Here is a 72089-nt window from a genome sequence, read left to right as displayed (position 1 = left end):
AAGCTGCTTGCCTGTTGTCCTGTAGTCCATCCCAACCTTGTGCAGGTCTACAGTTTTGTACCTGGTGTCCTTAGACAGCTCTTTGGTCTTGGCAATGGTGGACAGGTTGGAGTGTGATTGATTATGTTAACAGGTGTCTTTTATAAAGGTAACATGTTCTAACAGGTGCAATTAATACAGGTAAACAGTGCAGAATAAGAGGGCTTCATAAAGAAAAATTAACAGGTCTGTGTGAGCCAGAATTCTTGCTGGTTGGTAGGTGTTCAAATACTTATTTGCAGCAGTAACATACAAATAAATTATTAAAAAAAATCATACATTGTGATTTCCGGATTTTTTTTTTTTTTTTTTTTAGATTATGTCTCTCATATATATATATATATATATAAACTTTCACTTTTCATACCCTGTGTGCTTCTTACCATGTGTGCTGCTATACAATGCTGCTGGAACCACAATTTCCCTGGGGAAGATTTCCCAGTGGATTAATAAAGTTTGATCTAGTCTAATCTAATCTAATCTAAGTAGCCTGACAGCAATATTCATGAAAATGGATATGTATGTTGATGGGTAAAGATGCCTTGACACTTTCAAGCATTTAACCCCTGCACTGCCGCACAATTTTTCATGACAATGCCACCCGCTGTGTTCCCAGCTGGATGTCACGCTTTGTGCCACTGGATGCTGCATATATAAAATAATTATGTCATAGTGGATTAATCATTTTCTCTCCGAGTTTGGCTGATGAAATCATCTGTAATCACTTCCGGAATCACAGAGGACTGTTTAAGCTCCAGCTTTTCTCTCTCTCTCTCTGTCTCTCTCTCATTCTCTCTCTCTCTCACTCATGCGCTTCATGAGGTGGAGAACACATTGGGAATTGTTTAAAAGGTAACTATTTGTAATATTTATATTGTAATGGCTTTGTAAAATTATGTTTATGATAAATTGCTAACTGAGAGCTTTTAAAGGAATGGATACCTCTGGTGGACTGAGAGTACTGCAGATGTAAAGACCTGAACCTAGGACAGACATACAGACAAATGTATCCACACCATGGTATGCACTGATTGTGGCTAAGTGTGTTACTGAGAACCAAAATTCTTGAAAATTGTCCCTGTAAAAAAAAAAAAAAAAAAGTGTTTTGAGGAATTGTAAGTAAAGAACTTTAGTTAATATTGCAATCTATATTTTAAAATCTGAATGCATTTTGACACCCGCCCCTCCCAGAGCACAATATTGGACCATTAAATATCACAATACACTTCCTGAGTAACATCCATTGTGTTGCTGGCTGACAGTTACATCCGTTCTTGTTTCTGCCATTAGTAAGATGGTATATGTGGGAGAACAGAGCGGAAGCACTGCAGATGGACTGTGTCTCTTGTGCACAGGTGGGACGATTGGATGCTGGAGAGATGTGCAGTTCAGATGACAAAAGAGCAACGCAGAGCTTGAAGAGATGTGTGAGAGCCAGGTTGGGTTGGAGGGCTCGACGATCGGTAAGCGAGAAAGAGAACAAAATGGATAGGTGGGAGAAAAAGGGAAAGAGATAGTGCTAGAGACAGATGGGCTGGCGGTGAAGACGGCTGCACTTAAGGACGTGAGAGGCACAGACAGGTAAAAAGGCACAGTAAATTGACTGTCGCGTGTCACATGGAAACAGTCCCTAATTGGCCAATCAGCAGACCCCAGATTGAGGCTGCCGTTTTCCCTGACACTGCCGGAGCACCTGTACCTCACTGACAGCCACACGACCACGCTCGCACGCACGCTCTTCAAACATAACACCTGCCACCATTACCGCCTCTTCATCTTCTGCCTCCATTACTGACATGTACTTTTAAGAAAGATCTCTGACAGCGGGGGGAGCGAGACGGACTGACAGACATCGGGGAAAGAGTTTTCTGCAGCTGCTTCCGAGAGCACAGAACTATCTTCACATGTAATAAGAAAAAAACCTACACAGCATATGTCATAGAAAACACAGAGCATCAGTTTGAATGTTGAAGGTCAAGATTATGTTTGGCTCAAAGATGTAACAAATGAATAAAGGCAGAATGGAGCGTTTATTGCTGACTAAAGTACAAACAGAAAATAAGAAGTCAGCAGTGGAGAGTCACAGTTTGAGTCAAGCAGTGGGTCATCTTCCATAGCTGAAGCAGAAGCAATAGGCCCACCTTGCCTCCTAACGTATGTTTTTTGTTCATTATTACGTATGCAATATGTATGTGCCTAAACTTTAAACTGCCATTTGACCTTCATGTCAAGGGATGACGTTGCTCCAGATCTACTTTTTTCAGTTAAATATCATTGAGGTTTCATGTTAAACAGCCTGAATGTCCCACAGTTCCATGACTGTGCAAAAAATTGCACAGCAGTGAAATTTAATCCAGAAAAGAAGTACTTAACGAGAAAACAGATGAACTGCAGATTTAAGTTTCCCACATGAATTTCCCAAAGTAGAGTTTAAATTTTATATCTTCTTTTTAAGAAAATGTTATACCACTTTACAATAACGAATTACATTGCATGGAATTGCAGGATTGACAGATCCAAACCGATCATGGACTGATCATGAGATAGAAGGCCTGACACAGGTGCTGCATGCTGTAGGCTGTGTTCGGGGGGGGGGGCAGGCCCACTGATGACGTGAGGAATGCTGGATGACACCTACCTGTGGTGTTAATGCCTGCGTGGACTTGTCATTTTCTTTAAATAATTACGTTGTTTGGTTTCCTGTTTTCTGTTTCTTCAGCTTTGTAAAACTTTGCAAAACCTTGCAATTGTTAGAATGGCAGTGGGTCACCCCTTTGGGTCTCCTTGAGGTTTCTTCCTCAAAATCATCAGAGGGAGTTTTTCCTTACCACTGTCACCTGTGTGCCTTCTCTAGAGGTTGGCAAGTTAGACCTTTCTTGTGTGAAGAGCCTTTAGGCAGCTTTTGTTGTGATCTGGTGCTGTATAAACCAAAAAATAAATTAAATTAAATAATGGTACATTAATTAGCATTAGATAATGAAGTTGATTCACGCACCTATCCACACCTAGGGTTATGAACTTTGGGTAATGACCAAATGGGTATCTGAGCTTACACTCCAGGACAGGGTGAGAGGCAATCAACTATTTGGGAGGGACTCTGAGTAGACCTCCTGCTTCTTTACACTGAAAGGAGCAAGTTGAGGTGGTTCAGGCATCTGCTAAAGATTTCCCCTGATCATGACCATGAGGAGGTCTTCCAGGCACATCCAGCAGGGAGGAGACATCGGGGAAGACCCAGGAAATGCTGGAGGGATTTTATTTCCCTTCCGGCTTGTAATGCCTCAGGATCCGTGGGGAATAGTTCCGTGACTTGGCTGAGTTTAGCGAAATGTGGACTGAGCTGCTTAATCTGCTTCCACTGCAGCCCAGATCTGGATAAGTGGCAGAAAATAAAAGAGTGATTGAATGAATGAATGGGCAAATAGCAAATTAAGAGTTGTGCATGTTAAGTAATGATTTATTCATGTTAATCAAGGTATTATACATTACCTATTGAATTATAAAAATATATATATATATTTTTCATTCTGCCAGTTCATGCTTCTTAATGCCTGAACTAGCATGAACACCATTAATAAGTTATTGCAAAACACCTTATTTAACACAAAAGGGGATACAGATGCATGAAGAAAATGATATCCTCTTACAAAGCTGCAGAAATCATTTCAAAAAGTGAAGCAGTGATTCAGGCTCCCCCTGCAATATGCACACGTGTATGGGAGATGAATTACTGAATGAATAGGATCTGACGTAACCCGTAGTGGAAGTAGGTCACATGGGAGGAAATGGGTCATCAGGGAAATAACTGCAGTTGCAGCACCTTATCCTCCCTCAGCATTCCCCCATCAGACTCACAACTATTGTATTGTTTTCCCTCTTTTTTCTGGTTACCTTTGTCAAAGGTGGTCATGTTTCAGTTGTTTTGGTTGTCTGAAGGTTATTTTTCAAGGACGTGGCCAGACTTCAGTGGAGTAAGGAGCAGAGATGGAGTTTGGTTCATACGTATTTGGACACCGATATGATTTATGTGACTTTTTTTATTTAATTTATTTGAAAGGAAGCATGTGCAATTAAAACATAAATGTAACCATCTGATGCATTGTACCAGGGTTAGCCTGAGGCTAATTTGCATCTGTCATCCACAGGTAATGATAAAAATAACACACATAAAAAGCATCAAACATCACAAATAAATACAGCAGACATAAACCATCAAAAATCATTCTACTTTGTTATGTTAGAACATCATTCTGATGTTCTAACATCAGAATGGAAATGGAATGAAAGAATCAAGAGATGCCCATAGTGTCAACTTTTAGCTTTAATTCAAAGGGTTCAGCAAAAATATTGCAGTAATTATTCACAAATGACAGCTGTTTTTACATACAGTTTAACTAGAAGCACTCAGAGAGTGCAAACCTCCGCCAAGGCCATGGGGTCACTGACGCCATAACATCTACACACTGTGGAATCATTGAACCTAAAAAAGTCTAACGATGTTTGCTCAGTAGTAAAAAAAGTTTAATCTGCTGTGACTGGATAGCATGTATCCTTAGCGCTTGGCATCACAGTTTATTGCAACTTGCACCTTTCCCAGAATCTACTGTCATCTGAGCACTGATATTGATATTGCATGTGCTTATAGACAAAAACAAATAAGAGACAAAATTCAATTTATTATTCAACTAAACTGCAAATATATGATTTTTTTTTACATTTATGAAACACTTCTCTAAACAAGGCCATAGGGTCACTGACCCTAAAGGGATTCCCTCCTTGGCACAGTGATCTATTTCTTTTTGTCTCTTTCTCTAAAATTGTATATAATAATCATTACATTATTAATATATAAACAAAAATAAATTTAAGAAAGAAAGAAAGATCGTGATCCGGATCACCACTAAAATTTAATCACTTGTTCCTCTTGTCATTTCCAACCACTCCATAAAATTTCTATAAACAAAAATAAATTTAAGAAATATTACAATTTGAAAACAAATGCACCCGAACGTGATGACAGCTGCAACTGCTTAATGCTAACTTTTAACATTGAAAATGACCTAGACATGCTAACGCATTAGCATCGTGATCCGGATCGTTATCTGGATAAGCACTAAAATGTAATCACTTGTTCCTCTTGTCATTTCCAACCACTCCACAAAATTTCATCAAAATCCGTTCAAAACTTTTTGAGTTATCCTGCTGACAAACAGACAGGCAAACAAACGCAACCAAAAACATAACCTCCTTGGCGGAGGTAACAAACAATATGCTAAATCTGTCCAAAGTAGGTGGTTCTCAAGAAGTGAGTAATCATATCCAATGCAACTCTGAAGGAGTTATAGACTTCTGTGGATGTTACTAAAGAAACTTTGTGTAGTGCAACTTTTGACCTGAATTTAGATTAGATTAGATTAGACAGAACTTTATTGATCCCTTGGGAAGACTCCCTCAGGATAATTGAGGTTGCAGCAGCATTGTATAGCAGCACAAAGGGTAAGAAGCACACAGAGTATCCAAAGTGAAAGTAAAAACAGTTTGCAAATATAAATACACAAAATAAATACCAGACATACTAATACAATAACATGCTTTTGGAGGACGGTATGCATTTTCAGAGGCCCGACGTTCACGCCTAGTTGCCCAAAATGACACATATTCACCCGAGTTAGACTGGGCGTGAACAGAGGGACCCAGAAAATGCATACCACACGACAACAGCAAGTTATTTGCATTATTATCACTTTTTACTGCAATACACAACACGTAACACGTACATAAAAAGTTGGCTCACTTTAACTTTTGTCGTGTCGACTGGCGCACGGTGCTCTTCAAATTCGCCAGTGCGTCCTCATCAAGCTGGCTGCTTTAGCTGCTGTTCATTGTAATACTATCCATGAGAAAATCATCTGGAATATCCATATTGGGACCAAAACACACTTCTCACCTTTTCATCCTTTCCTCTGTGGACAGTTTTGTTTTTTTTTTTCCCCCTCTGCGGACAGTTCTTGGGCTGTGCGTGCTATGACGTCATTTGTTTATGCACAGCGGGCGGGTATAGCCAGATAACATCAATGTAAATCTACGATACCGGCCTAGCAACGCCCCGGTAAAGTGATAATAATGATCAATACTGGTTTACTGGCTACTACTCTTTCTCTCCTTCCTGGTCTCTGTCTTCCTGTTACTCCTCCCTGAGTGAGTTGTACAGTCTGATGGCCTGAGGGCCAAAGGAATTTTTCAGTCTGTTGGTCCTACACTTGGGAAGGAGCAGTCAGTGGCTGAAGAGGCTCCTCTGGTTGCTGATGATGGTGTGTATAGGGTGACTGGCATTGTCCATAATGTCCAGCAGTTTGTCCAGTGTTCTCTTCTCTGTCACTGTCGTCGTCATGGCATTTATATTTGGGTGAAGGAAGAATTCAGTTAATGAAATACAACCAAAGTTAAAATGGTTTGAGTTTAAGAAGGTGCAACATGAAGAAGGGGATAGCACTGTTATTTACCAGACAGAAGGTCCTCGGTTCAAGGTACCCATGCCCATTTCCAATTTGCATCTGAAATTCAAACCGTGGCGAACAAATAAACCCCCAGCAGATTATTTAGATTTTCTGGCAATCAAAGATACCAAATACAAGGATATTACTGCCTTACTCTCCCTCTCTCTGAAAATGTGAGTGAGAAAATATGACCACATGTTTTCATTAAACAACACACACTCCTCAGTTGCAGCTCCAATGGCACATATATGTGTTTTTAAACCAGGAAAATCTTTCTGCTTAATGTTGTGCTGTGAAAATGTGGTATGTCCATCAGAGCCAAAACACAGAAGGACGAAGGACAACATATCTGTGCCAAATCAATGTGCAGATCCACCTCGGATCAGCTGTAGACACCCTGAGTGGAAAAAAACAACAACAAAAAAAAAAAACAAGGGAACAGCCGAAGGGTCTTACAAATGCTATTGCCAAGCAAATCAAATCAAATTACCGGACACACACCCCTGAAGCGATGCTGGACATCGCTGTGTCACAGAGCAGAACCTGTCCCAGCCTGTGAACTATTGCTGTGTGTGGACAAAAGGATCATATAAGCCAGTGGTGTCCAAACTATTCCAGAAAGGGCCGAGAGGGTGCAGGTTTTCCTTGCAGCCACTGACTCCAGCAGGTGATTTCACTGATGAACTCATCCCACCTGCTCAAAGTGATGTTAATCAGTGAAATCACCTGCTGGAGTCAGTGGCTGCAAGGAAAACCTGCACCCTCTCGGCCCTTTCTGGAATAGTTTGGACACCACTGATATAAGCTATGGATTATATACTGGACATGGAAGATAGGACACAGATCCTGCAGATACATCATTCTGCACATCGAGTGCAATGTATGTGCTTTATCATTATGTTCTTTTTAATATTTATTATTATTATTTTATTTTATTTTGTTTTTTATTTTGTTTCATCATTATTTGGAACAATGGCAGAATTTCCACAGTGTATTCACATGGATAATAGCAGGATATTCAGAGCTGAACACTTTGTGCACCAATGTGTAATTTGTGTTCAGCTGTGAGTGGCCACTACAGTGAGATATCAACTGCGACACTGTCACTTGTTTGGGTGTTTTGTCACTAATTCGTGTCTCCAACTGCTTTCCAACAGTGGCGCCCAGTGAGTTAGGACCCTAATGCTGCACACCAGAGAATGTTTCTCGAACGTGGATGCTTCAAACCCCAGATTTTTGCAGAAAAAGTGATGCACCGCACCACAGAATGTTGCTCAAATGGTCATGCAGTGCACTGTGATGCAAATACAGCATTTTATCACTTCTACTATCCTCTATTGGTGGATTGTATTTGTGGAAACAATACAAGAGGATTTTCCAACCTTCACTTATAACAACAACCTCCAAAATTTATTTTCGTCTTCCTTTGAACGCTAGAATATTGTAATAAGTACATGCACATGCATATTTATTCATGAGGAACAGAAGCTGTTTCATTTTTAAATATGGCCTTTATGTAACACTGTTTATTTACATTTCTCTCTGAATTTCTGCAACTAATGTTTTTACATTTTCAGTGTTACATGTGTCAAAAGTGGTTTGACATTTCTTTAGGCACTGATCGTCCTCTGTAAGAAGAGAAACATTATAGGGGTACTGTAGCTCAAGTATCAGTGCGGGTTGTCTTTAACCAAAAGGTAAGTGGTTCGAAACTCGACTACTTTTGCTGTGTGCCAAAGTGACCTTGAGCAAGACAGCCAACGTCAATTAGGTGCTGGTCCGGAGCCCAGATAAGACGATCTATCACTAGGTTGTAAAATGCTTTGCCAGACACCATAAAGAACAGATGCTGTGAAAGAAAGTGTAAGATTAGAAGACAAAACGTGCATATGGATGCATGTGACAGTTTTCAGATCATACTGTGGTCAATCACGTGCAGAATGGGGCAAACTGACACTTGGTTGTGATCCGGTTTATCTTCTGTGCCTGATGTTTGCTGCACAAACAAGTCCAACCTATTCATATTCTGCACGTAGGGTCAACAATTTTCTAATTTACACTGTTTTCCTCTCTTCATAACAAATCTGATTCTTTGCTTTCACTCTCGCACACCACCACTGACTCGCGCTTTACAAATTCATTCATTTGAAAGACAGGTTGCACAACCTGGGTCTGCATTAAATTTCATCCTCATTATTCTGACTATTTCCTCATCTAATCTATTTGTACTTTTGCATAATTTACGTGAGGCGTTGCATGCAGTCGCATCCAACAAGAAAACACACAGCAGCGCGGCTGTCTATCCAAGCGCATGCAGTAATTAAGCCGTCTGGATATCAGACTAGCTGGCTTAGCCTCAGGCGAGACCGACAGCAGTGGTGTGGTGCGCGTGTATTATGTGGCGTGAGGCCAAAATGCAGGCTGTGGAAGTGAGACTGTCTTTCGTCTCCATAAATCTGTGCTAAACCAATTGTCCAAAGAGAGAAAGACAGACACATAGTGACGGGAACAGAGGGGTGCAACAGACAGACAAAGAGAGGCCGGGAGGGAAAGTGTTCTGCAGCTGGCTGCTCTCCAATTCCAAATGGCAAGCTGGATGGGGATATCTATTAGAGGGTGAGAGTACAGTAAACACACACACACACACGCTTTGAATTACACACACGCTTTGAATTACTTGCTTGCCAGAACGTCTCCACACCCCCACACAAATATTGTAAACAAGCGCTCGCATGCATGCTTTGTAACCACAAGTATGTAAGCAGGATCAAACCCGAAACGCATCACGAGTCCTTGTCTAAATTTGGGGGAAGTCAAAAGCTCAGGATGTCTCAACCAAGATGCAATTAGAATCACAAAAGGACTCACACACTCCTTTTCTGCAGCTCTCCAGCAGGGCTCAATGCTGAGCAGTGGGTGTGTGTTAGAATGCAGGTGCCACAGTGCCATCTGCTGGCCAAACCCTTCTCAGGGGCTGCAAAGCAACAGTCTGCATGGCAGAAATCACATGATGCATTTTAATATTAATCCACATTCACAGTCATTTATTTGATTTGCTGCTCTCCCACTGTCATTCAGAAAGAGGATGCTGGTTTTAAAATCCGATTAATGACTCATTGTGGTGTTTGTGACTCTTGGAACACAGTCAGAATTGTGGGCGCTGTGCTGCACTTTAACATTTATGCAGTGACCTTGAAGATATGAAGTGTCTTTAATAACTGTGCTTTATTACTGCTACCACAGTGCATGTTTTTCGATATGGTTGATTGATTTGCAGAATCATTTTAAAATACCATTGTTTAAAGATCTGGCTTTAAAAAAGTGTATTATTTATGTGTTTTACAGTAACATTGTGGTGCTTGGTTATGTAAGTGGACCTCACTGAATGTGGGCAATCACCTAACCTCCATCCTCCTCCATTAGTAGGTGGAGGTAATTAGCATTTAACAGTTTAGATTGTTTCCCACATAGAATTGGCTGCATTTATGTATGAAAAAAATATACTGCATTAAAACATTGTAATAAGGAACATCAATCAATCAATTCAATCAATCAATTTTTTAATATAGCGCCAAATCACAACAAACAGTTGCCCCAAGGCGCTTTATATTGTAAGGCAAGGCCATACAATAATTATGTAAAACCCCAACGGTCAAAAACGACCCCCTGTGAGCAAGCACTTGGCTACAGTGGGAAGGAAAAACTCCCTTTTAACAGGAAGAAACCTCCAGCAGAACCAGGCCCAGGGAGGGGCAGTCCTCTGCTGGGACTGGTTGGGGCTGAGGGAGAGAACCAGGAAAAAGACATGCTGTGGAGGGGAGCAGAGATCGATCACTAATGATTAAATGCAGAGTGGTGCATACAGAGCAAAAAGAGAAAGAAACAGTGCATCATGGGAACCCCCCAGCAGTCTACGTCTATAGCAGCATAACTAAGGGATGGTTCAGGGTCACCTGATCCCAGCCCTAACTATAAGCTTTAGCAAAAAGGAAAGTTTTAAGCCTAATCTTAAAAGTAGAGAGGGTGTCTGTCTCCCTGATCTGAATTGGGAGCTGGTTCCAGAGGAGAGGAGCCTGAAAGCTGAAGGCTCTGCCTCCCATTCTACTCTTACAAACCCTAGGAACTACAAGTAAGCCTGCAGTCTGAGAGCGAAGCGCTCTATTGGGGTGATATGGTACTACGAGGTCCCTAAGATAAGATGGGACCTGATTATTCAAAACCTTATAAGTAAGAAGAAGAATTTTAAATTCTATTCTAGAATTAACAGGAAGCCAATGAAGAGAGGCCAATATGGGTGAGATATGCTCTCTCCTTCTAGTCCCCGTCAGTACTCTAGCTGCAGCATTTTGAATTAACTGAAGGCTTTTTAGGGAACTTTTAGGACAACCTGATAATAATGAATTACAATAGTCCAGCCTAGAGGAAATAAATGCATGAATTAGTTTTTCAGCATCACTCTGAGACAAGACCTTTCTGATTTTAGAGATATTGCGTAAATGCAAAAAAGCAGTCCTACATATTTGTTTAATATGCGCTTTGAATGACATATCCTGATCAAAAATGACTCCAAGATTTCTCACAGTATTACTAGAGGTCAGGGTAATGCCATCCACAGTAAGGATCTGGTTAGACACCATGTTTCTAAGATTTGTGGGGCCAAGTACAATAACTTCAGTTTTATCTGAGTTTAAAAGCAGGAAATTAGAGGTCATCCATGTCTTTATGTCTGTAAGACAATCCTGCAGTTTAGCTAATTGGTGTGTGTCCTCTGGCTTCATGGATAGATAAAGCTGGGTATCATCTGCGTAACAATGAAAATTTAAGCAATACCGTCTAATAATACTGCCTAAGGGAAGCATGTATAAAGTGAATAAAATTGGTCCTAGCACAGAACCTTGTGAAACTCCATAATTAACTTTAGTCTGTGAAGAAGATTCCCCATTTACATGAACAAATTGTAATCTATTAGACAAATATGATTCAAACCACCGCAGCGCAGTGCCTTTAATACCTATGGCATGCTCTAATCTCTGTAATAAAATTTTATGGTCAACAGTATCAAAAGCAGCACTGAGGTCTAACAGAACAAGCACAGAGATGAGTCCACTGTCCGAGGCCATAAGAAGATCATTTGTAACCTTCACTAATGCTGTTTCTGTACTATGATGAATTCTAAAACCTGACTGAAACTCTTCAAATAGACCATTCCTCTGCAGATGATCAGTTAGCTGTTTTACAACTACCCTTTCAAGAATTTTTGAAAGAAAAGGAAGGTTGGAGATTGGCCTATAATTAGCTAAGATAGCTGGGTCAAGTGACGGCTTTTTAAGTAATGGTTTAATTACTGCCACCTTAAAAGCCTGTGGTACATAGCCAACTAACAAAGATAGATTGATCATATTTAAGATCGAAGCATTAAATAATGGTAGGGCTTCCTTGAGCAGCCTGGTAGGAATGGGATCTAATAAACATGTTGATGGTTTGGATGAAGTAACTAATGAAAATAACTCAGACAGAACAATCGGAGAGAAAGAGTCTAACCAAATACCGGCATCACTGAAAGCAGCCAAAGATAACGATACGTCTTTGGGATGGTTATGAGTAATTTTTTCTCTAATAGTTAAAATTTTGTTAGCAAAGAAAGTCATGAAGTCATTACTAGTTAAAGTTAATGGAATACTCAGCTCAATAGAGCTCTGACTCTTTGTCAGCCTGGCTACAGTGCTGAAAAGAAACCTGGGGTTGTTCTTATTTCTTCAATTAGTGATGAGTAGAAAGATGTCCTAGCTTTACGGAGCTTTTTATAGAGCAACAGACTCTTTGTCCAGTCTAAGTGAAGATCTTCTAAGTTAGTGAGACGCCATTTCCTCTCCAACTTACGGGTTATCTGCTTTAAGCTACGAGTTTGTGAGTTATACCACGGAGTCAGGCACATCATCCAGAAAATAGCATACGCTTTGAATTACTTGTTTGCCACAACTTCTCCACACCCCACACAAGGATTTTCTGAATAGAATGTTCCTCTGCTTTTAATATACAAGGTCTGTTAGAAAAGTAACGGACCTTTTTATTTTTTGCAAAAACTATATGGATTTGAATCATGTGTGAATGCATCAGCCAAGCTTGAACCTTCGTGCGCATGCGTGAGTTTTTTCATGCCTGTCGGTTGCGTCATTCGCCTGTGAGCACGCCTTGTGGGAGGAGTGGTCCAGCCCCCTCGGCGGATTTTCATTGTCAGGAAATTGGCTGATCGACTGCCGCTTTGCTTCATCAAAATAGTTTCAGAAAGTGTGAGAGACAGCCAAGTGGAAACCATTTGGAAAATTCAGATGGCTTTCGGTGAAGAACTTATGGGGATCACACAAATTAAGGACAGTTACAACTGGATTAAAGACGGCCCACAGCGGCTGAGGGCGCGGCGATCGACAGGCTCAAACGACCAGATCATTTCCAAAGTGAACGCTTTGTTGATCCGGGACGTCGTCTGACTACCAGAGAAATGGCAAGACAGCTGGACATAGCACTTTTTCGGCACATTCCACTGTTACAGGAGTTTTTTGTCATGAAAAGGCATGCGGAGGAATTCGCACGTCGGGACGGAGGTGCAGGGCACAGAACAAAAAGCAACGCCGTGATGAAACCTCACAGGACATGTTGTGGCATGTCCAGCTCATCCACAATTTCTCGGATAGTCACACGACTGAAAAGCCACCGAAAGCCGTCTGAATCTTCCGAATGGTGCAAAAGCTGGGCATGTTAGGGCTTGTCCTGTGAGACCAGCATGGAGGTGCTTTCGTCCCACGCCATGAGCGGCTCCGTGGTGAATTTCTCCGCTCCTCTTTCCATTACAAAAACTCCTGTAACAGTGGAATGTGCCAAAAAAGTGCTATGTCCAGCTGTCTTGCCATTTCTCTGGTAGTCAGACGACGTCCCGGAACAACAAAGCGTTCACTTTGGAAATGATCTGGTCATTTGAGCCTGTTGATCGCCGCTCGGTGCGCGGCGCGCCCTCAGCCGCTGTGGGCCGTCTTTAATCCAGTTGTAATTGTGCTTAATCTGTGTGATCCCCATAAGATCTTCACCGAAAGCCATCTGAATTTTCCAAATGGTTTCCACCTGGCTGTCTCTCACACTTTCTGAAAAAATTTTGATGAAGCAAAGCGGCAGTCGATCAGCCAATTTCCTGACAATGAAAATCCGCAGAGGGGGCTGGACATTCCTCCCACAAGGCGTGCTCACAGGCGAATGACGCAACCGACAGGCGTGAAAAAAGTCACGCATGCGCACGAAGGTTCAAGCTTGGCTGATGCAATCACACATGATTCAAATCCATATAGTTTTAGGAAAAAAATAAAAAGGTCCGTTACTTTTCTAACAGACCTCGTAGTTGACTCACACACCCTTTGGATTCCAGGTCAACCCAGTACTGATCTTTTGGACAAAATCTTTCATGTAGAACCAGCCTCAGCATGTGGTGTTCAAACGTTTTACATCCAAGAATGTGGTTTAAACTCTGGAGTCCCTCAGGGCAATGTTGTAGCTCCATTTTTCTTTTCAATGTAGGCAAACAATATAACTTGCAATGATCCCAACTTTTAAATTTTCAGTGTGCAGATGATATGTCCCTGCATTGTCCACACTGCGAAAAAACAAACAAATAAATAAATAAATCTTTATCTACAAACAACAAGCAAGTAACCTTGATGTCTTGGATAGGGGAAAGCTTCTTGGAACAACATCTCTGAGACAAAGGAGTTGTGTTGTGGTGGTGAGGAAAACATTCAGTTCCCACACACAACCCTTCAAGTACCTAGGTATGGCGATTGACAGGGTCCGGTCTTTCTCCCAACGCATTAATTCAGTGTACAAGAAATGCACAACAAAGCCTGTTTCCACCGAGGAAGCGCAGATGTTTGCAGTGTCAGGAAAGACATTTCAACAACTGTGTACATACGAATCCTAGTTAAGTTTTATTTCTGTTAAAAATAAATCTGAGCTTTCCTGGATCATTAATTGAGCAAGTAAAATAACTGGTGAGACCCAAACTCAACCATCTGTATTTCATAGACAAGCAGTTAAAACAGCGGTGTCCAAAGTATTCCAGAAAGGGCTATGAGGGTGCAGAATTTCTTTGCAGCTACTGACTCCAGCAGGTGATTTCACTGATGAACTCATCCTATCTGCTCAAAGTGATGTTAATCAGTGAAATCAATGAGCGGTTTGCTGATGTCAATGTTGTGGATTGATTGATTGGCCCGTGGTGAGCGGTGAGGTTATGGTATAGCAATGAACACAGGTGCATTTTACTGATGGCATTTTGAATGCATAGGGATGCCCACTGTTGTGCCATTCATCCATGACCGTCACCTCATGTTGCAGCATGATAATGCATGGCCCATGCTGCAAGGATCTGTACACAATTCCTGGAAGCTGAAAACATCCCAGTTCTTGCATGGCTAGCACACTCACTGGACTTGTCACATATTGAGCATGTTTGGGATGCTCTGGATCGGCATAGATGACAGCATTATCCAGTTCCTGCCAATAACCAGCAACTTCGCACAGCCATTGAACAGGAGTGGACCAATATTCCACAGGCCACAATCAACAACCTGAACAACTCTCACACCAGATACTGTGAGAAATAGCTCTTTTGTGCAGAGGTGGGAAGAAGAAACCATCAAGTCTCTGTCAAGTCATGAATCAGCAAGTCTCAAGTCATAATGACCACCAACTGTTTGCAAGCTGACTTGAGACTTGACTTTGGACTTGCAGATTGATGACTTAAGAATGACTTGACGGCGACTTTGTCCCACCTCTGCTTTTGTGTATATAGTTCTGCGGGAGAACCCTTGATTTCATTGTACACCCCCGCCCCCCGTAAAATGACAATAAAAAACTATTCTATTCTATTCTATTCTATTCTGTTCCTCCAAACATGCTGCCTGGCATTCACACCAAAGAGTTCAAACTTTGTCTCATCAGACCACAGAATTTTGTTTCTCCTGGTCTAAGAGTCTGTCAGGCACTAGAGTCCCTTTATTCATTGAGTAGCAACATGAAGAGCCAAAAAAATAAAAAAATAAATAAATAAAAGTCTCTTGACTTGTGGTGCCAATGTGGGGCCAAAATAACATTCACTGTTAACCACTCTGCATCTAAATCCAATTATTGTATTTATTTATTTGCTGAAAATGCCGGGTTGTTGTGCATTTGGATGCACAAACAGACACATCAAGGGCATCAAGATGTACAGATTCCCTTCAGATATGAACAGCAGAAAAATTTGGGAAAATAATGTCAGCCGTGTGGGATGGGAGCAAATTCACTGTCAAAGTTTTGAGAGGTAAATTTAGTGTACAGGCCAATGTACACTAAAATTAATTTAAACCGACATCATACAAACCAGATGTTTTTCTGTGGTTTTTCATGCAATAAACACCACATATAACATATTTTGTATAATGGATTTTCACTTACATTGGACAAAATGTCCCGTCCAATTGCAATGTATTTCCAACTCCAAGCAGTGTGGATGTGCACAGTAACAGAGGTACAAATTAAAGTTCAGCACTCTGACACTTGTTGATTTTATTAAAGTGGGACCGGAGTCATTTCTCTGATTAAAAGCCAGACTGTTTATTTTTTCAAACCATGCTCAGACTCGGACCTGCAGCATGTTACATCAGACACAAAATGCTGTGACGACACTTTTCTGTTTTCACTCTTTCTTCTTAGATTTTAATAATTTTTGCAGTGCGCACGCTGATTACAAATGGATCAGAAAAGTCTGCAAATTTACAACATGGAGTCGAAAAAAGAGTAAATTGTACAACCTTTACCTTTATCTTTGAAGTGGAGGTGATGATTATAGAAAAAAAAAAGCTTGTTGAGAGTCAAAATAGGCCAGAATAAATCTTAATCCAGTGACGGAGAGCTTTAAAACTGGAACACACGTCCTTGCATTACACACAGTTACAGAGCTGTAGGAACATAAATCAGGCTTTAAATTAATTAAATAAATCATCATAAATTGATGATAATAGGGTTCACTCAGTAGTTCAGCACAATTTGCCCCAAAATGGCACCATGTTCTCAGTTGATGCTACTCTTTTGAATAAAGGGACTTTATCAGGCACCATTTGACAAACTCCAGGTGGGCTGCCATGTGCCTTTAACTAAGGACTGACTTCCATCTGGCCGCTCTACTATCCAAGCCTGATTGGTGGATTGCTGCAGAGATGGTTGTCCTTCTGCATGGTTCTCTTCTCTCCACAGTGAAATGCTGGAGCTCTGACAGAGTGACCATCAGTTTCTTAGTCACCTTCCTGACTAATATCCTTCTCCCCCCAATCGTTCAGTTTAGATGGATGTCCAGCTCTAGGAAGAGTCCTGTTGGATCCAAACTTCTTATATTTATGGATGATGGAGGCCTCTGCTCATTGGGACCTTCAAAGCAGCAGATTTGTGCCTCAATCCTGTCATGGACATGCTTGGTTTAGCTCTGGCATGCACTGTCCACTGTGGGACCTTATATGTAGACAGATGTGTGCCTTTCCAAGTCATTTCCAATTCACTGAATTTATTCCTGGTGGACTCTAATTAAGTGGTAGAAGCATATCAAGGATGATCAGTGGATGCAAATGAGCTCAATTATTTATTTTTATTTATTTATTTATTTATTTATTTTGAAATTGGCAAAAATCTCCAAAAAGCAGAGAAGCTTGAATCTTCGACTGGACTGGGTTGCTTGACACGAGGACATTTCGCTTCAAATTGCAGAAGCTTCCTCAGCTAAAATTCTTGCTCTGGTGGTCTGACTTCTGTCTTGACTCTTGTAGAGAAGAATAATCAAGAAGTCACAAAAGCTGGAGTTTTAAACCTAACCAGACCCCTCCTACCGAGAGGCAGACTGCTATAGGCTAGTGACTAAACAATAGCTCTAATTAGCACATATTGTGCTCTAGTTAGCACCCTCCTAATGACAGGGCAGCTGTCCCTCCGAATGATGGGACGGACCCTCTCATGATGGCTCCCTTGACGACTCTGCTGATGACGTGAATGACCCATTACCATGAACAAAAGACTGAAACTGCTTTGACCTGAGTACCCCATTGTAAACAGGGGATAAAGCTTGTCTCAGACCCCCTCTCTGGTTAAGGCTGGGTTTCAAACGTTTCACAAAGAATGCCTCCTTGACCCCTCTCTCAAACCATTTCTTCTCTCTGGCTAATATTTTAACTTCCTTGTCCACAAAGGTGTGGTTAGTGTCTTTAAGGTGGAGATGAACTGCAGACTGAGGTCCACTGGTGCCCTCTCTGCGGTGCTGGTATAGCCTTTTGTGTAAAGGTTGCTTAGTCTCACCTATGTAGTGTTTGTTACAGTTTTCCTGACATCTGATAGAATACACTACATTACTCTGTTTGTAACTAGGGATCCTGTCCTTAGGGTGAACTAATTTCTGTCTCAAGGTGTTAACCGGTTTAAAGTAAACTGGGATTTTGTGCTGTCTGAAGATCCTCTGTAGTTTTTCCCCTACTCCTGCTAAATAAGGGATAGACACTCTTCTTCTTGTCTCCGTCTCCTGTCTATCTGGTCTCTTTGTTCTCTGGGATTTCTGCACTTTGTCCAGGGACCAACGTGGGTACCCACATACTGTGAGGGCTTTTCGGACAAGTTGTTGTTCTTTAGCCCTTCCCTCTGCAGTTAAAACTCCAGCTTTTGTGACTTCTTGATTATTCTTCTCTACAAGAGTCAAGACAGAAGTCAGACCACCAGAGCAAGAATTTTAGCTGAGGAAGCTTCTGCGATTTGAAGCGAAACGTCCTCGCATCAAGCAACCCAGTCCAGTCGAAGATTCAAGCCTCTCTACTATGGAAACCACCTGGACAACTGAGAGCTTACACAAAAACATCTCCAAAAAGCCCTTTTCCTGAATGTCATTATGGGGGATTATGTGTAAACATTTGAGGGAAAAAAGTGCATTTCATCCATTTTGAAATAAGGCTAGAAGATTACAAAAATGTGGAAAATGTGAAGCACTGTGAATAGTTTCTGGATGCACCGTAAGTATTTTAGGTGTTTTTTTTCTGTTGTTGTCTGGGTTTTTCTTTGTATGTTGAGAGATATCGAAAACGATCGACTGTTTTTACAGACAATAAAGTTTGCTGATTCTGATGCTCCCAATACACCAACCTCTGATTGCAGCCTAGACTGGGGGAGGCTATAAGGCTGTGTATTTGTCACTTTCTTGTGTTATCGGTGTGAATTTTAATGTACACGTACACAATGTATCATTGAATTTTGCTTGATAAAATCAATCGACCAATCAATCAATTAATCAATCAAGTCTCCTGAAATGGACTGATATGGGAAGTCACAGACTCTTGTCGGCTTCAAGTTATTATATCCGGGGATAAGCATCCCGATGACCCTCGTGGCCTGCAGACTTACTTCAATAATAATTAGATCCTATGCAAAATATAGTCACCACAACAGGACCAGTTACAGTGATCTGGTATAACTGTCACTTCATTCTAATGTTCACATCAAGCTAGGGTCTGACAGATGGGAGGTGGTGCACATATTAAATAAAGTCATAATAATGACCTTTGGGACACACACTCACACATCTTCAACCGCTTATCCACAATCAGGTCGCAGCGGGCTGGAGCCTATCCCAACAGTCAGTCCCAGCACGTGAGGAAGGGCCAAATAGAGACAAACAAACACATTCACACCCGTACACACACCTACAGACAATTTAGCTTTGGTAACACTTTACTTGAAGGTATAGTCATAATAGAGACATGACACAGTCATGAAGGTGTCAAAAATATTATGTTAATGTCATAAACATTTATTACTGCTGTCATTAAGTGTCATTCCGTTTTTATAATGACAAGTTGACATTTTTTGGGTTGTTTTGATTATAACAACTTGATTTTAATCAAAGTGACATGCATGACCAGAAGTTGTCTTTGGCCTTTTTGATCTTCGGTTGTATGCCAACTTGTCAACTTGTAATTCAAAAGTCCTGACTGACAAATCACCACACCCATGAGCCAGTTGATTAAACACACACATCAGGTGTGCAAACACATGATTGCTTTATTGTGGACACACCAATCAGGTTTGAGCACTACAAAAATGCAGGTGAGTTTGCCTGCTTTCAACCAAAATGGAAGAAGTCAGAGGAAGAAGAGTGAGGGTGAGGGGGGGATCCATGGAGCACGAGCAGTAGGTAGAGGTCGAGGAAGAGGAAGACCTGAAACAGGAGGAGAATATCCTCAAAGAAAAAGAGGACCAAATTTGTGAAATGAAATTCATGCAACACTAGTTGATCATGTCATCAACCATGGATTGAAGCTGAGAGAGGCTGGACTAAGAGTTCAGCAAAATCTTTGCAGATTTACAGTGGCATCTGTCGTAAGAACATTTTGACAAGAAAACAGGTAAAACAAAACAAAAATAATCAATCAAGAGTTACAGTAATCAGCTGCTTACTGTGTTATATGCACTATATCACCACTTTTGATACTCCTTCCTGTGTCATTTTACAGTAGCTTACATGTATTTTTTATTTTTTAATTTATTTTTTTTATATATAGGCTCGAGGGCTGAGAACAACAAGGAGGAAGGGGGCCCATATTCACACCAGAACAAGAGAGAGAGATCACAAACATGGTTTTGGTCAATAATTTTAATAATAAAATTTTCTGTTTGTTGAGCATGGATTTTTCAGAAAAATGAACTACATTGTTGCTGAAAATGTGTGCTGAAAAGTTAGCTGCTTCAGTGTCCCGAGGCTGTGAAACGCCAGCTCAGATTGCAGCTGAGGAGGACAGCTAAACAGAGATTCTGTCTGTTGAAAGGGAAAAAAATCCCCAGTAAAATCCTACGTGTGAGTATTGCTGATAATACATTCAGAAATTTATGGTTTATTTTACAGTTGAAAGGTTTTGTGTTTCCAAAAAGTTTGAAGTTTGCACAGCACAAAAACAGAGAGAGAGAGAAAGAGAGAGACAGAGGGAGAGAGAAAGTAAGCAAGAGAAAGAGAGCGAACAATGGAAAGAGACAGCAATTGAGAGACAGAAAGAGAGGGAGAAAGAGAACTTAATTTTTAATTTTTACTCTTAACACTTACTTTGACCATGTAAACATGTTTCCCATATCAAAAAAGCTCCATTGAAATTGAAAATTGTGAAGCAGAGACACAGAGAGACAGACAGACAGAGGGAGAGAAAGAGAGAGAGAGACAGACAGGCAGAGAGAGAGAGGGAGACAGACAGGCAGAGAGGGAGAGAGAGAGAGAGAGAGAGAAGAGAGACAGACAGAGAGAGAGAACTTAATTTTTACTGTTAACACTTGCTCTGACAATGTAAACATACTGAATTTCTCCCATATCAATAAAGCTCCACTGAAAATTGAGGAGAGACAGACAGACCGAGAGAGACAGACACATACACAGAGAGAGAGAGAGAGAGAGAGAGAGAGAGAGAGAGAGAGAGAGAGAGAGAGAGAGAGAGAGAGAGAAGAGTGCTGTCTTTTCTCTTTAAGTTTACAACCCCAATTCCAATGAAGTTGGGACATTGTGTAAAATGTAAATAAAAACAGAATACAATGATTTGCAAATCCTCTTCAACCTATATTCAATTGAATCCACCACAAAGACAAGATATTTAATGTTCAAACTGATAAACTTTATTGTTTCTGTGCAAAATATTTGCTCATTTTGAAATGATGCCTGCAACACATTTCAAAAAAGTTGGGACAGTGGTATGTTTACTGCTGTGTTACATCACCTTTCCTTCTAACAACACTCAATAAGCATTTGTGAACTGAGGACACTAATTATTGAAGCTTTGTAGGTGGAATTCTTTCCCATTCTTGCTTGATGTACGACTTCAGTTGTTCAACAGTCCGGGGTCTCCGTTGTTGTATTTTGCACTTCTTAATGCGCCACACATTTTCAGTGGGTGACAGGTCTGGACTGCAGGCAAGATGCTGCTTGGATGGCAGCATGTGTTGCTCCAAATCCTGGATGTACCTTTCAGCATTGATGGTGCCATCACAGATGTGTAAGTTGCCCATGCCATGAGCACTAAAACACCCCCATACCATCACAGATGCTGGCTTTTGAACTTTGCACTGGTAACAATCTGGATGGTCTTTTTCCTCTTTTATCTGGAGGACACGACGTCCATGATTTCCAAAAACAATTCAAAATGTGGACTCATGAGTCCACAGCACACTTTTCCACTCTGTGTCTGTCCATTTCAAATGAGCTCAGGCCCAGAGAAGGCGACAGCATTTTTGGATGTTGTTGATGTATGGCTTACACTTTGCATGGTAGCGTTTTATCTTGCACTTGTAGATGTAGCAACAAACTGTTTTAACTGACAATGGTTTTCTCAAGTGTTTCTGAGCCCACACGGTAAGATCCTTTACACAATGATGTTGGTTTTTAGTGCAGTGTCGCCTGAGGGATACAAGGTCATGGGCATTCAATGTTGGTTTTTGGCCTTGCCGCTTACGTGTATACAGGGGTGCCCAAGTTCGGTCCTTGAGATCTACCTTCCTGACACTCTTAGTTGTCTCCGTGCTCCAACACACCTGAATCAAATGAAAGGCTCATTAAAAGCCTGCTAACTAGTGTTTCACTGGATTCAGGTATGTTGGAGCAGGGAGACAACTAAGAGTGTCAGGAAGGTAGATCTCGAGGACCGAACTTGGGCAGCCCCGGTGTAGAAAGTTATCCAGATTCTCTGAATCTTCTCATTATATTATGGACTGTAGATGATGGAATCCCTAAATTCCTTGCTATTGAATGTTGAGAAACATTGTTCTTAAACTGTTGGACTACATTTTTCATGCACTTGTTCACAAAGTGGTGATCCTCGCCCCATCTTTGCTTGTGAACAGCTGAACCTTTTGGGGATGCTCCTTTTATACCCAATCATGACACTCACAATTAGTGTCCTCAGTTCCCAAATGCTTATTGAGTGTTGTTAGAAGGAAAGGTGATGTAACACAATGGTAAACATACCACTATCCCAGCTTTTCTGCAATGTGTTGCAGGCATTCATTTCAAAGTAAACAAATATTTGCACAAAAACAATAAAGATTATCAGTTTAAACATTAAATATCTTGCTTTTGTGGTGTATTAAATTGAATATAGGTTGACGAGGATTTGCAAATCATCATATTCTGTTTTATTTACATTTCACTCAAAGTCCCAACTTCATTGGAATTAGGGTTGTATAAAAATAAGGCTATAAAAGTCCATTCATTCTTTCACCAAAACATCAAATCTAGGCTTTCATCTTAGATACACCTTCTGGCAAATTATAGCTGAACTTTCAGGTCTCCATTTTAAGAAAATCCTCATATAAAATCAACAATAATGATAATAATAATAATAATATTAAAGCAAACAGAGCTCTGGTGTTGGATCGGAAAGGTATCAGTATCAGCAGATATCCAAATTCAGGTATCTGGTATTCAGGTTTTGTGGATCGGTGCATCCCTAATTGTGATGTTACAGACTGCACACATAATGGTTTTTATGTGCAAATTTACTGTATACTCAACCTGTCCTCAACTACACAATCTTGTCTTTCGCTGTATTTCAGAGAGTTTTACAGATGGATGCTGAGGAAATCCCATGAATCCCATGACATCACATGAATTCACGTACATAGATGAGGCAGGGTTTAACCTCAGTAAAGCAAGAAGGAGAAGCAGAAATATCATTGGCCACAGGGCTATAATTAATGCCCCAGGGCAACGTGGGGGGAAACATCACCCTTTGAGCTGCCATTTCACAGAATGGGGTCCGCCACCATTATGCCAATATGGACACTTACAACATAGATCACATTCTCACATTTTTGGACCAATTGCACAACCTCATCACAATAATTACTGTAACCAAATGTACCACATGCAACACATTGTCATCTGGAACAATGTGTCATGCTCTGGTACAGAACTGGTTTCAACACCATCCACAGTTTACAGTACTGTACCTTCCACCACATTCTCCATTTCTATACTTCATCAGAGCTTTTTTTTCTAAGCATGGCGATGGAAGGTTTATGATCTCCGGCCCCAGGCTCAGGCGGCCCTCCTTCAGGCCATGGAAGAGGCTTGTGACCAAATCGCCACCGCCACTGTGCAAGGATGGATCCATCATTCATGACGGTTCTTCCCACGTTGTCTTACCAGTGAGGATATTGCCTGCGATGTTGATGAAATTCTCTGGCCAGATCCAGGAAGGCGAAGAGATGTGTAGTATTTAATTTATTTTATTCAGATTTCTTTTTGTTTTCTTCATTTACTTTACAGTACTTTTAACCTGTACTGGTGGTACAGTATTTTTATTTGTCCATTTTCTGGGCTTACGATGTTGGGACATGTTTTGTTGTGTTTGCCTAGGCTGACTGATTTTGGTTATATAAAGAGAAATAAAATCTTGTCTTCAATAGTCTGCAGCATTGAGCTTGTGTTGTGTTTGGTGAATTAACCATGTTGTATATTTGGACTTTCTCTGTGTACTTCACTTTAAGTAATCTAATCTCTGAGAGGTAGAATTGCTAAAGGTGTTTTAAGTTAAACACAGCAGTGTGTAACTAGTTCAAACAGAATTAAGGGCCCCTTCACACATACGATGAAAGACATAGAAACTGCAAGACAATCCGCAAACCAAAAACTAAATGTGAAAGCACGAAACATTCCACCTGCTGTCAGGAGGCACGGACATTCGGACAGGTGTGCATGAAACTGTCGGTTTCATGCCCACTCATGTTTACAGGCATAAACACAGTGCGAACATGTGGAAAGTCACATACACAGCAGCGGAGGGAAGAATAAGAAATATATTATATATATATATTATATATATATATATATATATATATTATATATATATATATATATATATATATATATATATATATATACGAGGGCTGTCAATAAAGTATAGGTCCTTTTTATTTTTTTCAAAAACTATATGGATTTCATTCATATGTTTTTACGTCAGACATGCTTGAACCCTCGTGCACATGCGTGAGTTTTTCCACGCCTGTCGGTGATGTCATTCGCCTGTGAGCACTCCTTGTGGGAGGAGTCGTCCAGCCCCTCATCGTAATTCCTTTGTCTGAGAAGTTACTGAGAGACTGGCGCTTTGTTTGATCAAAATTTTTTCTAAACCTGTGAGACACATCGAAGTGGACACGGTTCGAAAAATTAAGCTGGTTTTCGGTGAAAATTTTAACGGCTGATGAGAGATTTTGAGGTGATACTGTCGCTTTAAGGACTTCCCATGGAGCGAGACGTTGCGCAGCGGTCCCAGGCGCCATCGTCAGCCTGTTTCAAGCTGAAAACCTCCACATTTCAGTCTTTATTGATCCAGGACGTCATGAGAGAACAGAGAAGTTTCAGAAGAAGTCGGTTTCAGCATTTTATCCGGATATTCCACTGTTAAAGGAGATTTTTTTAATGAAAGACGTGCGGACGGTGCGGACACAGCTGGCGCGGTGCGGCAGCACAGGAAAAACACCTCCGTGTTGATAACCATTTGTAAAATCCAGGCGGCTTTTGATGGCTTTCAGTGGAGTGAGTATATGAGAAATTGTTTAACAGCTGGACATGATCCAACTTGTCCTTAAGGCTTCCAACAGAGGTGTCTTTTCCTGTGGCGGAGTGTCGCGGCGACTGCGAGCTGACCCTGCAATCCGCCAGCACGTCTTTCATTAAAAAAATCTCCTTTAACAGTGGAATATCCGGATAAAATGCTGAAACCGACTTCTTCTGAAACTTCTCTGTTCTCTCACGACGTCCTGGATCAATAGAGCCTGAAATGTGGAGGTTTTCAGCTTGAAACAGGCTGTCGACGGCACCTGGGACCGCTGCGCGACGTCTCGCTCCATGGGAAGTCCTTAAAGCGACAGTATCACCTCAAAATCTCTCATCAGCTGTTAAAATTTTCACAGAAAACCAGCTTAATTTTTCGAACCGTGTCCACTTCGATGTGTCTCACAGGTTTAGAAAAAATTTTGATCAAACAAAGCGCCAGTCTCTCAGCAACTTCTCAGACAAAGGAATTCCAATGAGGGGCTGGACGACTCCTCCCACAAGGAGTGCTCAAAGGCGAATGACGTCACCGACAGGCATGGAAAAACTCACGCATGCGCACAAGGGTTCAAGCATGTCTGACGTAAAAACATATGAATGAAATCCATATAGTTTTTGAAAAAAATAAAAAGGACCTATACTTTATTGACAGACCTCCTATATATACATGAGGTCTGTTAGAAAAGTAACGGACCTTTTTATTTTTTGCAATAACCTTATGGATTTGAATCGCGTGTGATTGCATCATCCAAGCTTGAACCTTCGTGCGCATGTGTGAGTTTTTTCATGCCTGTCGGTTGCATCATTCGCCTGTGAGCATGCCTTGTGGGAGGAGTGGTCCAGCCCCCTCGTCGGATTTTCATTGTCAGGAAATTGGCTGATCGACTGCCACTTTGCGTCATCAATTTTTTTTCAGAAAGTGTGAGAGACAGCCAAGTGGAAACCATTTGGAAAATTCAGATGGCTTTCGGTGAAGATCTTATGGGGATCACACAGATTAAGGACAATTACAACTGGATTAAAGACGTCCCACAGCGGCGGATGGTGCGCCGCGCACTGAGCAGCGATCGATAGGCTCAAACGACCAGATCATTTCCAAAGTGAATGCTTTGTTGATCCAGGACGTCGTCTGACTACCAGAGAAATGGCAAGACAGCTGGACATAGCACTTTTTTGGCACATTCCACTGTTTTTGTAATGGAAAGAGGAGCGGAGAAATTCGCGCGTCGGGACAGAGGCGCAGGGCACAGAACAAAAAGCAACGCCGTGATGAAGCCTCACAGGACATGTTGTGGCATGTTCAGCTCATCCACAATTTCTTGGATAGTCACACGACTGAAAAGCCACCAAAAGCCGTCTGAATTTTCTGAATGTTGCAAGAGCTGGGCATGTTAGGGATTGTCCTGTGAGACCAACACGGAGGTGCTTTCGTCCCGCGCCATGAGCGGCTCCGTGGCAAATTTCTCCGCTCCTCTTTCCATTACAAAAACTCCTGTAACAGTGGAATGTGCCGAAAAAGTGCTATGTCCAGCTGTCTTGCCATTTCTCTGGTAGTCAGACGACATCCTGGATCAACAAAGCGTTCACTTTGGAAATGATCTGGTCGTTTGAGCCTGTCGATCGCCGCTCGGTGCGCGGCGCACCATCCGCTGCTGTGGGCCGTCTTTAATCCAGTTGTAATTGTCCTTAATCTGTGTGATCCCCATAAGATCTTCACCGAAAGATATCTGAATTTTCCAAATGGTTTCCACCTGGCTGTCTCTCACACTTTCTGAAGAAATTTTGATGAAGCAAAGCGTCAGTCGATCAGCCAATTTCCTGACAATGAAAATCAGACGAGGGGGCTGGACCACTCCTCCCACAAGATATGCTCACAGGCGAATGATGCAACCGACAGGCGTGAAAAAACTCATGCATGCGCACAAAGGTTCAAGCTTGGCTGATGCAATCACACATGATTCAAATCCATATAGTTTTTGCAAAAAATTAAAAGCTCCGTTACTTTTCTAACAGACCTCATATATATATATATATATATATATATATATATATATATATATATATATATATATATATATAAAATACTTAATTCCTGTTACAAGGAGCAGATTTAGCCTCCTCCTAGACGTACACCAGGAAGTAATGAAATGATGTGGATTACTGTTCTCTGTTGCATGTTTTACATCAATTACCTGATACGCTCATGTCATGAAAAGCCAGCCGGCTCCCATCTCATGAAGAGTCAGCCCTGTTTTCAAAATCGTGCTTAAGCAAATGTAAACTAAAAAACTGTATCAAATATATGCCCGGGGTCATAAATGATGCCACTCAGTCACTTGAGGTTAAAAGAATTCATAGTGTGCAAATAAATTATCTCCATTTTACTGTTAAATACAGATGACATTTCACATTAAACATTCTCACAGTCTCATAGTTCCACCTGCGTCCAGAAACTCTGCAGTTATAAGCTTAATTTAACTGTGAAAAATGTTGCTTTAGTGTTATGTGACTTATGTCACAGAGATTTCATAGTGTGCTTGATCTGACTATATCCATGTCATCAGTGTCATCTGTGACCTGAACAATGGTCAAAAAAATGATTTTTTTTTCTCTATGTGTGTGTGTGTGTGTGTGTGTGTGTGTGTGTGTGTGTGTGTGTGTGTGTGTCTGTGTGTGTGTGATAACAACCAAGAATGCCACACAATGTTTGGATGTGTGCATGAAGCCGAAGATTTATGAGTGTGCTAGTGTTTCGAGGAAACAGAAGAGGAGGCAGAAGTAGCAAAAAGATGAGAGCAGGAATTGAAAGAGTAGAGAGAGGTGTAAGTGAGGTGTAAGCAATCCATTTATGATGACAATAAGACCATAAGAAATATTCACATGGTGCTCATTGTGTTCAGAACTGTGGGATTTACATTAAAAAGCACAAAGTGAAAGTGGCTAATTTCCTTTATAAAAAATGTAATTGGGTCATCATCAGTTACTTTTGGAATAAACATAAAGAAAATGGTGCAAGATAAACAATACAGACAAACAAAAGTTTTTTTTTTGTTTTTTTTTTTTGCATAATATACAAAATAGTGGTGAGACTTCCACACACCCATAATAATAATAATAATAATAATAATAATAATAAAATACCCTCTCACTTCCATTCAAGCCACCAATACCCCAACATTTAAATAATAACTGCATCACTGTAACTATATGTCAAGAATATGTCAATCTGGGCATCATGTTTCTCCTTGTGATTGTTATGTTTTTTGACTGGGCGGAACACAACAAGAAGCAGCACACAACATCCATTCCATCAATTTTCTTAACCCGCTTATTCCAGTTCAGGCTCACAGGTGGGGTTGGGGGACCCAGGGCATATCCCAGCAGTCATTTGGTGAGAGGTGGAGTACACAAACAAACTACCAGTCCATTCCAGGGCCACATGCCAAAGACAAACACATTCAGATTCTCACTCACACCTACGGTCAATTTAGAGTCATCACTTCACCTAACCAGCATGTCTTTGGAAGAGGGAAGAAACCAGAGCCCCCATAAGGAACCCATGCAAACACCACACAGAAAGGACTGGGTCGGGGTCGAACCTGGGACCTTCATGTTGGGAGGCAACAATGCTCACAGCTAAGCCACAGCACGTGACTTTTAATCACATCTGTTTGGAATTTTTGATAATGCATCCGCAGTCAGCTGCAGGCTACTCTAAACCATTTGGTTTTCAGCTTCTCCATCTCCTCATGAATGAAGGAAAAAAAAAACATAAATAAATAAATAGCATCCACCAACCATCCATAACTTGTTAACTGAAGCGTATGAATGCAGACACCTCCACTAACTAGCCAGCAGTTAGCTATACCTCCAAATCTGAGACCATAGTCCTCTGTCGGAGAAGGGTAGATTGTCCACCCTGGGGCATGGGAGAGTGATTAACCCAAATGGAGGAGTTTCAATATCTTAGGGTCTTGTTCATCAGTGGGTGTAAATTGTAGTGTGAGATCAATAAATGGATTGAGGCAGTGTCCGATTTTTTACTGATACTGTTGACTGTTGTGAAGAAAGAGCCGAACCAGAAGGTGAGACTCTCAGTTTGCGAGTCAATTTATGCTGCTATCCTCATCTATGGTCATGAACTTTGAGTGACCATAAGAATAAGTTCAATGATACAAGCTGCTGAAAGAAGATATCTCCATTGAGTATATGGACTTACACTTCAGCAAATTGCTGTTCAAGAACACAATATATGTAAATGCATTCCATTCCACCATATATTCCATTTCTGCCATGCATTACTGACTGTGTCAGGTTAGTGTGTGTGTGTGTGTGTGTGTGTGTGTGTGTGTGTGCGCGCGTGTGTGTGTGTGTGTGTGAGAGAGGTCATGGTTTTTTACTGCTGTTCTGCTTTGCAGTGTTGACAATAGGGATGAGTTGGGAAAAGTGACAATGCTGATGTTTCTTCTTTAAAAAAATGGCAAAAACAAAAAGGGTGTGTGCGCTGTCCACAGCACTGTCCGTGGTACTGAAAGCTGTCACTCTCAGAGAGACAGGAGAGAGGGAGCCTCAAACAGCTCATTTCACAGTTATTATCATAAAATAAAACACAGTTTGTGTTTGAGGCACTGTTCATTTCGCATGCAATCAGTAATATTTTTCTCTCTATTTGGCCTGCCAGAACAGCGCACTGCCCCCGAACTGACCTTTTTATTAATTCAAAGTAAACTAAAAGTCCTAAAACAAATGAAAAATACATGATCTATGAAAGTTTAGTTTTTTCATCTTTTTTCCAACAATAACACAGCATTCTGCAAAATCTCTTTTCAAAAACACACAGACACAAGTGTAACTGTGCACCCAATCTAGGGAAAGAAGCCACCAAAAAAGCCAATGTGCAGGCCACGTCTTAACCTCCCTCCTCATCACCCATCCCTTATCACCCTCTCCACCTCTCTCTCATACAATGTATAAACATAACAATGTGAATGAGGAATCTCCAAATTTTAATTTGACAAATTCAGACAGACCCAAACATTCCACATTTTGCATAATAATGAAAGCCAATCCTGGCTCCATGAAGTGAAATAAATGCAGGTCTTAGCTTCAGAAGAGTTGCAAGTGGCAAGTGTTGTTACTGAACCTCCTGAGAACAGTGTCCTGCCACTCAGTTGTGCACTTTCTTGTTAAGTCCCTCTCTAAAGCCAGCTGCAACAACTGGGCCATTCTCTTGTGGAGTATTACTGGTCTGTGATCCAAAAAAAATGTTCCTTAGAGAGAAGACTGAGTTCTCACACATGGCACAGTTCGTAGCAAGAGAGATGCTCCTTTGAAGATTTGTCTTTATGAAATCTCCAATCTTTCTCTGTTGTATTTTTCCAGTTACGGAAACCCACACTTACAAAAGCATCCATTCTATGAGGCCGGCTGCAGTAACCTCTAAACTGCTGGCAACAAAAACAAAATGCTGCATTGGCTTTGATGTTGTACTCAAGCCAGTCTCAGTTGTGATACCAAGCATAGACAAATGAACACTTCCTTCTGATGAAAATGCTTGCAGGGTACTACTGCTGCTGTAAAACAATTTGGCTGGACTCGTCGGTTCTGAGGTCATCTATCAGTGTTTTTCTGCAGGTAGCACTTGGGCTTGCAGGTGCATCCTGGCTGCTAACGTAGGGAGACTCCGATTGATGCTCCTCAGAGGGAGCCGTGCTGAGGCTGGGAATGGGTGCATTTGCTCCATCTTCAGTAGTAGTAGCCTAGAATTTGCAGCACCATGTAGCCACTTCATTTTTCCATTTTCTGACTGGTGGTCTCTTAAGGGAGCTCTTTGGGACACATGTAACTGGGAGGAGGCACCAGGAAGACTCAGGACATGCTGGAGGGATTATATTTTGCCAGCTGGAATGAAGACACCTCAGGGTCTCCCTGGAAGAGTTAGAGGACTTGGCAAAGGATCAGGAAGCATGGTATGATCTCTTAATTCTCTTGACACCACACCCCAGGAAAAAGAACGAATGAGCAAACAAGACTAATCACAGATGTCTGACATCCACCAATCTGGATCCAGATCATCTCCAGAATGCAGTGGAGTCTTCCATTCCCTAATATCTATCTGTGGTGCAAATTTGGTGAGAATCCGTGAAGTAGTTTTGACTTAATCCTTCAAAGCCTGTATAAAGGGAAATCTTGAGCCAGAATCCAAATCTAGATTGCCTCCAAAATTTAATGGAGTCTTCCTTGGTCTAACATCTATCTGTGGTGAAAATTTCATCAAAATCCGTGCAGCGGTTTTGACGTCAGAGAGACAAATAAATAAACGCTGATGGTTTTATTACATCCTTGGCGGACGTAATGAATGAATGAAAATCATGTAATCCAGAAAATGATTGCATTTTAAAAAAAAATGTATTTCTAATCATCTGGGAATATAGTTATACTTTTTTGTAAGAAAATGTTAATCTACAAATCTAGCTGTATTGTTTGTTTTTTAAAAAAGTCCTTTATACTATTTTAGTTCCTGATTCCATTTTTTTTACCCTTCAGTCTCACTCTGCCCGTACTTGTAGTATGTTGAGGTTCGGCCCCTCCAAGGAAGAAGACAAATTAGCTCATTTAGTCCTTGTGTCTGCACTCATGCATGTGCATCTGTGTACATGCATGACTGTGCACGGCCTTGTGAAAGTGTGAATACTTGTATCTGCTCCATGTGTGTATTTATGCAAATTCTAACCTTTACCTTGTTAATGCGCTGCCTCATGAGGTTAATTGCTTCATTTAGCCCTGGTTGCAGAAATTTCCACCTTTTTTTAATGCAGCATAACATTCAATTTTGTGACTGTCTGTGTGCATTCATGCCCGTGAGTATATATCCTCTGATTAAACTTTACAATCACCAGCAGAGTGAATGAGGAGAGAGGTGGGGCCCATTTCCCTCATTCTCTTTAATTTTATTACGGTTCTGTATGGCTGCATTGTACAATATCACGCTTTTGATTTCCATCATGTGGCTCCATTATCAGATGTTGTTCATTTGCTGTGAATATTTAGTGTAAGCGTGATGCTGTCATGGATGAGAGAGACGGTGAGGTGGAGAATTTTAGAAACTAAATTAACAACTAAATGCATTTTAATCTCAGAGATCATTTGGGAATAAATTCATAGATAATAGCGTGTTTATATTTATTAGCGGATGTGAACTGTTGCAAAATGAGGCTGAGGGAAGGTTTGCTTACAAGCCAACAAGCAAGCGTGCCTTCTACAGGGCTGCAGTCCTAATGCTGAGCATTAGGGGGCGTTAAAACACAAGTGGGGTAAATGGAAACATGAGAGACTGGAATGATGAAATGAACTCTGAATTCCCTCACTTTATTTATCATCAACTGGTCACAATGATACCATACAAAACCAACGTCCAACATGGAACTGCACTGGAATGTGATCATTTTTAATACAGACACACACATTCAGTAACAAAATTAATTAAATACAGCCAGCTTTATGAAATAATCTGCGCAGAGAAATAGGGACACATTGATATTGTGACATGCAGCAACAATATAAAAAAAATAGACATTTCTTTCTTTACCTGTACAAACATACATGGACAAATATAAATATATAGAAGTAAAAAAGTGTATTTTTTTAAATACAAAGGTAAAATTGTACAATTACATTCCATAATCACTGACCAGGAGACGCATCACAATATTAAAGTGAATTTTCCTTTTTGTCACAGACACTGTACAATACTGTACACTGTTTGAAAAAAAAAAGAAAAAAGTTTGTTTCTTCCTGTTGGCACTGCTGTAAACATGACAAATGAAGAAAGGTAGAGTTCTGTTGGTGGCTTTTTGTTTGAAATCACTCAGTCAAGCAACTTTAAGCAAATACGGTAAAAACAACAGAGGAATCTTCCGGCTTTAATGCCTTTAAGTCGCCTCCATCACAACTTCAGTGCCGTGATTTCCTTTTTTTCTCTCAGTCTTTCTGCACTGAGCAGGAAGAAAATATTTGGTAAATAAAGACAAGCATGACAGTACACAAGAAACAGTTATCGTAAAGTTTATACCGTCACGAGCAACGAAAATTGCCAGAATGCAGTGGAATACGTCACACAGTGAGACCCCGCCCCCTTCTGTAGCCATTAGCCGCCTCTAGTTCTGCTTGACATCCTGCAACAGTTTGTTTATCTCGTTGACCAGCTCGCTGGCGTCCACGCCCGCCTCGTGGTGGCTCTCGTTGCATTTGTTACCCTGCTGACCCTGATGGAAGACGCCATCAAAGTCATCTTCCTCATAATTCTCTGGGATTTCCTCCATGGCTGGCAGCCATTTGAGGTGAGGTGGCTGCCCGTTGGTGGAGGCAGCGGATGTAGATGAAGAGGATGAGATATGATTGGTTCCTACAGCTCCACTTCCTGGGTTTAGGTAATGGGTACTGGCTGCCCATGCAGCAACACCCGGGGGGTAAGCCGTACCTTTTCCACCTGGCAGCAGCCCTCTCCGGCTGTCTTGAGGAACAGCGCCGCTGCCACGTCCGTTGGTTCGCTCATTAGCTGATGAAGACATAGGTGGGCTTGTTTCAGTGCACTCAGAATACAAGTCCATATTTTGAGGAAGGAGCCGCTGGAACACGCTGTTCATCTCATTGAGGAGGGAGCCAGCCCCACCACCGGTGCCACATGCATCACTTCCTCCTCCCAAAACAACTCCCCCAGCACTGGCTTCCTCACTTTCAGACTCCTTGCCAAAAGTGGAGAAACTCTTGCGGCGTTCTGAGTCAACTGATGACTGGTCATCATCGGGTTGGGGCTGCTGGGAGGACTCCTCCCCGGGGATGTACATGTTGTTGCGGTAGTCGGCGGAGGAAGCAGGCGAGGAAAGCGGGGGCATCCAGCACTGATCCGAGTGTCCCAGGATGCGGCATTCATCCGTGCACAGTCTCATAGCTAAAGCACAAAAAGATGAAAACAATGTTCAGGAACGTTTCCAGCTCCAGCAAAGTTTGAAGTCTGAGATGGACTTTTCTTTGCTACAGAAAACATCCATATTCCTTAAAAATACACGTTATGGGAGTGGAAAGTGAGGAAAAGGCAGTGTGATCTCTGCGCTGTTCAGGTCAGCAGGGGGTCAGTGTTTACAGCATGTTGTGGTAAGGTTTTTAGACTGAAAAAAAGTGATAGGATACTGCTGAGACAAAAAACATGCCTGCTGCCGTTACCCTGTGATTGCTCTGTGCACAATGCTGATTAAATTTTTAATATACCAGTGCTTTGCCACTTCATTAATGCCAAAAATATATCACTGCTTGTCTTTCTTTCTCAGTTTTTGCACACTTTTTTTTGCCATCTGCAGATCTCATAGCAAATGGATGGAGACGTTGGCCCAGTGTGAACTCTGCCCCGAGTGTGAACTGGTCCCGGGGCTAAACCTATTCCTACCCCTATCCTGAACCTGAACCCCAGCCGAGCTGTTAACCTGGTCCTAGTTATCTTGTTACCATACAGTGGTTCCCTAAAGTTTATGAAACTTTGAGAACCTTTGTGCTGCTACACATCTCAGTATTAGAATGACAACAAATTATAACAACATACTGTGTACATGTATCAAGCTTCTGTAAAGAATAATAAAAAAAAACATAAAAAATGTCCTTTCAACTCACATTGAAAGGAAAACTATACAACACTATTGAAATAAAATTTAACTTTCTTTTATTACAAAAGCCAAATTGATGTGTTGCATAAGTAATGCCACTCTTTGGTGTAAGACAAGTAAATCATCACTTTTATAGCAAGGCTATCTTCAGACAAGGCAGGGAATGGATACATGTATCTTTTGAAGTCAGGGAACATGTTATAGACTTCACTTGCATCAATTATTGAGAAATATAATCCTTACTTTACTGTATGGTAAATCTGTAAATCTGAAGCAGTTCTCAAAAAGTGAGTGACTGTGCAAGGAGGAGGCTAATGAGGGAAGCCACAAGATAACCAGACAACACTGAGGAAGTTTCTGTGGCTGTTATCTGAGTAATTTTGGATTTGAAAGAGATCATGTTTGAACATGTTAGATACAGAAGCCTGGATTTATATATTTTAATTTCACTATGGCATTCATTGTTGTAATAGCTCAAGGGTTCACAAATTTTTGGGTACCACTGTATGTTTTTAGTCAAAACCGCCCATTTGACAGTGAGGTAATTCATGCTATATATATATATATATATATATATATATATATATATATATATATATATATATATATATATATATATATATATATTCCACATTTTTTTATGTTGCAGCCTTATTCCAAAATGGCTGAAATTAATTTTAATTCTGCAAAATTCTACACACAACACCACCATAATGACAATGTGAAAAAAGGGTCTTTGTTGTTTGAGATTTTTGCAAATGTATTAACAACAGAAAACTAAGGAATCATATGCACATAAGTATTCACAGCCTTTTGATATGAAGCTCATAACTGAGCTCAGGTGTATCCTGTTTCCATTAACCATCCTTGAGATGTTTTGACAGTTTAATTGGAGTCAACCTGGAGTAAAATCAATTGATTGGACACAATTTAGAAAGACAAAAACCTGTCGGCATATAAGATCCCACAGTTGACAGAGGATGTCAGAGCACAAACCAACCATGAAGTCAAAGGAATTGCCTATAGACCTCTGGGACAGAATTGTCTACAAGCACAAGTCTGGGGGAAGGGCACAGGCACATTTCTGCTGCTTCAAAGGTCCCAATGAGCACAATGGCATCCAGACAGCCCACCTGGAGTTTGCCAAGAGGCACCTGAAGGACTCTTAGACCATGAGAAACAAAGGTCTCTGGTCTGATGAGTCAAAGTTTGAAGGCACCATCCCTACAGTGAAGCATGGTGGTGGCAGCATCATGCTGTGGAGATGTTTTTCAGTGGAAAGAACAGGGAGACTAGTCAGGATGGAGGGAAAGATGAATGCAACATTGGATAAATACATCCTGGATCAAAACCTGCTCCAGGCTGTTCTTGACCTCATATTTGGGTGATACCGCCAAGATATCAAAGGAGTGGCTTCAGGACAACTTTGTGAATGTCCTTGAGTGGCCCAGCCAGAGCCTAGACTTCAATGCAATTGAACACCTCTGGAGAGATGTGAAAATGGCTGTGCACTGACTCTCCCCATCCAGCCTGATGGACCTTGAGAGGTGCTGCAAAGACGAATGGGCCAAAATGACCAAAGATAGGTGCACCAAGCTTGTAGCATCATATTCACGAAGATGTGAGGCTGTAATTCCAGCCAAAGGTGCATCAACAAAGTACTGAGCAAAGGCTGTGAATACTTATGTATTGATGTATGATTGTTTAGGTTTTTTATTTTATTTAGTTTTTTAATGAATTTGAAAAAAAAAAGAAACAAACTTTTTTCATGTTTTCATTATTGGTGTTATGAGCTGAAATTTGAGGGGAAAACTATTTTACTCCATGTTGGAATATGGCTGTAAAATCACAAATTTTGGAAAAAGTGAAGTGCTGTGAATACATTTCGGGTTGGTGCCTGCTTGATAAACATAGTTTTTTTTTTTTTTTCACAGAAAATTTTGTGTGCAAAATAGCATTTAGAACCTTTTTTCTACACAAGGTTTGATAAATGAGGGCCCTAGTGAGGACATCTGTGACACATCTTGTGGAACAAACCATTTCAGGCCTAAATTTGGGGAGATAATACATTCAAAAATACAGTTGTATAGGACACGGATGATGTGTAATCTATACTTAACTGGAAGATGCATAGTCTTTTTTTTTTTACAATATGGCCCCTTGTGAAGCTCACAGATACTGCTTGTCTCAAGAAATAGGATTGATAAGTGTCTGTATCTACCCAACTGGTTCTCAGATTTGATATAGGACTTGATTCTTCTTCTTCTTCTTCTTAAATAAATTCCTATGCAAATGTCTGGTGTGCTGGATGTTAATGTAATATTTGGTAGATTTGCCAAGCATGTGCACATCTCAGACTATGCAGCTTAGGCAGGATTTGCTTGTTTAGTTCTGTTATCAAATCAAGCATGAACAGCCACACTGGCTCATCTAAAGAGAAATATCTAAACAAATTAAATCTATTGAAGAGGAACAGGGATAATCCTCCCTCTTCTTCAATTATCTCCTTCCCCTCCCCTTTTCTACATTAGCATAAAAGATATCAGAGGGAGGGAGAGAGGGGTCAAGAACAGTAGGAGCAGTAATTCAGCACCTTCATATATAAGAAGTGAGGATACTGATGTATGCTGCATCACCTTTATTAATCTAAGACTGAATGCATTATCACATATAGGGAAAAAGAGAGAAGAGAAGCTTTCAGGAATGTCGGAGAAAGGTGAGAAAGGGACGTAGCCAGAGAGAAACAGAGAGAGAATAACATAATTCTAAAAGCAATTACTATGAATTCTCCTCAGTGCAGACATGAAAGCACACCACTGTCACTCACCAGGGGGAAAAAAGAGAAAGAAAAAAGAGGGGGAAGAAAAATAGAAAAACAACACCCTGAGACGCATACCGATGAGTGACAGGCGACTCATCTCCGCTCCAGGGAGGATTTTACAGACACTACTCTATCTTAAGGGCAGATAAGGCGCGCACACACACACACACTCGTCCGCATGCCCACACACATGATTACAGACAGACACACTGCAACCCCTGCCGGTGTGATAAGGAGCGTGGAAATGAGGCCTGTGTGGAAGAATGGGGCTGTGCATAATGGGAATTGTGTTGGTAACACAGCGAACTGATCGGCTGTACAGGCAGGTGTAGAGACAAATAACGGGTTTAGGGCAGGCGCTGTCCACGGTGCTGAAAGTTATCGTTGGGTTGATAGGAGCTGTGTGCGCACAGTCATGTCACTTTGCTTCCATTTCAATTTCAAGTTTGTTCAACGGAGCAGGACAACAGACACTGCAATCTGCTAATTTCACAGTGGTTTAGAAACGGCTTTTTGTTTTTTGGTTTTCTTTTTAACCTGAAATTATTCTCGCTTTGGATTCAAAGAGAAGACGCCTTCACAAACATTTACTAAAAACTGTGACTGTTGGGGGAACATCATGGTGAGGTTGCAGCTGCACAGTGAGATGGCAGGATAGCAGGAGGGGGGTGATATACCAGGTGTTAATGTGACTCAGCTGATGGGGCTGAATTGGAACAACAGCCTGCAGAAGGCGGTGAGTCAGAACGGGTGCCACAACTCACCTGGGTGGAGCCGATGATGCATTTCGAGGTGCAGGAGGTCAGAAAATCCCTCGCCCAACAGCAGTCTGTCCACGGGGGATTCTCGTCCCATGTCGCAGTCACTGTCCCCCGCCTCGCTGTCCCCACGACCGCTGTCCTTCAGGCTGAACTTGTCCATATCTTGCAAAGCATACCTGGATAACACCATAAAAAAGTGAAACTATAGGTATCAATCAATCAAACTGTACATCTGACATTGAAAAGACTGAGCTGAGGAATCCACTCACACCACAAATAAAAACCAAATGCATCCTGTTTTTCAGGAAGATAAAAATCACAGTGGCATGAAGCTGGTCCTCACAGAAAAATAATGAAGAATGAATCCATCATATAAAACTTAACACCGTGTCTGGAATCTGTCAAATCACCTGGCAAGGCTTCGCCCATAAATCCTACGCATGCAGGTAGATCCATTCAATAAATCTATCACAACAGCCACAAGGGGCATCAATAAATAGCTCATCTTCAACTCATATTTATGAGTGGAGCAAAGTAGAAAGGGATGTATGAGGAACACTATAAGCTCAAATCCTAAGGGGGAGGTGGGGGAAATCTGGTGACACCAAGACAAATGAGCTGCATATTTTTTGAACACAGTGATGTTGGTATGGTAACTGGAATATGAAAGAAATATAGTTTGCACACCATTAAACAATGATTTACAGGTAATCAAACAGCAGAACTCCACGTTAGGTGGTGGAACATGTACAACACAATGAAACACACGTGGTTTTTAAAACAAACAAAATGTGTTTTTTGGGTGGGGGGGGGGGTAAGGGTAAATTACCTGTAGCTGCGGGAGTATTTGTTGCCACGGAAACTGGGTCTGGGCTGGTACTGGCCCTGATGGAGCATGGACAGAAGCTGTGAGACTTGCTACATCCAAAATAACCAAACCAAACAAAATAAACCAAACAAAAAAGAAACAGAAGGGGAGGGGGGGGGGGTGAATAACAGATGGGAAATTGGGGGGGGGGGGGGGTAACAAAACACACACAGAAGACAAAATAATGGTTGAGTAAACACAAAATGGATGGAGACGCTGCTGTAAATGAGACAAAATGGGTGGCGTTATAACAATAAAAAGAAGAAGAAGAGGGGGTGAGTCTCGATGAATGTGGAGACGTGACTAAGGGGTGAGGCATGGTTATGATGGAGGCAACAGTGACAGGGTGTAAACAAGGTGAAGACAAAGACACATCTAAAACTCATCAACAGTTTTAATGAGAATCCTTTTGAACTACAGGGCAGCGTTGATGAAGTCGCTGTCACACATCCAGTCGAGCTAATTTTCTCAAACAGCTGCAGCTGAGTGAGGATGAGAGAGCTGGTGAGTGTATGTGAGAGAAAGAGAGAGAGAGGGGGTGAGTGAGGGGGTAGAGAGAGAGAGAGAAAATGGGGCCTACATCTCGAATTTGTGATCATTTCTGCGAGTCGCTGTACGTGCGCTCACCTCCACCGGTGGTGTCGCATGGGCCAGTTCCAGTGCAAAGCTCTCTGGAATGTGATTGGACGAGATGGTCACCAAACTGTTCAATGACTGCCGACTGTGGTGTTTCTGATGACTTATCTGGGCTCTGTCCATGGGGGGAGTGGCCGACGGGGAACAGTGGTGCGCTCTGATGGGCAGGGTTCCGTTCACTGTGGGAACTAAGGTGATGTCACCTTTGTGGATTTGCCGCGACGGCTTCTTGGGATGATGCTGGTGGGTGGATTCAGCCACCCGGCAGTTGTAGGAGTGCCTGGAGTCTTTCTTCTCAAGGTTACAGAGAACAGCGAACACCACCATGATGACCAGCAGCACACCACAGATTGCTCCAAGAGAGATGATAATAATCAAGGATACATCAGGAGTCGACTCCTCCTGGTCCTTCACCTGGCTGTGGTTCTCAATGTTGTCATAGACAGTGATTTTCAGAGCTGCCTTGGCGCTCAGGCTCTCACTTCCCTGATCTCGGACCACAACGGTCAGCTCAGCGTGCTTATGAGGAAAGTTCTCAAGGCTGGCGTTCGCGTGGATTTCACAGGTTCTGGGCTCAATCAGGAAGAAGCCCTCTTCATTGCCACTGGTGATGGAGCAGACGAGCTCTGCATTGACCCCTGTGTCTCGATCAGTCGCTCTGATCACAGTCACTAAGTGCCCAGCTTCTGTGGACTTTGAAATGGGCACATCAGCAGTGAAGTTCCACAACTGTGGGACCACAATGACTGGGGGGTTGTCATTCTCATCCAATATGTTAAGAATAACTGTGGCATTGCTTCGCAGCGGTGGTGTTCCAGCATCTTTGGCCTGTACGACAAAGGAGATACGACTAACGTCCTCACGGTCAAATGTTCTTAGTGCATAGATGGCACCATTAGATGGGTCAATTGTCACGTAGGTCGAGATTGAGCTACCATGAACAGAGTTTTCCAAGATGGAGTAGCTCACCTGTCCATTGGCATCCAGATCAGGATCAGTGGCCAAGACAGAGGTCAGATAAGCTCCAGGAGCATTGTTCTCTGATTTAAAAACCTCATAGCGCCCCTTCTCAAATCGAGGTGGATTATCGTTCTCATCAGTTACATGGACAGTAAAATGTTTGACGGTAGAGAGACTAGGAGTACCCCGGTCCTCTGCCACCACCGTGAGACTGAACTCTGACCTTCTCTCTCTGTCGAGAGACACATTGGTCAAAACCATGTAGTTGTTCTCATATGTCTTCTGCAGTTTGAAGTAACCTTGACCATGAAGTTTGCAGTCCACTTCTCCGTTCAGTCCAGAGTCCAAGTCCTCCACCCTGATCAGAGCTACAAAGGTGTCCAAAGGTGATGCCTCAGATATGTAGGCTGCCTCTCCATTCCCCTGAGAAGACATGAGGTTGATGCTGATGTCAGGTTTATTGTCATTCACATCGACCAGCTTGACCAGGATCTTACAGTGAGCTGGCATGGAGTTTGGACCCATGTCCTGTGCTTGGACATCAATATCATAAGAATCAACGGTCTCATAGTCCAAGCGCCTGATCAGGGTCAGGTGACCACTATCGGGGTTGATTTTGAACGTCTCAATTATTTTAGGAGACACGTGACTGCTGAAGGAGTACACTATTTTGGCATTTGTGCCTTCATCCGCATCTGTTGCGTTTAAGTCGATCAGCATGGTGCCAACAGGTGAGTTTTCAGGGAGGTTTATCACGTATGATGACTTGTCAAAAATCGGGCTGTTATCATTTGAGTCAGCAATGTTAATTTTCAGGAGAGTCGAACCCGTTCTGGAGGGAACGCCTCTATCAGAGGCGGTGTAGTGAAGTTCATAACCCGAGCGCACCTCCCGATCCAGTTCCCTGAGCACCACAAGCTCAGCATATTTCGCCCCGTCAGTCCTCGATTGGATGTCAATCTTGAAGAAGTTGTTGGGCTCCAGTGAATACGTGTACAGTGAGTTTTCCCCGACGTCTGGGTCCATGGCGCTGTCAAGGGGGATGCGCGCACCCACGGCCGCGCTCTCGGAGATCTCAATAGGGATGACGGCGCGAGCGAACTGCGGTGCGTTATCGTTGATGTCCAGCACTTCCACCTCCACGTGAAACAGCTGAAGGTGCTCCGTGGGGAGCGTGAGCACGTCGAACTGAATGGAGCAGTTGAGATTTTTTTCACAGAGTTTTTCGCGGTCGATTTTGGTCCTGATACTGATTTCTCCGTCCTGCTCGCGCACCGCGAGGAAAGAGGAGCTGCTCCCTCTTTGCATAGCTCTGAAGCGGAGCGACACTGTGCTTGGAAGTTTCGCCAGAACATCTGCGACATCATCTTTCAAGCGGGCGACGACGGTGCCAACCTTCTGTTCCTCATAAATTTGGTATTTCAGTGTCTTACCCCTGACATCTTGCGCTGCCAGTGCCAAGACGGCCAGAACTTTCCACATTCTGGCCAAAATGAACCCTTTCATCTTTCCTGGGTTTTTGTAGCAGCAGGGAAATTGAACAAAAATAGCTCCAAAATGAAAAAAAACAGGTCAAATCCCCTTGTAACTTACTAAATTCTGTGCGCCATCAGGCAGCAGCCGCATCGCTTCTTTCGGCGGAGCGAAGGAGAAAGAGAGAATAATCAAGTGTTCGAAAAGAGAAAGAGAGAAAAAATAAATCATTCAGGTTGCACCGATTTCCATTAAAAAAAAAAAATCTAAATTGCTCCCTGTCTGTCCTTCTTTGTTACGCAGATCTGTTGCGCGCGAGAGAAGCGGCTGAATGACACAGAAATCTGTGCGCCTTTCTCGCTCTCACTCTGCGTCTGGTCTGCGCGCTGTGCGCTCTCGTTCTCTCCCTCTCTCCGTTTGAGGTGCCTCTGCGCACAGCCGAGCCCAAAAATAACCCGCCTCAAACCAAGTAGTCGCACGTTAGCCACGGCCCCCTTTCTCATGCCGGGAAACACAAACGCTACTTCACTCAAAGCCTGACTGGTGGCCACTCAAACTACAGAACAGGAGGCGCAAAGGGGGAGAAAAGGGAGAAAGCAGGGGGCAAAACCCCGCCCAGTGAGGCTCACTTTACCCACGAGCACAGTGGGGATTGTGCACCGAAGAATGGCCAGGGAGATATTCAATAAAATCCTCCATTCAGTGCGCATGCTGTTTTATGCGCCATATAACCACAGGTTGGTTTAAGGATCCAGCGCTTCGGGTCTGTTCTCCCCTGACAGCACTAAAACTGAGAAAAACACGGACAATCACGTGAATTATCATTGTTAAGACTTAGTCATCAGCTATTTTACCCGACCCCCTTTTCAAACTTTGATAGGTGAAGGAGCTGTCTCCGTGACGCACAGATGGTTCCATGCGCGCATGTCAAAGTACAACTTTCTTATGGTTTGAGTACTTTCTGCTCCCCTTCCACACACACACAGACACGCGCGCGCCAAATATGGAGTGTCTATAAGTAAAGTGTGTAGCAAATGGCGTTGAAGAGAAGCGGACTCCAATGTGTCTGTCGGCTGTCGAATGTGTTGGTCACGCAGTGGAGCGTCTCTTTTCCGTCGCAGAAATCTGTGCAGCTTCACTGCAAACTGTCCGCAGAATGGAGTTTTTTTTTTTTTTTTTTTTTCCCTACCACTACCACCCTCATACTTAAATGTGAGGAAATGATTCGTTATAGAGGACTGAAGAACGTTACAGAAAAAAAGAGAAACATGATCGGTTGTGTTCACATTACTAATTGAAGTGACCAGAAAGTGATTTTTTTTTTGCAGATTCAGATTCAGTTTCATCATTATCTAAAGATGCCCTGCTTACGACACTTATGTTTTCACCTGTCAGATCTAGCATCACATGTGCAACTGGATCAAACAAATACAAACTAGAACGGCACTCAGTCGAGCACAAATCCTCACCAAGGGACACTAGGCGTCTTTCTACAAACTTAAAAAAAAAAAATGTGTGTCCATATACATCACTGTGTAACTGGTTATGCAACAGACAACATTTTCACTGTGTATGCTCTCTCCAGCCACACTGTGGTGTGAAAATGGTTTGCATGTTGGAGGACTGTGATGCTGGAGATCCGGGAATGTTTCCCAATCACAGCCAAGATCCCAGCTGATAAGTTTGCTGGGGAAATAGATATTGCAAATAAAGTCCGAGACAATTCATTGACTTGGAAATGCTTGTGTATCATCCACTTACTCATCAAAAGATAAAAGTGATGGTTTAGTGTAAACTGAAGAACGAGTGAAAATAATCATGTCCAGTGTACATTTTATGTCTGTTTTAGACAATATTGAATATATTTGTTGTTGCTGTCATTCGGTAACTTTGGAATAATAATAATAATAATAATAATAATAATAATAATAATAATAATAATAAAATCTCAAATTACTAAAAATGTTATTCATTCTGAACATATTTTAACTTCTGTACTTAAAATTTACATGAGCCAATAATTCTAACCAGGACTGAAAGAAAGTAGTGCAGATCAGATAAAATCTTTAGATCTCCAAAAAAGCATGATTCGTGACACTTCAACTTCTAATGTGAACATAATGTAACACAACCAAAATAAACTGATTATTTTAAAAAGGACAAGACTTACTCACTTTATATTTCTTTTAAACTTCTCAACCAATAAACCATATTATTTTTGAAATAGTGACTCAGCATAAGAAATGAATCATTTACCACCTGCTCCTTCTGTAAACAACAAACACGACTAAAGTCTTTGTAACTCATGTTTTAACATGGGTTACAAAGACTTTTTTTTTTTTTGGTGAGGAGCTAATGTAACGTAGCTGTTTGCAAGGAGATATTCCGTCATTAACTGATCACGGTTAATATTTTGAATTTACGAAGACTGTGAATGCTCTGAAAGATGTGTACAGTAGTTAATGCGGGAAGTGGTGCTGTGACTTCAAAGAGGCCGCTCCGCCGCCATTTTTGAAAAAAACCTTGCAGTAATGTTACAACTCACTGTGGAATAGTTATTTGTGTAATTTGATGATTTAAACAGATTTATTATGTTCATGACCTGTTACGCAGGTCAGGTTTTTTTCCTTGCTGGTTCGAAGCTCGGTCGGAGCCAGGATTGATCTGCTGCGTGCGGCCGTGCACGTGCCCAGATGAGATTCAAGATGGCGAGCCAGATCCAGACCTTCAACCCATCATCTTCATTGCACCAGAGGGGGAGTCTCCGTGCATGGTGACTTCTTGCCGGGGTGGTGAGAGTATCCAGAGTTAATTCATTTTGAACTGAGCCGAACTAAGGACCAGTTGAACTATTAACTTTGAACTGAACCGAACTGAAACTTTTCACTGAATGCATGAACTCATATCTGAACCTGAACTTGAATTGGAAGTGTATTACTTTCCTTTTCCATGTTGGATTTATGATTTTGAATGTGATTTGAGAAGACAGTGTTCACTTTGATATGATTGTGAAGCTGTAGGTGTTGCACATAAAGTAAAGGGGAAGAGTCAGCCCAGGAAACAAAATAAGGATTCTAACATAAGTGCAACCTAGGAACAAAAGGACTGGTTTAGTCCAATTTATTTTAGTTTACTAGAAAACTGGCTGAACAAAAGGGTACAAAGAGGGTGGAGACACTCCCATTTATTATACTTTCTTTAATGTTAAGAGCTCTTGAACATAGTTTTGTTTTTTTGTTTTGTGCTTTTTGATTGTTCAGTGTATGGTATTTTTCATGTTTGTTTACAGTAAATTGTTAGCCTTTTGAATTTAAAACCACGGTCTCTGGTGAAATCAATTCTGCTCCCCACTCCTTAGAACCTAGAATTGGTCCAGTAGCACAGAAAACAGTGTGATATCGGTGTTACAAATATGGCGAGCCAGCAGCCAGGAGTGGTGTGAAGCATTTAAAACTAGAAACTAGAAACCAGAGACCGTACATCGTTATCGTCAGTGTTTCAACATGGATGTTATTCAAACGAGTAGCGTGAAAATCCCTAACTCTGTCATAGTTAGTGGAATAGCTGGAACAGAAACCGATGAAGAACGATACGACTTCCTGAAAAAATATGGTTCCATTCAAAGGACAATTCCAGTCGATTTCGAGGAACAAGCGTTAGGCAAACAGATCATTGTGGAGTACGTATACGGTACAGCTATACAGTCTCTCTTACCTTCATTGCCACAAAAACTTAATAGTAAGACTAAAACTGATGTCACCTACCTCGTCAGATCTTTAGCCAATGTCTACACGTCTGTGGTTAGCAAGACAGCCACACAGACTTACCTTTTAGAGTTAAAAGACATTGCAAAACAGACTGGTAAAGACTTTACAGCTGTCCTTAAAGAAGAGCTCTCCATCATTAGTGAGACTGTTGATGTAGATCACTTAGAGACCCTGAATGAAAGCATAGAACAAAACTCACCCGATATCCCAGAGCAGCATGTTCAACATCATTGCTCTCCACCGTCAACACCATCTAAAGAAAGGATACAGCCTGCCTTGAAACTTTCTGATGTCAGTCCACCTGACATACAAAAGTAATAGTCGAACACATAGTGAGAAATGAAGATTCTGCACTTCAGGTGCACACTTCTTTGAGACTAAGACCATTTTCTGGGCGTGTTCCACGTCCCAACAATGAAGTAGACTATGAGACATGGCGTTCCAATGTGGAACTACTTCTTAAGGACACAACACAATCTGATCTTTACAAATCACGGAAACTTCTTGAAAGTTTGTTATCACCTGCTATTGATATTGTGAAGCACGTGACACTCGAATCTCCTCTTAGTGTGTACTTAGAGATCTTAGACTCTGCTTACGGCACTGTTGAGGACAGAGATGACCTTTTTGCAAGGTACCTCAACACAGTGCAAGATAATGGTGAGAAACCTTCAGCTTATCTGCAGCGGCTGCAGGTGATGTTGAACACTACCCTAAGGAGGGGAGGTGTAACTGCAAGTGACTTTGACCAGCATCTCCTCAAACAGTTTGTGAGAGGCTGCTGGGATGACATCTTGATAGCTGAACTCCAGCTGGAACAAAAGAAACGGAACCCACCTGCCTTTGCTGAACTTCTCCTGTCACTTCGCACAGCAGAAGATAAGCATTCTTCTAGAGCATCCTGCATGAAACATTTCAATGTTTCAAAATCAAAAGTGTCCTCTCATTATCAAGGTGTTTATGTGCAGAGTGAAGACTGCAACTCATTTCAGCTAGCTCTTGATCACAGGTCTGAAATCCAAGACCTAAAGAGACAAATTGCTGATTTGCAGTCCCGGCTCACATGTATCACACAGAAAGACAGTGGAAAGGCTAAATCAGCCGCTAGACCAGTAGCTCTGCCAAGAGCTAGCACTCATCCTCCATCTATCGGTCCGACATCTCAAGGGCCACAGCCCCTCAGCTGAGATGTAAATAACAACACAAGCAGTAGACCAAGGCCCGGTTATTGCTTTCGATGTGGAGAGGATGGACACATCAAGCTTCACTCAAAAGTGAGCCAAATTCATTTCTTGTAGCTGAGAAAGGGAAGCAGCTAAGAGAAAAGCAGCTAGCATGGGACGTTGAAAATGGTGCTACAAAGCCTGATCCTTTAAACTAAATTCAGTTCCGGTTGTGGGACAAACGGGGACTGGAACACAGACAAGTGTCCCAAAGGAAGTTGCACAAAGCCCGTGTGTACTCTCACACACAAACATGGTCAGTGATCCTGCCAAAAGGTCTGATTGGAGCCAAGTGCACGGCACAAGTGACCATAGGTAACAAAGACTGTAGTTGCTTGTTGGATTCAGGCTCTCAAGTGACAACGATCCCCAACTCTTTCTATCTAGACAACTTGTCTCACTTACCTATCAATTCCTTGAATGACCTACTTGAAGTGGAAGGAGCCAACGGTCAAAGCGTTCCTTACCTTGGTTATGTTCAGACCACCATCAGATTTCCAAAGAGCTTGCCTGGGGCAGACATTGAGGTGCCCACGCTAGTATTAGTCATGCCTGATATGCGCTCCACATTGTCATCAGTACTTATAGGCACAAATACCTTGGATGTTCTTTATGAAAAGTATTCAGACATTGCGCCTCAGAACTATGAGTCCCTTCCTTATGGCTACAGAGTTGTCTTAAAGGCCCTTGAAATCAGGAAAAGACAGCTTGTTGATTCTAGTCTGGGAGAGGTGAGGCTTCATAGTAGAGACTTTGAGACCATTGCAGCTGGACAGACCATAGTCCTTGAAGGATCTGTGAGCTGCAGGACACCTAATGCTGGGAAGTGGGTGATGGTAGAATCGCCTAAGTCATCTTCCCTACCAGGTGGTATCTTAGTGACAGATAGCGTGGTAAGCCTACCACCAAAGCTACCACCCTGCATACCAGTCGTGCTCAAGAATGAGTCACACCATGACATCACCCTGTCTCCGAAAGCTGTGATAGCAGAGATACATGTTGTCGAGAGTATTAAACTTGTTAAGACCCCTGACTCAGAATACCCCACAAAACCTGACCAAAGCCCAAACCTTGACTTTGACTTTGCTGACTCTCCTGTGCCTAATGAGTGGAAAGAGAGAATAACCAAGAAACTGAGTTCCATGTCAGAGGTGTTTGCACAGCATGACCTTGATTTTGGTCACACTGACAAAATAAAACACCACATAACGCTCAGCGACGAGACACCATTCAAACATAGGCCAAGACCTATACACCCCCAGGACATAGAAGCTGTGCGTACACATCTCCAGCAACTCCTTGATGCGGAAGTCATTCCTGAATCAGAGTCACCTTTCTCCTCACCGATTGTAGTAGTTAGGAAAAAGAATGGCGACGTCAGACTCTGCATTGATTACAGAAAATTGAACTTTCAAACCGTAAAGGATTCATATGCCCTACCCAATCTGGAAGAATCCTTCTCAGCGTTGACCGGGTCCAAGTGGTTTTCGGTGCTTGATCTCAAATCAGGTTTCTACCAAATAGAGATGGAAGAAGCAGACAAACACAAAACTGCATTCACTTGCCCACTAGGATTCTTTGAGTTCAACAGGATGCCCCAGGGGATAACCAATGCCCCTAGTACATTCCAGAGGCTTATGGAGCGTTGTATGGGAGACTTGAACCTGAAGCAAGCTCTAGTTTTTCTTGACGATCTCATTGTCCTCTCCTCGACACTGGAGGAACATGAAGAAAGGTTGATGTGTGTGCTCACCCGACTGAAAGAGTTTGGTTTGAAATTGTCACCAGGAAAGTGCAAATTTTTCCAAACATCTTTAAAGTATCTCGGCCACATCGTGTCTGAAAAGGGCATCGAAACTGATCCTGACAAAGTAGCAGCATTAAAGACCTGGCCAAAACCAAACAACTTGAAGGAGCTAAGAACTTTCCTGGGTTTCTGTGGTTATTACCGCAGGTTTGTAAAGGACTACTCAAAGATTGTGAAGCCACTCAATGAACTCACTGCTGGCTACCCACCTTTGAGAAAGCACACTAGAACCAAAATGAACCCTGAGAAGTACTACAACCCAAAAGACACCTTTGGTGATAGATGGACACCTGCTTGCCAGGCAGCGTTTGACACCATAATCGAAAAGCTGACAACTGCACCCATCCTTGGGTTCACTGACCCTATGCTCTCCTACGTTTTACACACAGATGCAAGCACCTCAGGTCTCGGTGCTGCCCTCTACCAGGAGCAACAAGGACAGAAGCGAGTTGTTGCTTATGCAAGTCGTGGTCTGTCCAAAAGCGAGTCCAGGTATCCTGCGCACAAGCTAGAATTCCTTGCCCTTAAGTGGGCAGTAACAGAGAAATTCCAAGATTACCTGTATGGGAACACATTCCTTGCCGTCACAGACGGCAACCCACTGACACACATTCTTACATCTGCTAAGCTCGATGCCACGAGTTACAGATGGTTGGCCGCCCTGTCGACTTTTGATTTCCAGTTACAGTACAGAGCTGGTAAGCAAAATCATGATGCAGATGGGCTGTCCAGGCGTCCTCACAGCGGAGCACCTGTGGACACATCATCACGAAAAGAGTTGGAGAGAATACAACAATTCACAAAAAAACACTTGTCAGAGGCTGATTATACACATCTGAATGAAAACACCATCAAAGCCATCTGTGAGAAGCACTTGGTCCACCAAGTGATCGATAGTGATTTAGAGGAAACACTACCCAGCACCACCTTGGTTGTGTCACTTTCCCATCATCCAAGAGCTCTCCCACAATGCTTTGAAGAGGAGAATGAGCTTGGTGGCTTACCTGTCATCCCCTCATTGACACCAGCTGAAATTAGAGACAAGCAAAGTGCTGACCCATGCATTCGTGAAGTGCTCAGGCAAGTGGGGTCAGGAGAGAAACCCCCACCATCCTTGAGGAAGGAACTACCTGAAATTGGGCTCTTGTTAAGAGAATGGAAGAAACTTGAAGTCTTAAATGGTGTTTTGTATTGCAAGCGGCAAGAGGGTGCTCAGACTCACTACCAGCTCGTGCTCCCTGAAACCCTGAGATCCCTCGTCCTCAAAAGCCTCCATGACGACATGGGTCATATGGGCATAGAGCGCACCCTGGACCTCACCCGGAAATGTTTCTATTGGCCAAAAATGTCAGCCGAGGTGGAAACTAAGGTCAAAACTTGCAACCGCTGCATACGACGTAAGACCATACCCGAGAAAGCTGCACCACTCGTCAACATCACCGCTACAAGACCCCCTGAACTTGTATGCATTGATTTTCTCAGTGTAGAGCCAGATTCCAGTAACACAAAAGACATTCTGGTCATTACTGACCATTTTACAAAATATGCACTGGCAGTCCCCACCCCAAATCAGAAAGCCAAGACAGTGGCCAAGAGCCTGTGGGACCACTTTTTCGCCCATTATGGCATCCCTGAAAAACTCCACAGCGACTAAGGTCCCGACTTTGAGTCCCGAACAATAAAAGAACTGTGCGAGCTCATCGGCACTAAAAAGATAAGGACCACCCCATACCATCCGAGGGGGAACCCTGTAGAACGGTTCAACAGGACCCTGCTCAACATGTTAGGAACCCTTGAGAACCAGAAAAAGAGTCACTGGCGGGAGTACGTCAAGCCATTGGTACACACACTGCACTAAGAACGAGACAACCGGCTTTACCCCTTACGAGTTGATGTTTGGACGTCAGCCAAGGTTGCCAGTCGACCTAGCCTTTTGCCTGCCAGTCAATCACCAGCCAGGCTCACACTCGCAATATGTCCGTAGTTTGAAATCCCAACTCGAAGACAGTTACAGAGTAGCAACCGAGAATGCTAAAAAGATGGCCGATCGAAACAAAGCGAGGTTTGACAAACACGTTGTTGACTCCACCTTGAAAGACGGCGACAGAGTCTTGGTCCGAAACATCCACCTTAGAGGCAAGCACAAGTTAGCCGACAGGTGGGAGTCTGATGTGTATGTTGTCCTGAGACAGTCTGGGGACCTCCCAGTGTATGTTGTGAAACCTGAGACGAGAGACAGTCCACAAAGGACTCTTCACCACGACCTCCTGCTGCCATGTGGTTTTCTCCCTGTAACCCCCACCGAAAGTGAAACTAACCCACCAAGGGCAGTGAGGCGATCAAGAACTCGACAATGCCCTAAAAATGACAGTTCTGATGGGGAAGAATCCCAATCTGACCCTGAGGAATATCATTGTGACAGTCACAGAAACCCAAGAGTGGAAACATTAAGTTTTGACCTTACCTCTGAAGCCACAGAACACTTACCTGAAAGAATTGAACCGGAACCTTCCAAACAGTTGACTATTGTTGAACAAAATCCTGAAGGGGAAGACTTACCCGATCCTGCAGACCAGGACTTACCTGACCCTGAAGTATGCAACTCAAACATTGGACAAGAAACTGGAGACCTACATGAGGAAACCCTGAATGATGCCCATCCTTCTACTCAACCCACTCAGGAGAGTGAACAAAACACGAAAGATACAGACCAAACTGACATCTTGACAGAAGCCAACTGCTCAAGACCCATCAGGGACAGAAAAGCAGCTAAAAGACTGACTTATCCTGAGCTAGGAAACCCGTTGGTTATAATAGTTCAATCTTTAATTCAAACCTTGAGTGATGTGCTTACGGATTCACTCGAAGAGCCGAGTTTTCCCAAAACCCCTAGAGTTATGACAGTATGAAATCAAAATGCACAGGGACGTGCATTAGGTAAAGAGGGGAGGATGTAACCCATGTTAAAACATGAGTTGAGTGAATGAGTTAGAAGCAGCATAAATAAATAATTTTAAAGCTCCATAAATGAGTTTGAACGATAAAATGATCCATTTCATGTAAATTAATTCATCAGTTAATTAGAAAATGTTCATACAACAATGATTTAGGGTTTAAGATTAAAAGTAGGACGACCAAAATTTGTCACCGCCCTTTAAGGGATTAGTGATGCTGCAACACGGCATCTGAGTGAAGCTCAGTCAGCACCTGAGAGAGAGATCAGAAGACACGTCGGAACGAACGAGCAGCAACTAATAAGCAGGAAAGGAGTGAAAATTTGACTTTGCGGATGAAAAACATGACTTACCTGTTCGGGAACTGACGGGGATTCACGAAAACTAAGCCACACTGGTTTTGGTGAGTTTTGTGCCTTTTTTTTTTTTGGTGAGGAGCTAACGTTAAAACGTAGCTGTTTGCAAGGAGATACTCCGTCATTAACTGATCACGGTTAATATTTGGAATTTACGAAGACTGTGAATGCTCTGAAAGATGTGTACAGTAGTTAATGCGGGAAGTGGTGCTGTGACTTCAAAGAGGCTGCTCCGCCGCCATTTTCGAAAAAACCTCGCAGTAATGTTACAACTCACTGTGGAATAGTTATTTGTGTAATTTGATGATTTAAACAGATTTATTATGTTCATGACCTGTTACGCAGGTCAGGTTTTTTGCCTTGCTGGTGATTCAAGATGGCGAGCCAGACTCAGACCTTCAACCCATCATCTTCATTGCACCAGAAGGGGAGTCTCCGTGCATGGTGACTTCTTGCCGGGGTGGTGAGAGTATCCAGAGTTAATTAATTTTGAACTGAGCCGAACTAAGGACCAGTTGAACTATTAACTTTGAACTGAACCGAACTGAAACTTTTCACTGAATGCATGAACTCATATCTGAACCTGAACTTGAATTGGAAGTGTATTACTTTCCTTTTCCATGTTGGATTTATGATTTTGAATGTGATTTGAGAAGACGGTGTTCACTTTGATATGATTGTGAAGCTGTAGGTGTTGCACATAAAGTAAAGGGGAAGAGTCAGCCCAGGAAACAAAATAAGGATTCTAACATAAGTGCAACCTAGGAACAAAAGGACTGGTTTAGTCCAATTTATTTTAGTTTACTAGAAAACTGGCTGAACAAAAGGGTACAAAGAGGGTGGAGACATTCCCATTTATTATACTTTAATGTTAAGAGCTCTTGAACATAGTTTTGTTTTGTTTTTTGTTGTTTTGCGCTTTTTGATTGTTCAGTGTATGGTATTTTTCATGTTTGTTTACAGTAAATTGTTAGCCTTTTGAATTTAAAACCACGGTCTCTGGTTTAATCAATTCTGCTCCCCACTCCTTAGAACCTAGAACTGGTCCAGTAGCACAGAAAACGGTGTGGTATCGGTGTTACATCTTGATGGTGTTTTTTATCCGCGTGAGGCAGGTTTTGCACAGTGTGGGCAGCTCTTTTAATGTGGCGCGTCTGCGCTCAAATCCTGCAGCTTTCTAGTCATTTTTCAGTAAACAATAGCGCATTACATATTCCAAACGTGCACGGACACTAAGCAAAAGCTGTCCTTTTGAACCACCAGCCTTAAAACCTTTATTCCCTCGCTCTATTCAGCGCCTCGGCCATGTCTGCAGAATGTTTGCATTCACTCCTCTTTTGCACATCTTTCGCCATACTGCGCCGCATATTTAAACAGGTTTGATACGCGCGCTCGGCATTTCCATAGCTCAAAATGCTCACAATGCAGTAATGCAATTACTCCCTGCGTCCCAGAGAAGCTAATCACATTTGGAGAACAAAGTCCGATCCTGAGTTCATGGAAGAAGGGAGCAAAAGAAAGAGACGGAGTCGGAGGGGGTTGGAGCCTTAAACACGGCGCTGAATAAAACAATTAATGTATACAGGGGGTATAATCTAAGTAAAAAGCAGATGGAGTCTTAATACATTTAGGCACGCTACATAACCAGAGGAGCCGAGCAAACATAACCCTTCATGTCACTGGATAAAGCTGAACTAGTCATTCTCTGCGGCAGGTGCACAGATCATCTTGGATTTAAAAAAATAAATAAATAAATAAATGAATTAAAGTTGTTAATTTCCCCACCCCCACCCCTCTCTGAAGATCGTTTGATTGATCCACAGGCGGCTCTCACGATCTGATCGGTGTCTCCACATTACACACACATCTCCTCATCGCGCAGCACCTCAAAGTCGCCCCTGATGCGTTCAGGGCCTCGTTGCAATAACGCGATAAGGCTGAATAATAAAACGGCCGCGTGCTCTCCTCCCCGCGCACTCAGCGCCGGGGCGCAGCAGGTGGAGCCGCGCGCTTTAGGATCCCGGTCCATGTTGGAGTTGGAGAAATGCGTGTGAAATGTGTCCTCGGAGTGTGCGTGCGTGCAGAGAGCGCGCGCACGTTGATGGTGGTGGATCGGTTGTAAAGGCACGCGAGCATCTGTCGCCTCGTCTGCTCGCGCATTGTCATTTATTCATTTAGCGGCGATTTGGCAGATTCCATTCTAGAGGAGGAGGAGGAGAGTTTGCTTTCACTGATGCTGCATGGAGAAGTTGATAATACCTCCACTCTCTTTCCCTCACACACACACACACACACACAAAGCAGAGCGATTGTCTCCGCTTTTGCTGGGGTCCCATAGAGTTTTATTACTTTATGACTCGTTGGCCACATTATGCGTGCGCGCGCGCAGAGGGAGGGACAAAGAAAGAGCTCTCTGCTTTGCTTTTTCTTGTGGTGCATGTGCTCGTAGTCTGAGCTTGCAAACATACTGCAAACGATGTCAACAAGTTGAGTGACAAATTTATAACTGAGGCCCAACTGTGGTGCTGTTGTGGACATCCCACAGCCCAGCAGCCAGGAAACAGAACAGGCTGATATTATTACTTAATTTTTTTTGTTGTTTTAACTCACTTATGCAGCCAGAGAGCTGCATAAAAAATTCATGCCTCTTCTGTGCAAGACCATTTTAACTGGATGTGCTGCCTGAATGACCAGCGATTGTAACTCCGAGTGAGCAGAGGTTTGAGAGTTCAGTTCATTTTCATCCAGATTGTTTTTTTTGTTGTTGTTGTTGTTTTTACTGCTGTGGCAGATCACAGGACCTATATAGGAATGTGAAAGGGGGGATTCAAATCCTTGAGTTGGGGGTCCAGTGGGCCACAGGGCCCCCGGTGGGGTCGAGGGGCAACGCCCTCGTGGGGGGCTCTGGGGGGGTGAAGCCCCCCGAAGCAGAAGCTTTTTGAGGATTTCAAGGGGTAAAAAGCTACATAAATTTCATTTGAAACACAAAATGTATCATTTTAGGAAATACATTTTTATATACAAATAGTCCTTGCTTGGAATTGGATCAGTTGCCATAAGAACCACCCAGGAAGAACCAAGATAACATTAATGCAAACTTTATACCTGTCTGTCGGTTGCGTCATTCGCAACCGACAGGCGTAAAAAAACTCACGCATGCGCACGAAGGTTCAAGCTTGACTGATACAAGTGCACATGATTCAAATCCATATAGTTTTTGCAAAAAATAAAAAGGTTGGATAGTTTTCTAACAGACCTCGTATTTAGCGGTATTAATATTCGCGTTTACATTATGAATATGTACATACATATATGTTATGTATTAAAATAGCGGTATTTAATTTGGCGACCTTGTTTAACTCGTGAAATTTGCATAATAAATCCCATGCGAATATTTGCACCTTTACAGTATTTGCAACAGGAAGGAGAAGCTCCCTTTATTTCTCAGCTTATACATACAAACATGTTTTTACAAACCAGACAAGTGTAATTGTGTGTCTACATGGGTATTTACAAGCCTACTAATCTGTTTGATATCAGAGGAGGATAGGGACCAGGGAGCAAAAATTCTCAACCCCATGGGAAAAGTTTATCTAGCAGTTTTCCCTTTCATTACTTAAGGGATTACTCTGGAAGAGGAAATTGAAACTTGAGGGTGTGTGATAATAGCTGTGTAACAGTTAGTGCTTGTTGCTTATTATCAATGAAAAGAAAATACATAACAGCAGAATTCTTGTGGGGGGGGTTTCGGTTGAACCCCCTCTATATACGGGCATGGATCATATGACATTCTATTCTATTCTATATGTCACCAAAATATATCCTTGTCATTTGATTGGTTGACTGTATCATGTAATAAATAATCCAGTCTCATGGCAGTTCGTAGGACTGGGTTACGAAATTAATCTATAGGTTTGTGACAGGGTACGAAAATGGGGTGTTTTTCGTAACAGGGCACAAATTCATTATGGGATGGGGAGCACAAATTGTGGGGTGAAAGGGGGGTCTGGGGGGTCATGGTTAATGTTTGGGGAGGGTACACACTTAGGCTATGGTTATGGTTAGAGTTATGAGAAGGGGAGGATTAGAAAGAGAAAAAAAACTGTTACAAAAAGCGGGCACTTTTACTCTTGACAGGGGCTCAAAAAAAGTTGAGACCAAGTTGGAAATATTGTCACGCCCGGCGGGTGCCAGGCTCCCGAAGTGTTTGGACCCAAAATGCAAACTCTCGGACTACTGGATGTAGAAGTACTCATGGTCTTTAATTCAGGCTCTGGTTCGGTACACAGGTGATCAGTCAGCGAGGCAGAAGCACAAACAGGGTCAGGCAAAAACGCAGCCATGGGCAAGCAGGGTTCAAAGGCACGAGCAGATGCAGACATCATGGGCGAGGCAAAAGGCGCAGTCAAAAAACACAAAGCAGGATCTGGATACACGGCAAAAACAGGACTAGACAAAGCGCTGGTGAGTGTACAAAGACAACAAAGAGCAAGGGTGTGATGGCTGGGTAGAGATTAAATAAGACAGGAGTTAACTAGGTGCAGGTGAGGAACAATCAAGAAGGGGGCGTGGCTAGTGAACGAAGATACTTCATAGTGCAAGAGAGTGAGGGAGGACAACACAAGGTGGCGTGAAGAAAAGACAAAGATATGCGAACAGGTGCACAGAGCGTGAGTGAAAGAAGACAAAGCAGACAGAGTTAAAGTGAGAGAAAAACATGACAGGTGCAGGATGTGAAGTGAACATAACTGGGCGTGAGACAAGGACATGAAAGCAGGTGCAGGATGTGAAGTGGGAACAAGAGGCAAAAAACAAAACTGAGCTACAACTGAATCATATTTCCATTAACAGGAATCAGACATGAACAAGAGACTAGACTAAACATGAACTGGCGAGAGACTTATTCAGGACAGAAAAGCAGACCGGAGATAAACTAGATAAAACTGCTCAGAGAATAATAAGAAATTAAACACCATGACAGAACTAATACTGGAACAGGCAGACATAAACTCTAAGTAGAAAAGAAACAAAACCAGACAAAGTGCAAACAAATGAGAACAGCATAAATGAGCAAATGATAACTAAATGATCAACTATGAAAACACAGATTAATAGAAAGGAATTGAGACATGATCAGAATATAAATGTAACAAGGAAAGTGACAAAGCAAAATTAGAATGTAGAATAAACACATGATGAAAGTAAAAAAAAAAAACAGAATTGAGAATAACCATATGATGAAAATAATATGACTAGTGAATAGTAACAAGAACAAAGTGACAAGAAAAACATGACAGAATAAATCATGATGAAAATAAATAGTAATAATAAATCAAAGCTGCAGCAGATGGGAAACCATGAAAAGAGGAAAATCAAGGGCTTAGCGCCCTGACCGGGCCCAGTCCCTGACAGTACCCTCCCCCCAAGAGGCGGTCACAGAACCGCCAACACAAAAGAACCGGGCCCAGTCCCTAACATTTGTATGTCACGTGACATGATTATTCATCCCATTTGTGTTGCATTGGATTTAGAGTGCAAATTTGGTTACATACATTTGGTACCATTGCACTCTGCACATGCAAACACATACTTATGCACACACACACACGCACGCACATACCTGCACACACACACGCACACAAAACAAATCCACTGTGCTGGAAGCCATCTAATGTGATTTTAAAAACAATCACAACCATCAAAGTAATGCTTGGCAAACGAAATAGGTTTTAAGACTAGTCTTGCGTTTTGTGCAACGGGGCACAAATTAGATTAAGTGACGGCGGCACCAAATGTGAGGTGAAAGGGGGTTCTGGGGGTGATAGTTAAGGGCCCCTTCACACAAAGTGGGAAATTTGGACAAAGTGTATACTTAGTGCGCATGACGCAGGAATTGTGTGCAAACCGTGTAATGTCGTCCCTGCCTCCAACGCCTCATACACTTGTTGCAACAATTATTTGTGCAAACAGGCAGCTGAAAGACAAAGTGTGCGCTGTATGAACCCATCACACCCTCTCACAGCATGTGTCGGTCAAATTCCAAGTGACACGCATGAACATCAAACACCGCTCACATGGCACTTGGAAAATGTGTGGCCACAGTCGCACTCTTGGCATGACAGTAGACTGCAGACAATCACTTTCGTAATTGCAGAGAAATTTGTCTAAGTCCCACATGAGTGTGGCTTTGGTGTGTGCACTGAGATGACAGGAGGTGTCTCCTCCAACTGAAGCAGCTGTGGAAATCTGTGGATCTGGATATTCCAGCTGGACACCATGTACTGTGTTTGGACGGACACGGACAAACAGCTGCCCACTGTGACGCGCGTCTCTGTTTGCTGTTATCAAGTGGACATAAATAAAAACATATATCACGGTGTTGACGTGCTGCACCAAACAAGCACGGTGAGCACATGGTCATGCTGCTCCCAGGTTGAAATGGACCGTCAGATCAGAACATGCAGCAGGCGATCTCACTGTCATGTCACCCACCTGAGCTCTATTCCACATGATGCAGTGTCCTACGGCACGTCATCCACAAGACGTGCATGCGGCCAGTTGGAGACGCACCAGCAGATGTGGACATGAATGAGACAAGTGAACTGCTTCTCATTCATGTCATTTCATGACTGTTGCCTGTGACCATGGGCCACTTACAGAGGAACAGACGGATCATATTTGTATTGCTCACTTGATAAATGCTGTGTTTTTATATGGTGTGTGATTTGAACTTTATTTTGTAATATTTCCATGTCCTTCCTGATATGAGGCAGGTTCCCGCAGCTTTCAAAGAACAGCTCCGTAGCTCAGTGGTAAAGTCACTGACTGGCAATCAGAGCTTCTGAAAGGCGTGAGTTTGTGTCCAGTGGGTGATGTGTGTTTTTTTTTTTTTTAATTATTGCACATAATGCTATGTTTACACATAATGATGACAAGTCACTAATGCCACGAAGTACACATTCTTGGCCGCTGATCACGAATGTGATTATTCGGGGCAGAGGCATCAGTTGTCCTCAGGAAGTGCTGCAACCTGTTACCACACGTTACGATTAATGGCACATGTTGCCGGAGAATTATCAGGAACCATTACACACGGTCAAGAATAGTGTTCTGCGTTGTTACGCACTATTGCGCGTATCAGCGCATCGTTAAGTTCTGTCACATTGTGAACGAGGTGAATTGTCTACACACACACACACACACACACCCATATTCATCCAACCGAATTCAGATCACTCCAGTTTTTCAGAAGAACTTTGTGACTGCATGTGTAGTTGGGCTCTGTGCCATGGAGTGGCGCAGAGAGGAGGAAAAGGACAGCGCCAGATGTGTGGCTTCATGCGGCTCTCGTCTGGCGCATTTCCCCAAACATCAGGCACATGCAGCAGGTGGAACACCTGCAGGACCGTGCTGAAGAGCACTGAAATTGGACTTTTAGCTGACTTGGTGTCAGCAATCAAACTGAATGCGGTGCATCAGGGTTTAATTGTGCGCGCGCTTCTTCCTTCGCCGGACTGGAGGAGGTGCAGAGATGTCTGGCTGCACTTGAGTCTCCTCTCACTCCTCTGGTTCAGACTCGTTCTCCCGCTCATCGGTTACAGCAGGTGGAACACCTGCAGGAGCATCCTGAGGAGCTTCAGCAGGAACTGTGGACTGACATTGAAGCCGAGTTTAATTGTGCGCACATGACAGAAAACTGATCCGTCGTGGCGCGCAGTGAAATGTGATGCCGCGTTACAAGTCGTGTCAAAACTTGACAGTTTCTGTGTCACTTCGTAATAATGCGTGACAGTTTGGGCTCCAAGAACCATCACAGGAACCACTACGAACATTGTCACGTTCTATTAAGGATCACTACTCATCAAGACGGATGAACACGCTCAGTTGCGACCTCCACGACGTGAGACGAAATGAGGGTGGTGTGTGACATTCCTGTAAGATTTTTTGACAGGCAAAAACATGCTCCACGAATATCAAGAATATCACGCACCAACACGCACTATTAAGAAACCTATTCAGATGCGTTAAGTCACATTAAGAATGTCAGGAATGTGTCACAAATGACAGAAAAATGACATTCGTAACGCGTCTTGCTTATGTGTAAACGCACCTTAAGCGGCACGATGTGGTTCCACAGGTACCAGCTGGTTTTATTGTTTATTTATTCCACAAACGTGGCATGATCTGCTGCACCTCACACTGTTCCTGCTTGAAAGACAACATTGCATGCACAAACTCTCGCACCAGATTTGTATACGCTTGCCTGTCGGCGCGATGTTTTGTGGTGCACTAATTTCAAAATATTTCGCCGGAATCAACCAGACGTCGACCAAACTTTGCACTTTGTGTGAAGGGGCCCTAATGTTTAGGGAGAGTACACGTATACGCTATGGTTGTGGCTAGAGCTAGGAGATGGGGAAGATTATCATTTGCAAAATGAAGAAAAAAAAAACAAGTCATGAAAAGTGGGCTCTTTTCGTGACGGGGGCACAAAAACAAAATGTGAGACCAGGCTGCCCTGACAGGTGAACAAATGGACAAATTGCGATTGTTCACTGGATTAAACACAGCAGACACATGCTTCTCTTTATGGGGGTGGCTAAGCTCAGCGGCGTGTTAGCGGCTAGTTTGTGCGTTCAGTCCACTACTGGGCAGAAAGAAATGTCTCTATGCCCCGCAGCTGATCTGCTTCTTCTTCTGCAAAGAAATTCCTATCTAATTTTATGTCAAACAATAAATGATGGAAATGGTGAATGTGTTCCATCTGTGTAATGGAAATATTTTCAAGCCTTGAAAATCGACCGTTACATCTTTCAAGGCATGAAAATATTCTTACCCTTGCACTCCTGAACATTATTTCTCTTCTGGTCTATTGTGCTGTTGCAGCATTGTCTGGATGACTCATTTTTGTGGATTGACATGGGGTAGCATTTTGAGCATCTACTCGAACAGTCATTCTTTCTTTGGCCTCATTCTCTCTTTCCGACTCATACCTAGTTGAGTGGATGTGCACACACACACATGCACGCACACGTACACTGTGTAGGTGATGAAACAGCACTGACAGCGAGGTGTTTTGCCCCACTAAGACGTGGCACAGAAACATAAAGCCTTCACAAGCAATCAGCACCACAACACTCAGGACTCAACCTCACTATCTCTGTGTGAACAATCCTCAGTATCTTTTGTGACAAAACACTTTTTTTTTTTTTTTTTTAGGTCAAAATCAAAGCATTTCCATTTGTCACATCTATAAAGTGACCAGGTCCTTCAAAAGCATGCAAACCCTGTTTGGGATATCTAAAAAATATTCAGGGGCAGATATCTTCAAATCAGAATTTATTCAAATAATTTCAGAATTTCATGTTTTCATTGTGAAGGGGTAACACAGGACAGGAAACTCAGTGGATAAGGAGCTGGCCTGACAATACCCTTCACGTCGACTAAGCTGCAATAGCAGGTATTGTTTTCACTGGTGTGGTGTGGACAAGATAACTCATAAAGGGCTGGACCAGTTTCCTTGAACCTTGGTGGGAATATCACTTAGATATCTAGGTGTGACAGTACTTTGCAGAAGTGTAGTCAAAGGTCAAGGAAAAAGTGATCCAAAAAAACTTTTTTTGCAGATCTCAAAAACCAAGAAGCCTTGAATGATGAGCTAAAGCATATTCTGATCAGCAAATTTATTTGTCACATTTGTGATGAATGACTTCATAATGAAGTCACGCAGAAGTCATATGATGAAGTCATCCATACTTAAAAAACACCATTACAGGCATGTGGATATTTATATGGGGGTATGTAGCATGCCATTGTCTTTCATTGGTCCTTACATTTGCTACTTTTTTGTTAATCAGACATTTGTACCTGAGTTTCTTTGACCAGATTTGATCAAACTGAATATTCCACCCTGAAAACATGGATTTGAGTGTTTTTCAGTGTGAATCCATGTCTGTAAGGTCAGAACTTTTTGAAACTGTGTTTTCGAACATGATTCAGTAAGCTATCTTTCACCAGTTATATTTTCAAGAAACATGCTGTGATCTTATGAACTCATAATTTTGACACAGTCATATTTGCTTGCCTTACAAAGACCTGCATCATTGTGTCTACTTCCCCTCCACTGCAGGAATGTTTTCCAAGGAAGTCAGAAAGTCACAATGAATGTTGTATTCTTTTTTGAAAAACTGTTGTTTGGACTTTTTGTGGTCACACTCTGAAGAAGAGAAAAAACATATTTTGTCAAACTTGAATAAATGGTGGTGGCATGGTGGCTTAGTGGTTAGCGCTGTTGTCTAAAACCAAGAGGGTCCTGGGAACACTTCACACCTGGTTCTTTCTGGAAAGAGCTCCAGAGGGTTACAAAAATGGCAGAGAAGATCCCTGGGTGCCCTATACCCACACTGAAGGACCCTCATGCCTCTTACTGACTCACGAGAGCCAACACCATCCTACAGGACTCATCCCACCCTGGCCATGGTCTGTTTGAACTACTGCCATCAGGCAGATGGTACAGGGCAATTAAAGCAAGTACAAATATATTGAAAAACAGTTTCTACACAAATGCTGTTAGAGCAGGGGTGGGCAATTAATTTTTACACGGGGCCACATAGGGAGCCTGAATTATGTCCGAGGGCCACACCATCGATAACTCGGCTGTCTCCCATTACAAATTTTACAAAACATTACCTATTTAATAGCTTTTATAGGTAATTTTTATTATTGTAATAATACAAAGTCTATTAGAAAAGTATCCGACCTTATTTTTTTTTCAAAAACCATATGGATTTGAATCACGTGTGATTGCATCAGACAAGCTTGAACCCTCGCGCGCATGCGTGAGTTTTTCCACGCCTGTCGGTTGTGTCATTCGCCTGTGAGCAGGGTTTGAGTGAGGAGTGGTCCAGCCCCCTCGTCGTTGTTTCATTGCCAGGAAATGGCGGAATGATTTGGGCTTTTTTTTCCATCAGAATTTTTTCAGAAACTGTTAGAGACTGGCAGCTGGAAACCATTTGAAAAATTTATCTGGCTTTCGGTGAAAATGTTACGGGTTTGGTAGAGAATAAGGAGTGTTACTGTTGCTTTAAGGATGGCCCCCAGCGGCTGTGGGGCGCGCCACGCACCGAAGCCGCCATCGACAGGCTGAACGACCATTTCATTTCTAAACGGATGGCTGTCTGGATCCGTGACCATCGTGTGCCATTTCTCTGGTTATCACAAGAGCTGGACATCAACCATTTTCTGGCAGATTTCACTTTCAACAAGAGATTTTGTCATGGAAAGCCGAGCGGAGGCTTCGCTCATCACGATGGATTCGCTACTGAAGCGAGACAAAACCACCTCCGTTTTGGTCTCACAGGACGGCTTTGAGATGGCGTTCAGACAGCTGTCGGTGGTTTTTCCATCGAGTGATTATCCGAGAAATTGTGGATGTGCCTGGACATGCCAGAACATGTCCTGTGAGGCTTCATCACGGCGTTGCTGTGCGCCATGCGGCACCGTTGCGACGCGCGGAGCCTCTGCTCCTCTTTCCATGACAAAAACTTGTGTAACAATGGAATGTGCCATTCATTTCCAAACTGGACGCTGTGTTTTATCCAGGACATCGTCTGACTAGCACAGGAATTGTGAAAAGATGTGGACATCAGCACTTTTTCGGCACATTGAGACAGACGTGGGGAGGAATTCCGCGCATCGTGGCGGTGCCACATGGCGCAAAGCAACGCCGTGATGAAGCCTCACAGGACATGTTCTGGCATGTCCAGGCACATCCACAATTTCTCGGATAATCACTCGATGGAAAAACCACCGACAGCTGTCTGAACGCCATCTCAAAGCCGTCCTGTGAGACCAAAATGGAGGTGGTTTTGTCTCGCTCCTGTAGCGAATCCATCGTGACGCGCGAAGCCTCTGCTCGGCTTTCCATGACAAAATCTCTTGTTAAAAGTAAAATCTGCCGGAAAATGGTTGATGTCCAGCTCTTGTGATAACCAGAGAAATGGCACATGATGGTAATGGATCCAGACAACCATCTGTTAGAAATGAAATGGTCGTTCAGCCTGTTGATGGTGGCTTCGGAGCGCGGCGCGCCCCACAGTCGCTTGGGGCTGTCCTTAAAGCGACAGTCACACTCCTTATTCTCTACCAAGCCCGTAACATTTTCACCGAAAGCCAGATAAATTTTTCTAATGGTTTTCTAATGGTGAAACAATTCTGATGGAAAAAAAGCCCAAATCATTCCACCATTTCCTGGCAATGACGAGGGGGCTGGACCACTCCTCACTCAAAGCCTGCTCACAGGCGAATGACGCAACCGACAGGCGTGGAAAAACTCACGCATGCGCACGAGGGTTCAAGCTTGTCTGATGCAATCACACGTGATTCAAATCCATATGGTTTTTGAAAAAAAATAATAAGGGAAGATACTTTTCTAATAGACCTCGTATGTAAATATTTAAATATACCTAAAAAACCTCTCTAATGATTTGCAACACACAAGCTTGACATTTTAATATATGTAATAATAATCACAGACCTCATGAGGGCCGGACAGACACATGCAAAGGGCCGCATGTGGCCCCCGGGCCGCAGTTTGCCCAGGTCTGTGTTAGAGCTTTGAATGCCACTGGAACCAAATAGCCAGGTCACATGCCACACTTGAAATAAGTACAGGATTTGTTATGTGCAATATCCACTGCCACTGAAATATCCACAGTTGTGTACATACTTTTCTCTTTTTTAAACACAGTTTCTTTTTTGCTACTACATATTTATATTTTTTCTTTTAAATTTGTGCTTTGCACACACCTTTTTCACGCTGTTACATTTTATGTTTTTTTTTTTACTTTCTTTCCCAGACCTTTTAAGTCTGTGTGTGGTTTGCTTGGGTTTATTTTTGCACTGAAAGGCTTTCACCTTAACTTATGTTGCACTTGTTACAATGGCCATAAAAAATCTGAATTTGTGTGGAGTGCGAGTTCTCCCCATGCCAGGTTCTCTCTGGGTGCTGGAAACTTAAAATTGACTGCAGGTGTGAATGCATTTATCCGTAAGTTTGTGGCCCTGCGACAAACTGGCATCCTGTCCAGGGTTTTCCTGCCTCTCAGCCATTGACTACTGGGATAAGCTCCAGCAAAATGAATGCATGAATGAATTGGTAAAAACATGCATTTCAATAAAACCTCTACTACACCTACTGTACATGTTAAAAGTGCTTTACAACGATGCCCCACATTCACACATGTACAGGCAGACACACACAAATAATACACAGAGTTGTTAGTGAGTTGCCATGCAAAGCCTGCAAGTGCACACTGGGACAAACTAGGATTAACGCAGCATTCATGACACATCACAAAGTCAGAAATAACAAGCTCACCTCGGACAGAATGATTTGAATACAGAGTTGAGGTGAATGTTTTTTGCTCGGAAACCCGTGCGAACATTCAGTGTTCTGATTTGTCAGACTTAACAATTACCATCACGGTGTGATCTGTCATGACTACTGAGACAGCAGACGTAGAGGAAGGATGGCATTTATATTGTAATTTTCCAACAAACAGATGTTTTAAGTGCTCTACAATGATGACTCACATTTATTTTGCCATTTGAGGCCAGTACAGACAGCAATGATGAAAATACTATTGAATTATTTTTAACAAAACATTTTTTTTTTTTATGAGACATGTTTGCATTCTGTATATACCTACCATCCCTGGTTCTCAAGACCAGGCACCTAAGTGGCTCTACTCTACTCTTTTCTACTCTTCTATTTTACTCTTCCTTTTTAGATAATTTAGATATACCTTAGTATACTAGCATAGTTCCACCTTAGAATTGGAATATAATATATAAAGCTATACCTACTGAATTTTCATGTGAAGTTGCCAGTGTTAGTTTTTCCAAAAGATATCTTCAATAATTGATATTGTCATTGAGTTGAGAAAGGAAATACAAATACACTCAGCCATTTTTCATCCCTGTCACCCACAGCAACCAGCTGTGATAACTAATTTGTGTGTTCCATGTAAAGACGACAACAAAGCTTGAATTTCATATGTTTTGGAACGCTGCAGTTTCCAGCTTTGGTTTTCTGGGTTTAATGTTGTCTTGAACACAGCATAAGGACCTTGGTCAAATACACTTCCTATCTTATAAGGAATCAAACCGAGAACCCTTTGGTTAAAAGCCTGCCCCTCTACACTCCAGGTCACTTAAATCGTGTTTATTCAAAAGGGTGAAAGCAGGGAGTTATAAATAATCAAATATTGTTCTGTTTTTCCCATTTTGATGCTGTTGATGATGTCATTATCATGTGCATCTTGTGAAAACCTGTGTATCTTGACAAGCTTATGAATTGAGAACTACTGGGCAAAGAAAAAAAATGAAGTACACTGTCGGAACCACAACATAAATGTGGTGGTTTTAGGTGGTAGGTTTTAGGCAAAAAAATGAACTATAGTGCTGACAGAGTGCATACCCCTGACAAGGAAAAAAAAAAAGAAACCTTATAACTCTGGAAATAAATGGAGTAGAATCAATGTAAGCACACTGTTGGACTCAGCGAATCAAGGTGGTCAGTTTGGGCTGTAAATAAACAGAGCCTTGAGGTCATGGGGAACTTGATGGAGCCCATGTTCAGCCATAGACAGTTTTACGTGGGCTGCTGGTGAGTTGCAAATCCAAGAAATCTTCATGTACTCTACAGTGATGGAAAAACTAAGAACTTGGTTTATACTGAGGTTATTAATCGATGGCTAATTTGTTCTAAACCCAGTTGAAGCAACCATCTGATAGAGGAGATTTAAAGTGATCTGCTGTTTGTTGAGATGACAGACTTTTTTCCAAACATTGTTCTTGGAACAGGGAGCAGTTGGTTGCATTTTGGGGTGATGTTGATATGGTTCCAGATAATTTATTGTCATTTCTTTGACATGATAAAATATGTTTATTTAATCTCTACAATTCTTACCTTATGACTGGCAGTGGCCATGAACAAAAACAGGAGCAGCCAAAAGAAGCTGTTATTGCCTTATGACATCACAGATCTTAGTACACTCTTTTGTCTTTGAATGGTGGGAGGATTTGAAGTATGTTTACCCTGATAGGGACACATTCACCAAGTGCCTCTTTGTGTTTAAAAGAAAAAAAAAAACAAAACAGAATTTTATCTCTTGATCTTTAACATTTTGGCCTGAATCTGGAGGTCAAAATAGCTCATTATCTCTGTTACTCATCTCTTATTTTCCATTGCTCATTGAGCATAATGTCACAGTTAAGAATAGAAAAAAAGCACACTTAAATCATGAACATGAAACTGCATTTTCTTTTTAAGTTTAGTAGAATCTGTGTTCTTTCAGTCATCCAAGGTGATTCCAACAGTGCATCAGAAAAGTGATATGGAGCTGAAGGGCAGCATTGCCCTTTTTATTAACATACAGCTGCAATTCATGGTACCTTCCTGATCTGCAATATGTTTTTCAAAGGCTTATCATAAAGAATCTGTTTAAAGAAAGAAACTGACGCTGTGTTTTGACACCTTTTTCAACTGAAAATACGCTGCCTGAAAAAAAAAAAAAAACAAGTTCAGTGGCACAATACAAATAAAAATGTTAATTAAAAATTAATCCAAACCACTGTTGGAGAATAAGAACAGGTACATGATAGGATTTTATGATTTAGAGTTTATCTATTATCTTTTCTTCTTTTTCTTCTTCTTTCAGGTGACCCCAGTTGCTTGGGGTCATCACTGTAATTTTGGTGCAGAACCAGTTTGGAATCCTGCAGAAGTTTTTATGCAAGATGCTCTCTCCTGACTCAACTGCAGGTTTATATGGAGAAACATGCGCTCAGCTCATGGTGTTCCTTATGATGCATTCACATTCTGATGATTAACTCAGTGTTTACCAACAGAATGTGAGAAGTCAATGTCGACCAGAGGCAAAATCCACCATACCCCGCAGGATCTAACTCAACGTCAGCTGGGCAACACTGATGTTCATCATGATCCCGGAAAAATTTTCAACATGTTTACAACTTTCTATTATTCATGCTAAAATATTGGCAAGAACTGAGCACCACTATCAACACATCACCTGTTACTGCTCCATTTGCCTTTGCTGGCCTGTGCTGGCCAACATTGGAGGTTTGACTGGACACACCACCTCATCTGGATCCAATGGGTAGGAAGAAATGTGTAGAAATATGATGGAAGATGTATTACCTGTCTTAAAGATGCCCCAGTAGCAAGTGAGGCATTCACAGAGTTACACTGACTTTATATAGGGGAGGTGATGTTCTAGTGGTCAAGCATTGGATCTTGAGACCAGAGGATCCTTGGTTCAAATCCCAAATTGACTGGACAGTCACTCCTGACTACCACGAAGGTAGGAGGTTAGGAGGCTAAGGGCCCTGGGCAAGGTCCTTAATCTGTTGTGTGGGCCGCCAGAAGAGGAGGTACTGCTGGCCCACCACCAGAGGGCGCCCTGTCTGGAGTGCGGGCTCCAGGCACCAGAGGGCGCAGCCGCCTCACAGGAGCAGCCAGGGTGACAGCTGTCACGCATCACCTGCAACAGCTGTTACCAATCATCTGATGGCAGGAGTATATCAGCAGGACGACGTCTCCACCTCTTTGCCGAGATATCGTTCTACCTGGAAGGTAACGTACCTCAGCTGACTGATTGACAGTGCTATTTTTGTGACTTTGTGCGTTGTAGTGTGGACTACTTTTCCAACGAGAGGTGGAGGTAGTTTTTCCTGCCGTACGGATTCCTGGGTGCAAACGCGCCCTCCTTTAATTGCTTTTTGTTCCTCGCCAGCAGTACCAGGTCCGACACGCGGAGGCAGTGGCCACCTGGGAGTTCGGGACTTGGCGGCTCCAGTATTCCCGGGGTCTGGTGGCGGAGGAAATCGTGTGGTTCCGGTTCTGCTTTGGACAGGCGTCTCCTATCTTCGAGCCTGCCCACACGACACCTTTGTGAATTGACACCTGTCTATTGTTGTAATCTGTTGTATTTGTTGTGCACATTCACAACAGTAAAGTGTTGTTATTTGACCTACTCCATTGTCTGTTCATTTGCGCCCCCTGTTGTGGGTCCGTGTACCTACACTTTCCCAACATAATCCCCTAGTTGCTCCTGGTGTGTAGTGAGTACCTTGTATGGCAGCACCGTGACATTAGGGAGAATGTGAGGCATTATTGTAAAGCACTTTGAGTGTCTGATGCAGATGGAAAAGCGCTATATAATTGCAGTCTATTTACCATATAGGTTATGTCACATGAAGTTTCAGATGTTGACAGTCAGCTACGCTAATGCTCTACAGAGTCAGTGGACCGTCACCAGACATTAAGCTCCATCAGTACCACATCGCCCTCTACTGAGTCATGCCCACCTGTGTTGAAGACATTTGAACCCCTGGAGCAAGGTTTCTCCAGTGTTTCACTGAGATTTTTGAGAATCTGCTACATCGGCCAGCATTGACCACTTCACATCATCATGTGAACGGGCCTTAACAGTCTACCTGCTAAGAACTCATCAAGACTGACTTTATTTCTGAGATTTGACAGGATCAGGTAGAGGACAATGACTGTTGGAAGAAAATAGGCAATAAAAACAATGCAATCTTTATCAAACTACACCATTTTATGTTTTCTTTTTTTTTTCTTTTTGTCTCACCAAGACTCATCTTGCGAAAATCTAGACTGGTTCCAAGTGTCACTCAGTCTTTAAAAAGTCATAAATTCATATTTTGAGGAAACAAATAAGTTTAGGAATCTGAATATAATTCTGGAAGCAATTTTGGATGCAATTTGCAAAACGCTAGCCCCTCAACAAAACATCAAACATGACAAACTGATGTTAAATCTGTTGAGAAACATCTCTGCACTCTAAAAAATGAACTGCTGCCTCAACAAGAAAAATTGATGTAACAATTTGCACATATTTTTAAATGTTATTTCAACTTAGTAATTTCAACTTCAATTTCAACATGCCACATCTTTAGTTAACCCTTTGGGGCCGACGTCGTCGTATACGATGGCTAAGACCAAGCTTTACTAAATTATAAATAACTTTTTAATGATATGAGATAGAAACTTACCTTTTTTGCTGAATAGTTAACTCTGCGGACTTTCGAGCCAGCCATCAGCCATCTTCGTACTCGTCATAGAAGCTGTGTGATAATTTGCGCAATGTGAGTGTCCAGTCGGAATTGGTTCACCGTCAAATGGTTTTCCAAAATCCAATTGTAGGGCAGATTAACATCACGTGAAAAGCCAAAGATCGTTTTCAGGAGTGATATGTTACTATGTGGCCCATTTGAATAGCCCCCTGGGTGTTCCAATGAGTACATACTATTGGGCTCCAAATTCGCCCTGCGCCATTACGCACAGCGATCACTGAAAGCAGACATATAGCCTCTGATGACAATCTCACGTGCTCAAACAAAGAGTGTGTAACTATCAGGATGCTCCACTAGTTTGTATGTGAATGTTACTGGATAACTCTGTTGCTTTTACCATGACAAAAAAAACCAACAAAAAAACACATAGACCATTTTGTATATACGAGGTCTGTTAGAAAAGTATCCGACCTTTTTATTTTTTGCAAAAACCATATGGATTTGAATCACGTGTGATTGCATCAGCCAAACTTGAACCTTCGTGTGCATGCGTGAGTTTTTTCATGCCTGTCGGTTGCATCATTCACCTGTGAGCAGGCTTTGTTTGAGCAGTGGTCCACCCTTCTCATCGGATTTTTATTGCGAATAAAACGTCTGAACGATTTGGAGCTTTGCTACATCAAATTTTTCCAGAAACTGTGAGAGACCTCCACGTGGACACCATTCGGAAAATTCAGATGGTTTTCAGGGATGATTTTATGGGGATTACACAGATTAAGGAGTGCTCCAGCCGGTTTAAAGACCGCCCACAGCGTCTGAGAGCGCGGCGCACTCCGAGCGCCGATCGACAGGCTGAAACCCCGCTGAAACATCCAGATCATTTCCAAAGTGAAGGCTTTGTTGATCCGGGACGTCGTCTGACTTCCACAGAAATGGCAGAAGACGTGGACATCAGCACTTTTTTGGCACATTCCACTGTTACAGGAGTTTTTGTCATGGAAAGAGAAGTGGAGGGATGCGCCATGGAGCCGCTCATGGCGCGGACAAAAGCACCTCCATGTTGGTCTCACAGGATGGCTTTCAGATGGCTTTCAGACGGCTTTCGGTGGCTTTTCAGTCGTGTGACTATCCGAGAAATTGTAAATGAGCTGGACATGCCAGGACATGTCCTGTGAGGCTTCATCACGGCGTTGCTTTGTGCGATGCGGCTCCGTCCCGACACGCAAATTTCTCCGCTCGTCTTTCCATGACAAAAACTCCTGTAACAGTGGAATGTGCCGTTCATTTCCAAAGTGAAGGCTTTGTTGATCCGGGACGTAGTCTGACTTCCACAGAAATGGCAGAAGATGTGGACATCAGCACTTTTTCGGCACATTGAGACAGACGTGCGGAGAAATTCGCGTGTCGGGACGGAGCCGCATGGTGCAAAGCAATGCCGTGATGAAGCCTCACAGGACATGTCCTGGCATGTCCAGCTCATTCACAATTTCTCGGATAGTCACACGACTGAAAAG

The 72089-nt window shown here is 42.4% G+C and overlaps 1 protein-coding gene across 2 annotated transcripts; it reads right to left on the bottom strand.

The window, feature by feature from the left end:
• Window positions 1-33185: 33185 nt before the first annotated feature.
• On the bottom strand, window positions 33186-42859 carry pcdh18a (protocadherin 18a). Of its 2 annotated transcripts, none has more exons than XM_034187633.1 (4): window positions 39907-42859; window positions 39241-39329; window positions 38415-38587; window positions 33186-34123 (listed from the first exon to the last, which is right to left on the bottom strand). In XM_034187633.1, exons 1-4 carry the CDS (start codon window positions 42379-42381, stop codon window positions 33330-33332), a joined length of 3531 nt encoding a protein of 1176 aa, XP_034043524.1. In that variant the 5' UTR covers window positions 42382-42859; the 3' UTR covers window positions 33186-33329. The 2 variants fall into 2 exon arrangements, with proteins under 2 accessions (XP_034043524.1, XP_034043526.1); XM_034187635.1 differs by having other exon boundaries at window positions 39241-39296; window positions 39907-42855.
• Window positions 42860-72089: the final 29230 nt, after the last annotated feature.

Source organism: Thalassophryne amazonica, chromosome 15 (assembly GCF_902500255.1).
Source record: "Thalassophryne amazonica chromosome 15, fThaAma1.1, whole genome shotgun sequence".
NCBI lineage: Eukaryota > Metazoa > Chordata > Actinopteri > Batrachoidiformes > Batrachoididae > Thalassophryne > Thalassophryne amazonica.
Note: the sequence above shows the minus strand (reverse complement) of the source record. Positions and strands in the feature narration are given on the sequence as shown.

Excerpts from the sequence above, each read along its gene's own strand:
- pcdh18a (XM_034187633.1), bottom strand. The coding sequence starts at position 42,381 with ATGAAAGGGTTCATTTTGGCCAGAATGTGGAAAGTTCTGGCCGTCTTG. Across the intron at positions 39,330-39,906 it reads ATGCGACACCACCGGTGGAG|CAAGTCTCACAGCTTCTGTC; the intron begins GTGAGCGCACGT and ends TTTTGGATGTAG. Across the intron at positions 34,124-38,414 it reads GCATCATCGGCTCCACCCAG|CTATGAGACTGTGCACGGAT; the intron begins GTGAGTTGTGGC and ends TTTGTGCTTTAG.